General features: G+C 39.6%; 3 protein-coding genes across 4 annotated transcripts in view; 2 read left to right on the plus strand and 1 right to left on the minus strand.

Annotated features, from left to right (window-relative positions):
• LOC143721364 (NADPH oxidase organizer 1-like) overlaps nt 1-1,222 on the plus strand; it is a 4,254-nt gene extending 3,032 nt beyond the window's left edge. The window contains exon 8 of the mRNA XM_077211669.1: nt 213-1,222. Coding sequence (XP_077067784.1) covers nt 213-828 — 616 coding nt within the window. The 3' untranslated portion in view covers nt 829-1,222. The remainder of the gene's footprint in view (nt 1-212) is intronic.
• A 1,767-nt stretch (nt 1,223-2,989) lies between these two features.
• On the minus strand, nt 2,990-41,352 carry LOC143721357 (transducin beta-like protein 3). The gene is made up of 23 exons (XM_077211661.1): nt 41,163-41,352; nt 40,976-41,027; nt 40,577-40,672; nt 36,296-36,343; nt 36,076-36,217; nt 34,797-34,881; nt 34,467-34,637; nt 34,286-34,361; nt 34,062-34,158; nt 32,550-32,761; nt 32,324-32,465; nt 29,778-29,836; nt 29,538-29,644; nt 26,975-27,110; nt 26,312-26,542; nt 11,366-11,436; nt 10,998-11,154; nt 8,634-8,692; nt 7,536-7,639; nt 5,828-5,899; nt 5,592-5,750; nt 5,389-5,482; nt 2,990-3,586 (listed from the first exon to the last, which is right to left on the minus strand). The coding sequence occupies exons 1-23, from the start codon at nt 41,192-41,194 to the stop codon at nt 3,235-3,237; spliced, it is 2,754 nt and encodes a 917-aa protein (XP_077067776.1). The 5' UTR covers nt 41,195-41,352; the 3' UTR covers nt 2,990-3,234.
• Nucleotides 41,353-41,830: 478 nt separating this feature from the next.
• LOC143721368 (protein SCO1 homolog, mitochondrial-like) lies at nt 41,831-48,246 on the plus strand. 2 transcript variants are annotated; one of them, XM_077211675.1, is made up of 7 exons: nt 41,831-42,149; nt 42,874-42,987; nt 44,769-44,859; nt 44,988-45,185; nt 47,409-47,501; nt 47,594-47,709; nt 47,869-48,246. In XM_077211675.1, the coding sequence occupies exons 1-7, from the start codon at nt 41,997-41,999 to the stop codon at nt 48,001-48,003; spliced, it is 900 nt and encodes a 299-aa protein (XP_077067790.1). In that variant the 5' UTR covers nt 41,831-41,996; the 3' UTR covers nt 48,004-48,246. The 2 variants fall into 2 exon arrangements, with proteins under 2 accessions (XP_077067790.1, XP_077067791.1); XM_077211676.1 differs by having other exon boundaries at nt 41,833-42,149; nt 42,874-43,060.
• Nucleotides 48,247-72,089: the final 23,843 nt, after the last annotated feature.

The raw sequence follows: 72,089 nt of genomic DNA on the forward strand, positions 1-72,089 counted from the left end.
CTAATCAAGGTTTTCAGGATTACCAAGGCTACAGGCGTTGAGTATTTTTTTCAGGGTTGGAGCTAAACTCTGCAGGACAGTGGCTCTCTAGGACCTACGTTGCCTACCCCTGCCTATACTTACTGTATTCCTTGTTCACTTCCACTGAATGAAATTTACCTACCCAGTACCCATTCCTCAATGATTAACAGCTGTTTATCTCCATCCCTCAGGTACAATCGAAAGGCGGGCTTTGTACCATTTATGTACCTGCAACCGTACAATAACCCAAGGATTCGCATAATGCCCGCTCAGAGGGAGATGATCAGCTCCACTCTTGACTTGGCACGGCTTCAACATACTGGAGACAATTCCCTGCAGGCTTCCTACCGCAAACTCAGCAGATCCCAGGGCAACCTGCATCTAACTCCAGGAAGCACCCTGGACCCTAGAGATAAACTGATGTCACGTTCAATGGGTAGGCTGCCGGATGCTCGTATGACATGGCTGACTCCATCAACCCGAGTGCAATTTGCAGAGAACGGTCAGCAAAGAAGTCTGAGTGAGGACAGCGAAGATTTCAGCGATGAAAGCAGCTTCTCCGGCAGCGAATCGCTAAATCGTACGGACGCAGAACAGCAATTCCGCCGGAGTCGCACCCCTACGCTTATTTCTTCTCGCAGTCTGAGCGTTGAAAGTCCCACAGAAGGCAAGATGATCAGCAGCCGATCAGAACCCAGTCTCAACAAGATGCCCTCCACCCCCAAGATGCCACCCAGACCCCAAGCTCAGGAGATACTCAAACGCTGCACCACCGTTACACGCCAAAACCTGCAAAGAACCAGTTAGGTCACCTCACTGCAATGTCCAGTACTTTAGGTTACATGTTTGAGGAGAACAAGAGTTACTGTTCATTACCAAAAACACTTGCGTGATAATAATGTGATTACTTGATGGACAAATTAGAACTAAGTCTAGTTCTTATTCTTGGAACAGAATATTATGTATGTTACGAATGATAATCTACTAGAGATGCTGTTCTTTGGATCAGGCACAGAAAATGTATTCCAATTTTCAACAGAATATTTATCCAAGCTTTAGGTCTTTCTTAGTTTTTGCTCTTCGAAGAAAAAAACCTTTCCATAGTGGAAAATATAACTTTTACCTTATATGCATTGCATATCTTGACATATATTATACATTGTACACTCTTGAGAGAATTTAATAAAATGGTTGTTCTAAAGACTGGCATTTTTGGAGTTTTATTGTTTTCAAATCCTGTTCTTGGAGGACAACCTTACTGCAGAGTTCAACTCAAATCCTAATTCAATACAAGTGAAGCGTTTAATCGAGGCGTCCAGGTTTACTTGAACATAACAGGCATGTGTGTTGGAGCAGGGCTGGAACTGAAGTCTGTAGGGAGTCAGGAGCAGACTTCGCTATTCCTGTTTTAAGTTACTTTTAATACAAATATATTCTTACTACAGTTTTAACAGACATAATTGGGAATCATATAACACACAGTACACATTTCATTTATTTTATTATAACTTTAATGTCGTTTTGGTTGTTTCCTCATAAAGGTCCAGAAATGCAAAGTTTTTTGTCAGGTGTCTTTTTCAATATGATGTCACTACGTTGTCTTGCCAAGTTGCCACCAGCCAATTGCTGCATGGTTTCGAGTATCGATATATCCACCCTTTCCAATGAACACAAGAACGTGCAGTGATCTCGTTTAATCCAGATATTTAAATAAAATCTGCAAATTCGTTTGAAAAACCAAATTCGCCAGAGATCAGTTATCACGATCAGATCTGGCATCTGTCAAATCATCTTAGATGTATTAAGCAAGGTACAAAGAACGGACCCCTGTTGGCAACTAAACTGCAGAATTTAGCTCCAATTCTAATGAAACACCTGAACTAGCTTTCAAGGTCTTCAGAAACAATAGAAACGTTCAGGCAAGTGTGTCGGAGCAAGTTGGAGCTCAACTCTTCAGGAGCAGAATTGGACACCCTTGACTTAAACTAAGGGGCTGGCTTCAGTTTTTTTTTTTTGCAGGCATATTTAAATAACCAAAGTAAATAACCAAGACATTTAAGCATATAAAAAAAAACTTTAAAAAAAAACACAAATCTGATTAGAGTTAGTCAGACAGTCAAAGCTGTAGAGTGTTTTAATCTGGCACTATGACAAGTGACAAATGCGAAGCTAAATCTCAGTGTAAATCTGGGTATTTTTTTGCCTGAACAGGTGTGACTGAAACAAGTGAAACGTTTTATTTGTTAAAGAGTATTAATAATAATAATAATAAGTTATATTTATATAGCGATTTTTCTGGGTCCTCAATGTCCCAGCGACCTCAATTGTATTGCATACAAGCTGGATCCTTGCTAAGCTGTGCGTCACACATGCGCACTGTGTATCCAACACTTGCAGCAATCTGGGATGCCCAACATTCAATACTGGTTTAAGCAGTGCACACACACACACACACACACACAGTTTGCACAAGATACTGTTCGATCACTGTTTGCACAAGATACTGAACGTTTCAGGAAAACCGATGCAGGAACAAGCCACAGTATCATTAAAAGGACTCAATATGCACTATTATAGCAAGAACATAAAGAGTCAAGTTTGTTTTTGGAAATGGTTGTTTGAACAGTGCTAGAAGTTCTGTGATCTGAGAGGGAGATATTTAAGGAATGTTCTGTGATGAATACAAGTTCTGTGGAATTGTCCATTATCACAGAAAACCCTTATAACAATGATAAAATAAAGTACAAAGTTAAAACTTTCAATGGGTTCCAAAAAAGTAGAATACTCATATTTTGGTTAAATTAATTTTTGGTAAATTATTTGGAATTTGATATGTAAAATTGGCCAAATCATCCTATTAGTGGTTTCTTTTTCAATACTTATTCCTATTCATAAATGTTGCTCATTGACTTCCAAAAAAATTCGATGGTGTAATTCGATTGACAGACCTCAACTTAATTCCAACAGAGAGGGTGATACAATTTATTTTTATTTTCCAAGAGATATGACCATTATTTATTTGAAGGATAACAAAAATACATTAAAAAAAGTCTAAGCATTTTGCAGTTGGTGTGGTGATACAAACAGGAAACCCCTGTTTATCAGCAACAATGTGTGGATGAATCAGAATATTCAGAAAGACCAGAAATAGTCAATCAATTCAATATACAGTACTGAATAAAATGGCTTGTGATTGACAGCTACAGCAGCCAATCATCTTATAGTTGCTGTTTTGCAAAGGGCAGAACCAGTAAATTTGTTCGGAAGAGACTTGGTGGAAATTTCCATGACTTCATCTTCATCTTCACTCTCCTCACTGGACACATGACCTTCCTCTGCGCCTCCATTCACCCCGTTGCGTTTCTTGAGATTCACATGAGCACTTTTAGACGAGCTGACACCTTCATCAAGAAGCTCCACTCTGTTTTCTGAATCCCCCAAATCTTCCTCATCCTCTTCATCTTCCTGTTGCTGCGGAGATGCTTGCGTGTCTGTCATCTCCATTGGTTGCTTGTCTATGATGAATATAGACTGAGGACTGGTATCCATCTCATCATCGTCCACACTAGAAAACAAAAAAGCAGACCAACTGTAAAACGTGATGTATTGAATAAACTTTCAAATGAATGACGGGGGAACCACAACTACACTACTGTTCAAAAGTTTTGTCTCTGTAAGATTTTTTAACTCTTATGCATTTGTTTGATCAAAATACAGTAAAAACAGAAATATTATTACAATTTAAAATTGTTTTCTGTTAAAATATATTATAAAATGTAATTTATTTCTGTGATCAAAGCTGAATTTTCAGCATCATTACTCCAGTCGCAGTGTCACATGATCCTTCAGGAATCATTCAAATACGCTGATTAGATGCTCAAGAAACATTTCTGATAATTATCAGAGTTGAAAACAGTTGTGCTGCTTTTTGTGGAAACCATGATCAATTTTGAAACAAAGTTTGTTTCATGATTCTTTGATGAATAGAAAGGGAGCAGAACTGAGTGGGTGTTTTCAGTTCAATTCCTATTAAAGGAGCGACATGCCCTTGCAGGGGATTGCAGGGTTGTCAGAGAAAGTATTGTAAATTGTCTAAAAGTTGAGATATGCTTTGAGAGGAAAAAATGCAAATATCTGGAAAAAGACAGCAGGCGACAGCTGATCGCGGTGACGTGAAGGTAATGCTGTTTGTCTCGACCGATCAACAATATGCAGATTACTGAGGAGTTTCTTCTGGATTTAATGCAGAAATCTTATCGTTTACATATTAGTTTCATTCAGATGTCAAATGCCGTTTAAACACTTTTATTGTCACTAGACTTGCTGTAGTTAATAAAAGTGTGTTAAATTGAAACCACATTTTAACTTTGGGCAGTCTTCATTTTCTACAAGTTTACAGGAAAAAGTGTGTAATTGAAGAAACTTTTTTAAAAGAAGCTTCGCACAACTTTACAAAACTACCTTACATACTTCCAAGTGAGTAAGCCTACGGCAATAGCAAGGGAAAATGTGGTAAGATGTTTGAAAAGTGAACTTATTAAAAAAAACAAAAGTCTGACAATGGTGTTGATTTAAACCCACTTCCTGGAAGATGAGAATAGAGCAGTGACTCATGTCAGACACTCAAAACTGTAGTTACATCACCATTGTTCTGCATTAAACTTCACTATGATGATGTCCATTTTGCAAAGACTTGCTGCCTGAAAAAAATTATTACCTATCTAGATCTACAAAAGTGCTTTCTACTGAACTTTGTTTTTCTAAAAATGAGATTGGCTCTTGCTCAGGCAAATCTTGGTGACTGCTCAAGTGTTAGAAGAAGTTTGCGAGGTTGTTGCTTACTGGTTTAAATCAGTGAGAATCTAAACAAGTCCCTGTTTTTGTGAGCATAAAAAAAGGGCAAATCTGTTTGCTTAGAAAAGTAATAGTAAGAGAACAGTTCTTTTCTAACAAGATTGATTATTTTGATAATTCATACCCATGGCACAAACATTCAGGACTAGTTTTGTACCAATGATTAATACCAATATTTAGGGGTCATGAACTGCATTTTTTTAATATATATATATATATATATATATATTTATATATTTTAAAAATATATAAAATGTTCTATGAGGTCCAAAAAAAATAAAAATAATTTAGAACAGCCAATTTTCTAACAAGGAAGTTTTGAGTTCTGAAACTTGCAGGATATTTTTATAGAACAATGCCTTCTTGTATGTCAAAAGATCAAGGAAATTTTGATTTCTTAATTCATAACCACTTTAACCTTGAGTATGAGCAATACTACTAATTCTTCCCCAAGCAAACACTACTAATAATTGAATAAAAGGACACTAGGAAGCTTTGGGAACTTGTTTTTACCTCTCTTTACCACCTGTGATGCGCATTTTCTGCCACATGTAATCCAGAAACATCGAGGCCTGCAGGAGACGGCCAATCCGCTGCATGTGTCTCTCTGCGGGAAACAGGATTCAAATGGATTACATATTTTAATGGAAAGGTCAGAAAGCACTTTACCACAGAAACACCATGTCATCATGTGTGGGTTGGTTCGGATAAAACACCTGTGTACGGGATGAGGCCCTCCAGATGAGTACGAGCCCCCTGATACTGCAGCAGCTCCTCTGGGCTCAGGTGTGTGAGCAGCACCTGCAGGATGGCCTGAGCGTCCAGACAGCTGCGAGAGTTCGTGTTCCACACCACACAGTAGCGCAGCACCGACTCTGAACACAACACACAATCAGGTAAGACAGTCACGATGAACCTGATGACCTTCACTAAAGCAACACACGGCGTGTACCTTTTTGATCCTGACGGAGTTTCAGGAGGGTCTTTTCTAGCTCCTGTATCCCATCCTCCTGCTGCCGAATTTCTGTGAAAGATTAAAGAAAATAACATAACATATGATTAATTGTGTGTGTGTGTGTGGGGGGGGGGTATCTTTTGGTACCTCACAATTCAATTTAAATCGATTCTGGAGGTCACGATTCAATTAAAAATCAATTCTCGATTTTGAATGAAATTATGATTCAATATATGCAAAGATTTGATTGTAGTATACTATTTTGTGTTACTTATTTGACTAATAGGTCTAGAACGAAGAAATCTCACTAAATTAAAACTTAAAATTTTAGTTTTTTCTTCCCATTTCAGTCAACCTAATATTATAAAACAAATGCCATGTAGGCTGACTGAAATCATTATACGCACGACTGACAGCCTTCTGTAATAAAGCAAGGCAGACCTGAGACAAACAGAAAAACTAAATACCTTGATAGAAAAATAAATAATGTTTTGCAAATATAAAACTGGTAAATAAATAAACAATAGAACAAATTCAATAAAAAAACCACAAATTACATAAACTAAGCTTTTCAGGTACAGTAGCCTAAGTTCATTTAACATGTCTAAAGAAATACTAGAGGAATTGAATAATCAAATGTAGAAAGAAATACTGAATAGTCTTCACTGTTTTAGATATAAATAGATACACACATATATACAGTTGTATATATAAATAGATACAAACACATATACACAGTTGTATATATATACACATGTTGTATATATATATATATATATATATATATATATATATATATATATAGCCTAAATATAAAATTGATGCATCAAATAAATAAATAACTATAAAAAAAGTGTACTGTTAAGTACATTGTGCATTAATTCAGTAAACAAACTGATATTAGTCAAATCTAAACAATTCATTTTCATAAAATGTACATTTCAAGTATAAATTTCTTCTAATCTTCAAAATCTTTCTTCTTTAAACAGGATAAAAACGTGCAGCTGGATAAATAATAGCCGGTTCATATGCACAGTGTTATTCACCTTGAAATCATATGATTCGATTCACGTCTTTTGATTGGTTTGTGAACATTTGCTGGCAAAGGAAAGTGGCATTTAGAGGTTTCTGCCAACGAACCGGTATTTCTGAATCAGAATGGGCTGAGGATAGGATTTAGTGCGTTTGAAACGAAAGTATTTGATGAACATACTACGTGCGGAGAGCGTTTGCTCAACTTCTTTTTTTTTTTTTTTTTTTTGATGAATAGAAAATGATGAACGGTCAGATCTGCCTTTATTTAAAATAGAAATCTTACATAATAGTGACATATGGATTTGGCATTTCTTAGGTTTGACCAGTTCAGTCAAAGTTCAACGCTGGAATTTCTTAAGGAAGTGTTGTTGAATACAAGACAATGAGTAATAATACACGAAGCATCATCTTACACAATCATAAACCATCATCAGAAATTAGCCAGTGTTTGAGTTACAACATTCAGGAACTAAAGCTCATTCACTTTTAACAAATAAACCCAGGACAATGAAGTTTTAAATGGAAGTGATCTGAGATTCCTGTTCATGGAGTATAAATGTGGATCTACCCGATTGTATTCCTAGCAATCAGAGTGGCCATTAAAAATAAATGCTTTTGGAAAGTAAAGCAGGCAGGTTGGCTCAATGCAGGGAAACAAAAGAGGAAGTACCTCTGATGACTCGTAAGGCAGTGTGCGGCTGATCCAGAGAGATAGCGATACCCAGAGCCTTCAGGTACTTCTTCTCATGAAGTAAATTTGATAGTTCCTGCTGCCTGCGAAGATGCCACAAATCTATAAGCACTCAAAGGGATATTTTGTTTTGGAATGACAGACAATAATAAGCAATACGTTCCAAAAGAGCGATGTAAAAGCATTAGTTCATCCAAAAAATGAAAATCCTGTTGTCATTTACTCTCCCTCGTGTCGTTCCAAACCCGTAAGACTTTCATTAATCTTCGAAGCACAAAGATATTTTAGTGAAACAGATGTCCATTCATTGAAGATCCATCCAAGCCAAATTTTGATGTTTCAAAAAGATTTATAAGGAGATCATAAAATTTAAATCGAGTGGTTTCATCAACCTAAGATTTTGCTCTCATGCCAAGAAAGCAAGTTTGATCTGATGTTCGCTGATCAATGTTTATATGCGAATAAAATCCTACATTAAATCTGTTTATCATATAAAGTGATCATGTCCCTTCAGAAGTCTTGTATTAAAATGCTTGATTCACATGGTATTACTTTTGCTATGCGTTTATGAACTTTGCTATGAGAGAGAGAGAGAGCGAGAGAGAGATTGTTCAAATAATGCAACTCTTCTGTTAAAATATTATTGAAAACAATCCAAATATGTTTAGAGAGAAATCTCTCAGGATTTATTAAAAACATCTTCATTTGTGTTTGAAATCCTGATGAATGGAAATCATGCTGGTTTGGAACGACATAAGGAATGACATAATTTTTATTTTTGGATATGGACTATGACTCCACTAATATTTAATATAAGCATATCAGAATGGATTTCCTGATAATGTTTATGTAAAAGCTGTCATGTGTCAAGAATGGACGAGCATGGAAAAAAACAGATCAGATAAAACTATAAAGCGCTTTAAGGGTTCAAGAAACAATGTTTTTTTTCAACAACAGGATTAGTTTGGCAAGCCATAAAATGTTATGACATTTATCCATGTCAATCTTTCATCAGGTATCTATCTATCCATCTGCCTGACTGCATTTGTCTGTTACATAAAGCAGTCAGTGACTTACTTAAGGACTTGCTCTTCTTGTTTGGCCTGCTCCTCCGCCAGCTCCACTTTAGTCACATCCTAACCAGTAAACAAACAATTGTATCAATACTGGCGAGTACGCATAGACAATTGAAACAAACACACAGCAACCATGACCAACTTACAATCATTGTAGTATTTAGAAGTGTTCTGGCTGGAATGCAAATTATTATTATTCCAGAGTTTTTGGGAGCATGACAGTACAGATGAGCATCCAGCTTATATGCTATCCTCAATATGTCCTGAGTAAGGAAAAAAAAGCCCCGAAAAATCCCATTAGGGGAAAGTTTTGAAAAAGACCCAAATATATCCCATTCATACGCCTATTCATTCTTTTTCTCACGTGAAAAGGGTAAAAATTTTAAGTACTTAAGTACAGGAAGAAGTACTTTAGAAACCAGCCTTTATTAATTATTATTGCAGAGATGGGGTTTGGGCATTGAGTGCATCGTGTACGTAATTCGATTTTTTGATCCAGACACTTTTTATTTCACCTACCTTTTATCTTCTGCATTCTCCTTACTCGTGTCTCCTGTTCTTCCCTCAGACTCATCCCCCAGAAACAGTCCCACAGACCCAGCCCCAAACCCCATCTCTGCCATAATAATTAATAAACGCTGGTTTCTAAAGTACTTCTTCCTGCATTAATGTTCATGGGTAGCCTAAATGGGTTCCTTTCAGACCATAATATTAAATAGTTTACTGTTATATGTCAACAAGATTCAACAAGACATTTTCACCTGGCTACACCCAATGTTTAGAACTGTTTGGGTAATTATGCAAATTAGCTAATACGTAATTATATTATGCACCGTTTGTCCATGTTAAGAAACAATTTCAAAAGACTTGTAATACATTTTTTGTTTGTTTTGATGTGAGTAATCAATCAGTAATTTTCATGGTGATACCTAAAGGTAAAAATTTGTACCCTTTTCACGTGAGAAAAAGAATGAATAGGCGAATGAATGGGATATATTTGGGTCTTTTTCAAAACTTTCCCCTAATGGGATTCTTCGGGGCTTTTTTTCCCTTACTCAGGACATATTGAGGATTCAAAATCAGTTGAGTTTGCTTCTGTTGCAATTTGTTCAAGGTTGACCCCCATTTTGGCTTAAAATGACTGGACTATATAGGTATAGCAGCTTGTTAATTATAAAGATTATAAGGAATTATAGTTTTGGCCACATAATGCATATAACATAAGAATGGTGTATTAAATAATCCTCCAGTTGGTGATGCCAGCACTCATGACTCAAACAATTAAAATTCACATTTGTCAACGTCCTCAGGCATTGTGTTGTCAAAAATATGGATATTTCAATGTGTTTCGATACTGAAATATCTGAAACGGTTCCAAAACAGTGGAATCAAAAATGAATATTTTTTTAAGGTATCGTATCGAAGTTGGAAATTCCAGTATCGTGACAACACTACAGGACGAGTAGAATCAATGCCCAAACATTAAAATCATGCATGTTTATGTATTCAGCATGGAATATATCACTGTTAATCCACTGCATACTGTAACACACTGATATCTTCAGATACAAACAAGCAAGCACATTAGGGGAAAAAACGATCTATTCAGCGTAATAACTTTATTAGATAACTTTTTCTGCTGATGTAGCATATAATATCATAAGTCCAATCATATCAAATGGATGAATAAAGTTCTCCTGAATGCTAATATTGTAAAAAAAAAAAATTATATATTGCTCAATATTTGGCTTCACTGAAAAATACACTAGAATTCAAAGGTTTGGGGTTTGTGAACTTTTTTAAAGGTTTTTGGAAGAAGTCTCTTATGCTCACCAAGGCTGCATTTATTTGATCAAAGACACAATAAAAATGTGAATATATTTTAAAATGTAATTAATTCCTGTGATCAAAGCTGAATTTTCAGCATCATTACTGCAGTCTTCAGTGTCACATGATCCTTCAGAAATCATTCTAATTTGATGATTTTATGCTCAAGAAACATTTCTGATTATTATCAATGTTGAAAACAGTTTTCCTGCTTCATATTATTATGGAAACGGTAACTCCAGGATTCTCCAGGATTCTTTGAACATTTAAATATTTTGAACGGTAATATATGCAACTAAAGAATATAAATATAAATGCTAGAGATATCTGCTTCATCATCATGATTGTGTTGAATAGCAGTACATAATAATCCAGAAATAATGAACTGGAACATATTTATCATTCATCAAGATCAGTGCCAGTGTAAAACAATGGGCCTTTTCTCTTAGTACGGAGTTCACAAGGTTTCATTTCACGTTCAGTTTCATAACAGTATTTCATGAAAAGCGTCTGAGCTGAAACTGTCAGGTGGACTGACCTTCCACAGTGTGATGGTGGAGTCGGCTGATCCAGACACCATCAGGTCGTCATTGCTGCTGCCATGCAGAGCCCACACTTTGTCCTGGTGAGCATCGAATGTTTTCACACACTCGTTCGTTTTTATGGTCCACAACTTCACAAGTCCATCAGATCCACTGAAGAATGAGAGAGAAATAGAGTTGAGTCCCAAAGGCACATGTTTGGACTATGAACCACAAGCACAAAAAAATTCTCAATGTAAACATCATACAATCTGTGCAAATATTCTCATTAATATGAACGTGAAAGTTTATATAGTTGAACAGTGCAACAGAACAAACTGTTTGGACCAGAGACAGAAAATGTAAGAGATAGTAGACAACCTACCTAGACACTAGTTGAGTTCCTCGACTGACAAATATGATCTTTAGCACAGATGCATCATGTCCCTCAAACGTCTGCAAAGATGAAACAGAAATCATTTGAATCTACTTTATAACCTTCTGTTTGAACCGAACATCAATATGTATGTTTCCATCCACCTATTTGTATGCGAATTTTGGGATAACACAAAAAAAACACAATGGAAACGCCAATATGTGCATAAATTCTAAACATTTGCATAAAGATAGGCGCGTAATTGAGGCTTTCTAAACACAGTTCCTAATCTACTATGATTTAAAAGGTAATTTTTTTACACACACACACACACACACACACACACACACACACACACACACACACACACACACACACACACACACACACACACACACACACACACACACACACACACACACACACACACACACACACACACACACACACACAAACCCCCCATCTTCCTACACTATATTTTATCAAAATGTATTAATTCTGTCTCTGAAATGACTTTCATATTCAGATGATGCCCCTAAAACTTGCTATTTGGCACCACTCTTACTGTATATAACACTCATTTTACTATCCAATTGGATAAAAATCAAGCCACATTTTCAATGTTTTTGATAAATATTTTGCTTGGAAAGCCATCAAATATAATGGGCTGCAAAAGCAGTTTCATGTTTAAATAATCCGATTTGCCCATGCAACACTCACCAGTAAGATGCTAGGGTTTTGTGGGAGGTTGTCAGAACATTGCTATGCCATATTCTGTTCTCTAGATAGAATTGCAGAGTGCAACAGTCGAATTCTGGAAGTAAATCCCATTCATTTTCTCCAAAGGGAAATTGATTTTTAACAGTAGGTCTGTCTTTATAAGTTACTGTGAGCTATGAGGTTGTTAATCGATGGTATATAAGGGTTGTAACGATACCCTCTTATGTTACGGTTCAATACATATTATGATACTAAACTCACAATACAATATTATTGTGATACTCAAAGACATATGATAAAAGGTTAACAAAAATGTACTGTTGATTAAAAGCTAAATTTGATATAAGATTGTGGGTGTACATGAATAGGCTTGGACTTGGTGCTGGTAACCCAATGCACAGGACAATAGGGATCAAAAATATTCATGATTCTGAAGCTGAAAATACAGAATTATTTTAGACAAATATGCTTGCACTCTGTCACTGACTATATAAATTTAAAATAATATATAGTAGTTTAAGTTAATACTGACACTAAAACTCGGAAAACTTGAATTTTTTCTCAGAGTAATTTTAATTTTGAGTGAACTATGTTGCATTTTTGTATTGCGATATATTGTGACACCCCTAATATACAACCCCATTTCCAGAAAAGTTGGGACATTTTGTAAAATGCAATAAAATCAAGAATCTGTGATTTGTTAATTCTTTTTCTTTTTTGTCATTTTTTTCAAAATAACTTGAAATCCTATTCCTAACCCACTTACAGCCACGGAGTTAGAAGCACTGAAATGAAAATTAAGCAATATAATCATCTGTGGAACGGGCAAGACTCCAGCCAATCATTTCCAAGACCACCTGGAATCATTGGACAGTAAGTTCGTCAATCAAACGGTCGTAACACACCCCCCTCCCCCCAGCGCACGTGACCCCCTTCGTGCGCATACTCAAAGCTTTTGACGAATGCGCATCTCGTCAGTAAAGCCGGTTCCATGATTAGTAGTAAATCGTCATTACAATCTCTCGCGCATCTGAGTTTCCGCTCGTGCATGATTGCGAGTCCATGTTCTTCGAATGGGTGGAGTCAGGGCCAGCGTTGAAGGAAAGAAGGTAGGACCATTTGAATTGTGTATTTTCCAAATCTGCCGGTCATTTTCCAAATCACATACCCCACCTTTAACCTTTTTTTAACTGACAAAAGTACAAAGAAAAGTTTTCACTGACCCACATAATTGTATTTTGTAAATATGAACACATTTTTATTTTGATGGCTGCAACACACCCCAAAAAAAGTTGAGACAGAGGCAAAAAAAAAGTGAAAAGATTATCCAAGTTAGATTATCCAACTCTTTTGAAACAATGAGCAGGTGAATTGGTAATAGTTGAGGGTATCGTGTTTGGGTGCAAAAGAGCTTCTCAGTCTTTGCAAGCAAAGATAGGTCATGGCTCATCACTTTGTGCCAAATACCATGAGAATTTTCAAACAATAAAAAAAAAATCCCATTTCTCAATGCAAGATTGCAAAGAATTTATGTCTTTTATCATCTTCAATACATAAGATTCAGGGAATCTAGAGAAATCTTAGTCTGAGTAGGGTAAGGCAGTAGACCTCTGTTGAATGTGCGTGACCTTTGAGCCCTCAGATGGCATTGCACAAGATACTATCATGCTACTCTGTTAAAAACAGACACGTGCTCAGGAGTAATTTGTAAAACCGTTTTCACTGAACACAGTCTGACGCTGCATCAAGACTTGACACTTGAATCTCTGTTACGCAAGGAGAAAGCTTTACATCAGTTCTATGTGGAGATGCCGGCGAGTTCTCTGGGCCTGAGCTCATCTCAGATGGTCTAGAAGACAGTGGAAATGTGTGCTGTGGTCAGATGAGTCCATGTTTCAGGTTTTGTTTTTTTTTTTGGGAAAAAAAATGGACAGGGACCAACCAGACTTTCATCAGTGACAGGTGGAAAAGCAAACATACGTCATGGTATTGGGGGGCATCAGTGCAAACGGCATGGGTAACTTGCGCATTATTGTGAAGGTATCATTGACATGAAGGCATGTATTTGGATTGTACAGAGACATAAACTGCCATCAAGATGAAATCTTTCCTGAGAAGCAAGACAATGCCAGGCCTCATTCTGCACATGCTAAAACTGAGTGGTTTCTAGATACTCTGCACCATAGAAGGGATGTGCCTGCCTATTTACTGCAGTCCAGATATGTCTCTTATGGAAAATGTATGACCCATCATGAAAAGGAGAATGAGGCAACGATGACCACAGACTGTTGAGGGGCTGTCTTGTATCAGACAAGATTGGGCAAATATTCCACTTGCAAAACTCCAACAATCAGTATCCTCAACTCCCAAATGATTAAAAAGTGTAATTAAAAGGAAAGGTGAAGTGACACAGTGGTAAACATTCCTCTGTTCCCAACTTTTTTGGAGTGCGTAGCAGCCACCAAAATAAAAAAAATATTTTGTAAATATAAACAAGTTGGTCAGTGAAAACATTTTAGTACATTTTTTTCCTAAACATAATTTTTTTTTTAAAAAAATAAAAAATGACACACATAGACCAATAAATTGACAACATATAAAACACCAAATCTAACCATTATACGCTACCAACATTAGCTTTCAACAAATTATTAAACATTGACAGCGATTTGGCAGACCTGATAGTTAGCAGCAGCTCATTCTACTGTCTCGGCCCTATTACTGCATAGGCCCGATCGCCTTTATATGGGGAATTTGTTCTGGCAAGTAGTTTTTGATTCTCTCAGTGTAATGTTCTGGAAGGGTTATATAGGGTTAAAATGTTTGCCAAATACGGTGGGGCCTGGTTATTTAATTATTTATACACAAACAATAATATTTTATTATTATTATCTTATTATTATTTATCTAATTCTAAAATGGACCGGGAATCAATTTAGAGACACTAGTACAGTCAGGGATAATTGAATCATGTTTCTGTACACTCATTAAAAGCCTCGCCGCAGTATTTTGCACTGATTGTAATCGAGACAAAGATGTGGCAGTGATGCCACAATACAGAGAGTTACAGAAATCCAGCCGTGATAGAATAAATGTATGGATTTGTCTTTCGAAATCTTCATTTGATAGAAATGGTTTCTATTTGTCCGTTAAATAAAGGTTCAGGAGAATTAACAAAATCACAGATTCTTGATTTTATTGTATTTTACAAAATGTCCCAACTATTCTGGAAATGGGGTTGTATATGTTATAAATAAGCCACCAGCCTACATTATTTCAACGTATTTTTGAAAAATCATGTCTAACAGCAGAATTCCTTGTGAAAAACTGATGATTATGCAAGAAATCTACCAATCCAACCAGAGCTCCACCAATCAGAGTATTGCGACAAGCAAATCTCAAACTCTTTAACTCCGCCTACTCCCATGAAGCATATGCTTCCCTACACTCCCAAACTATTTCATAAACTGTTTATGTTCATATTTTGCAACAAGTATTATTGTTTCTATATACATGATCAAAATCAAATCAATAGTTTTATATTTCTCTATTGTTTTTAATTTGATTGTCATTTGCGATCCTTCATGGGATTGTATTTCTTTGCCTCATTAAAGCTGTTAACATCACCATGAAATCAAAACTGACAATCCTTGTTTTATTTTACTTCTTCACATTTTATTTTTATTTTTCTGCCCTTTAATCAAAATAACTTCCCATCGAGTAGCGACATCTCTTTTCTGATGATGCGTTTACTGATGTGATCAACCTGTCACTCACATGAGACCCACAAACAGCAAACCACAACTATCAAACCATTCAATCAATTCCTCATGAAAATTAAGTCTCAACCTACATCTGTTCTTGTCCGAGAAGCGGTTTTACTCTGATATACATCACAACTTCTGTTTCATGCCTACTTTAAGTACACAGTCTTGTACTTTTTGTCTTTTTGCCCAATTTTATTTCAATCAGGACTCTGTTTGATTAAGATTATTGTAGAGGCTCTGAAAGTAATTTGGTGGCAGGCTTTGCTCTTAAGGGTTCAGCTTCTGAGCTGTCCACAAGCAGAACCCCGAACACAATGACATAGTATGTTTGATTTGAAGATTAATCAGGGAGAACAGCTCCCTGAATGGTTGGAATAGGTGGCGTGACTTGATATTTAAAGAGAACACCTTATTCTGCAGAGATATCACCTTTATTATTATCATCAGGTCATTGCTGGGCACATTGGGCGAGAAGCATCAATATTCAATATTAAAAGAATTCAACCCATGGCCACATTCTCAACATCTTTCCTTCGGACACCATGCCTCAGGTTCTCCTCCATCATCTTGTGAACGAGATCCACCTATGGGAAGGGCATCCGTACCTGACCTCTGCAGAAGCATCCAATTGCACCAAGTCTGGCTAGACAGACAGAAGCGCGCAGCCAATGCCCGGTAAGGCACCGTCCCCTTACCTAGGGGCATATAATGCCTGCAAGCGCTGCTATTCTCCATTTGACATTCGCTTCTCACGATCTCTGTATGTACACAGTTCGGCTGGAATAACACTGCTCACTTGCATGTCTTTAGGAGGACATATCGCCTGATCAGCCTCCGCCAGACGTGGCTTTTGTTTTTCAGCCCTTTTAGCTGTGTTCTGCATCTGGAGCCGCCCACACTCTCGCCGTTCTCACCAACTCCTCCTTCCACGGCTGCCCGCCACGGATTTTTCCGAGTTCTTCGCCATTATGTCACTGTCTAAATCTGCCGCTTCTCAGGGGAACAGTCTATTACGGGCCTGCCCGGCCGCGTGTGGTGCTCTCATCGCCACTAAAGACCTGCACTCGTTCTGCGTCGTCTGCTTGGGTCTCAAACACTCTCAAGAAGCCTTGGAGAACCCGGAGAATTGCAGTCATTGCCTTATGCTGCCCAAGAAGCTTTCACGACGCCGTCTTAAAGTTGCCGCTACCCAGTGTGCTGAGCTCGGACGATGACGCGCTACAGGGGGACTCCCGGGGTGCTACCTCACTTATTTGGGCTGACCAGCCCAATCCTGCATTCCCCGAAGAGGACATCTTCGCAGGCAACCTCACACTTGTCGACAAACCGTCCGGTTCCGGCGAAGAGGATGACGCGTCCATTCTTGTGCTCTCAGAGGACGAGGAGGCCACCCCGCCCTCTGGCGTTCCACATGTCGGCGCCCATGCGGCCTTGCCTCACTCCATCCTCCTGGAAGTGTGTGAGCGAGCGGCCGCCCGCCTCAACATTGAGTGGCCAGCTCCACAGAGTGCCACTGACCAGGAGAGGGACATATACGACGGGAAAGTTCTGGGGCCCCCTCCCGGTCCGAGGAAGCAACTCTTCCCCGTCCTTCCAGCGTGCGCTAAGCACATGAGGCAAAACTGGAGCGATTTCACCGCTTGACTTCAAACACGGTCTCACAGGCCTTGAGGTGAAGGATATGGCGGCGCTTGGCATGGGCGACCCCCCCGCTATCGAGTCTTCCATCGCCAGGCACCTTAACCCCGCACAGGGCGGGCTGCTCACTCCCCCTAAACCGGTCTTGCCTAACAAGATGGACCATTTTTCTGCCTCAGTTCACCAGGCTGCATACAAATCATCGGCCTTGGCTGTCAGGGGCTTGAACGTCTCCTCCCTCCTCCCCGCTTACCAGGCGGCGATGTTGGATGAGTTAGGGCAACAGTTAGCATTGCGGCTACGTCGGTGGAGCCCGGCCGGGCTCTCTGAGGATTCTGACATACATAGACGATTGGCTCATTATAGCCGATTCGAAAGAGAAAGTGTTGCAGGACACCTGCCGCGTGCTCGCGCACATCACATATCTGAATGAATGTGAGCAAGAGCAATTGTATACCCAGTCAGAATGTAATTTTCCTGGGCTTGGAGTTGAACTCAGTCTCCATGCGAGCGCGTCTCTCTCAAGAGCGCGTTCTCTCTCTAATGGACTGTCTGTCACAGTTCAGAGAGGGGGCGAAAGTACAATATTGCACATGCCTCAGGCTGCAGGGTCTTATGGCTTCATCCATCAAGGTTGTACCGCTGAGACTCCTGAGAATGAGAGCGTTCATGAAATGGGTTTTGTCATTATAATTCAGCCCGATATGCGATCTTTACCCGTCTGTAACAGGGACGCGCCCGCTCGGCAGCCCTGCGCCACTGCAAAAGCGCAGACTTTTACACACAGGGACCATTTGGAAAGCTCTGAATCATTTACTGCCTCGTCTGCAAGGACATCATTTGCTCGTATGCTGCGACAATACCACGGCAGTGGCTTAAATCAACCGTCAGGGCGACGTGCGCTCGTCGAAACTTCACGCTCTAGCTTACAAGTTTTTGGTGTGGAGCAGACGGGTTTTTTTGTCGTAACGACAGGTTTTTTTGTCGTTTCGCGCGACTCATGTTCCGGGCATTCTGAACAGAGGCGCGGATCTTCTATCGAGGGGAAACCCAATCTACGGAGATTGGCGCCTTCATCCTAAGATAGTGCACATGTTATGGATGAGATTTGGACAGGTAACCATAGATCTATTCGCCTCGCGCAAAAAACACCATTGTCCTAAGTTCTTCTCGCTAAAGACATGGATGCGCCCCTTGGGGTAGATGCACTGGCCCACCCATGGCCCAGAATGCTGCTGTATTCCTTTCCTCCCCTGTGCCTGATAATTCCCAAACTGGCCAGGGTGAGAGAGCAGGGCCTGTCTCTCATTCTGATTGCACCCAGGTTGCCCAAAGCACCGTGGCTGGCGGAGATAATCCCTGTTACATGCCGGGCCGTGGCGCCTCATCAGTTATTATTATTTATCTAATTCTAAAATGGACCGGGAATCAATTTAGAGACACTAGTACAGTCAGGGATAATTGAATCATGTTTCTGTACACTCATTAAAAGCCTCGCCGCAGTATTTTGCACTGATTGTAATCGAGACAAAGATGTGGCAGTGATGCCACATCAGGGTCAGTGAGCTACATGCACTCTCGGTTCATTCCTTGTGCACTAAATTCTCTCTTAGTGGAGATAAGGTTCCCTTAAGCCTAATCCGGCCTTCATGCCGAAATGCTTTCCTGCTTTCACTTCGGAGGTGTTGGAGCTGTCCGCTTTTCACCCTCCTCCTTTTTCCTCCCCGGAGGATCAGAGGCTAATTGCTCTGTGTCCCGTCCATGCTTTACAGACATATATGACCAGGATCAGTGCTTTCCGGAAGAGCGACCAGCTCTTTATTTCATGGACGCCCCCTCATAGAGGGGATCCCATATCTAAGCAAAGACTCTCACATTGGCTTGTGAATGCTATAGCCTTGGCTTATGAATCACAGGGAGTGCAGCCCCCAGGGGACATCAGAGCTCATTCCACGAGGGGCTTAGGCATCCGGCTCTTGGACTTTGTTTAGGGGAGTCTCACAGCAGGACATCTGCTCCGCTGCCAGTTAGGCTTCTCCTCATACCTTTGTGCGTTACTACCGGCTGGATGTCACCAGTATCTTGGTAGCACATTCAATTTTAGGGGTGGGGTCTTCTTAGCCCTTCCCTGCAACCCCGTTGGAAGTAACGAATAGGAGTGAATGGGCCAGCCGGCCATTCACATTCCTGTCATAAAGCATGCCGTCTGGGTGTATACATGTACATCTGTGTTGCTGGGGTTATTATCATGTGTGTGCCACATATCTGTTTCATGTCCTGCACGTGCACAGCAGTTACGGGTGTGCGTCTGTATTGCAGGTTCATGTTTATGAACGTGTCAGGCACCGCCTCCCAGGGGCGACCATCCTTCTCTGGTTTTCAGAACCTCACTGTGAGTGTATTGGGCAATCGGGGAGCTGTCCATGTCTCTCCCATAGGTTGATCTCGAACACGAGATGATGAAAGAGAACAATAGGTTACTATCGTAAACCCGGTTCTCTGTAACATCGAGTGGAGAGATCCCCCACGAGAAGCGAATATACTTACTGTAGATTTATACAAAGATCTATACCGTCAACGCTGTAAAATTTATTGTCAAGCTAACATGCTTATAAGGAGGTTTTCAATGTGCTCTGATAATGTGAAGTGCTCTTTGTTTAGAACCTACATCACACCGCTATATACTGCTCAATTGTGGTCTAATTATAAGAAAAAAAGTATGCAGAGGCTCAAGGTAGCATACAATAATGCGATGAGATTGCTGCATCGGGTCCCTAGGTGGCATAGTGCCAGTCATTTGTTCGTGTCTAATAGAGTGCCGACTTGGGAGGCGCTCTTGAGACAACTGATGTTTGGTTTTCTGGGTCGTCTGGACAATTCAGTAAACAGTATAATTGAGGCCCTAGTCAATCCTCTTAAAAGCTGTTATAGACATATTTCGAGGTTAAGACGACATTGGTGCAATAGCCTGTATCTCCTATAGAATTTTTAATGTATTTTTGTATCTCCTTTCTATGCTGTGTTATATGGACTTGTGTCTGCAATAAAGTTTATACTATAGTTTCTGAGATTAGTCTAGTCCCACTCCACTTTTCGCTGAGAGTTTGCATGTTTCACTGGCACTTTTGCAGACGCTTTCTTGTCTCAGGCGGCAGAGATAGCGTATTTAAATTTATAATCGTGAATGCTCTCTGTTAAGTTTATTGGTTAGGGTTTTACTAGAAAATAAGTATTTTCCATGTGGTAAATATATATATATATATATATTAGGGGTGTAACGATTAGGGTTGGGTACCGAAACACAGTTCCAATAGGGAACCGGTTCCAAAGTAAACGGTAGTAACGTGACCGAATAAGAACGAAAATTTCGGTACCTGACTTTTTTTTACCGCAACTGTCAACTTGCTGTACTCGGCACACTTGTTGAACTGAGAGCGAGGGGATTAATGAAGATGCCCAAGGCAAAACGCTTCAAGGTTTGGCTGCATTTTACGTGTAAAATTACGCGTCAGAACGCCCTCTGTGTCTGAAGCCCATAGAGAATCACGGCATTGGCTGATGGCGCGGACGCTGCCTCGACGCTCTTACGTCGTCATATTATATTGGCGTGCACACCATCTGCTCTTTGGATTTCTGTCGAAAAAGGAAGTTTGTCGGCAGCGTGAGGAGCTTGGCAGCGAACCCAGTGTCTCGTTCCCTATTCAGAGAACAAAGAGAACACCAGTAACCAGAGACGTTCTCTTTCACAGGTTCACTCAATGCTGCGTAGCTATGACGCAGTGGGAACGAAATACCAAACTCGCCAAGTTTAGTCCTGCCGTAACTAGTACAAAGACCAGATAACTTCCATGACTGGTACAAGCAGACAAAACATGGGAACCTGGATTACCCTGTAGTGGAGCGGCTGAGTGCTTATGTTTGGCAGAATCGTTCAGTCTATGATACAAGCATGAAAATTGGCATGAGCAGTCTCCATGGGTCACTTGACAAGAAAATTGTCCGAGCCATTTGAAATTTCAAGATGGCGGCCATTTTTCAAGATGGCGGCCATTTTTCAAGATGGCCAACACCTTAGTGGAGCAGTTAAGTGATATAGTGGTTTATTTGGTGATTCAAGCATGAAAATTGGCATGAGCAGTCTCTGATGGTCACTAGACCATGTCATCCTCGACAGTACATCTTTTCAATCTCACATTAATAACATCACACGGTCAGCTTATTTCCATCTCCGTAATATCAACCGTCTCCGCCCCTCCCTTACCATTGACTCTGCTTCCATCCTTGTTCACAGCCTGGTTACTTCGCGTATTGACTACTGTAATTCTCTTCTTTTTGGTCTCCCTCATAAAACCCTACATAAGCTTCAGTTGGTCCAGAATTCGGCAGCATGTGTTATAATCAAACCTCCCTTTTTTCACCATATTACTCCTATTCTTCTACAATTACATTGGCTACCGGTTCAACATAGAATTGAGTTCAAAATTCTCGTGCTTACTTAAAAGGCCATCCATAATCTTGCTCCTCCTTACATCTCTGATCTCCTCCATGTTGTTACCCTGTCCCGTACTCTCCGATGTTCTTCTTCTACTCATCTCTCTGTTCCTTCTGTCCGCCTCAGTACTATGGGGAGCAGAGCCTTCTGCTGCTCTGCACCCAAACTGTTGAACTCTCTTCCATCTCACATTAGGAACATAAACTCGCTCACAGAATTCAAATCCATACTCAAGACTTACCTGTTCAAAATATCTTATTTACTGTGAAACATCCATTGTCCTGTTTACTTGTATTTGTGCTATGTTTTATGTTTAATTTTATTCTCTTGATTAATTTGACATATTCCGGTGTTTTACTTTGTACAGCGACCTTGAGTGTCCAGAAAGGCGCTTTTAAATAAAATGCATTATTATTATTATTATGACAATAAGCCACCCACAGCTACTTGAAATTTCAAGATGGCGGCCATTTTTCAAGATGACCTTAGTGGAGCAATTAGGCTTAAGAAATCATTTAGTTGGTGATACAAGCATGAAAATTGCCATGAGCCGTCTCAAAGGGTCATTTGACAAAAAAAAAGCCCACAGCCACTTGAAATGTCATAACGATTCATGCATTCGTATTGAACCATTTGGTACAAGGCTTTCGGTTCGGTACGCATTACAAACCGAATGATTAATGGGACCATTTTTCCTGCCGACCAAAATCCGAGTGGCGCGACCACCACAACATTGCGCAAACGTCATGAAAGCGGAACGAAACTGCTCTAATCATTATTTTGTGCTTCACGGACCGTTTATCAGTTTCTTCCGGTCGACTTCCGGTCGTTTCGGAGCCGTTTCGTATCGTTACGCCGCCTTCACATTGGCAGTTGAAATCAGCTCCGATACGGCTCCGAAACAACCGGAAGTCATTTATTTCTTATGGAGATTCGCAGAACGCATGCGAACGGGTCCGAAATGGGTCCGAACGAGTGCGGTGCGAAGAAAATCGTGTCAGTTGGTCATAAGGATGCGTTAAAAAAATTGAACTCTGGTGAAAGGCTACGGACGGTTTCTATCCGACAATTCCAGCGGAAGTTAGCATTGCTATGTTACTGATAAACAAACCTGAATTCTTAACTTTTAATAAAATAAATAATGATTTTATAACGTAAGTTGTCATGTCATTTTTTTATTTTCATGATTTTCTAAAGTTATGAGGGCAGTTAATACAATTAAAATGTAGGCTATAATTAAATTTATGTAATAATATAATTGTCTATTTCTTGTATGTGTAATTCTATTTATGTCTCTATAATCCTCATCAGACAGATCATACAGAATTGTACATTCTGACACTGACAGAATCAAGCTTTCTAATCTCTCCGCCATTTTTGTTCTACTTGCTTCCGACGCTTTTCAACGGTGTAGTACGACGTTCGCTCGGGGCATATTGCGTATTATGGAGCTGATTTCAACTAGCAGTGTGAAGGCGACGTAAGAGATCCAGTAAACAAAGCATTAGGGCTGGACCAGAATATTCGAATATTCGTTCGGTGGGTTGGTATTCGATTTGAAAATTTGACATTCGAATATTCATTTTTTTTTTTGCACACCTGGGATCCCCCGCGAAACGGTTCTCACTCGTGCTTGAATAAGGCCGGCGACACACTGGCTGCATGGCGTGAGCGTCTCAGCTGCGTGGCATGTACGTTTTTATTTCAGCTCCTATGTTAACAGGTTGGAGTTCTCACACTGCCTGTGTGAAACAACCGTCTCAGGCACGGCTCGAGCCATGCGGAAAATGCGTGCATGCTAGAAATAGAACCGACGCCTAACTGCAACAGGAGTGTTCTCTGGCTAGAGCGCAGAACAGCGGAGTTTGTATGGACCGAAGTGCATCCCTGAGCTTGTTTTTTGGGTTAAGCCGCGTTGCTTTGACATTGTGGAAAATAGAATAATAGAAACAAAATGTATTAGCCTTTTACCCGTTATTATCAATCTAAATTAATCTCGTTTTTAATTTAACTTAATTGCGTTTTTCTTTATTTAAGTTTCGTTTTTCTTTATTTAATTTTTTTTTTTTTTTTTAAGTTTCGTTTTTCTTTATTTAAATTTCGTTTTTTCTTTAAGTTTCGTTTTTCTTTATTTAAATTTCGTTTTTTTCTTTATTTAAGTTTAGTTTTTCTTTATTTAAGTTTCGTTTTTCTTTATTTAAATTTCGTTTTTTCTTTATTTAAATTTCGTTTTTCCTTTTTTAAATTAATTTTTTTCTTTATTTAAATTTCGTTTTTCTTTATTTAAATCTACCCTTTACTGTGTCAGTAATTTGTTAGTCAGAAAAATATTAGACTATACCTTAAAAGTATTGCTTAATTTAACAGACCTATGTGTGTGCGTTTTATATCACTAGTGGAGTGTCCGTTCTCGGAGCATATAAACCCTGCCCGCGTGAGGTGCGCTGCTTCCCGCTCGCGCTGTTCTGTAGTTAACTAAAAGTTTATTAATTCTGAATGTGTCGCGTCTCGCGTGTCCATCTATATTGCACCAAATGCGACACTGCACTCCCTTGTGAAGTCGGATGGATGAACGGTTCTCAAAATAATCTAAATGCAAACAGACAGGGATTCCCGCCTTTATTAGTGAGATGAATATGTTCAGCCCCCTCTCTCCGAAGCTTCGAATATTCGATGTTCATTACTATCGAAGCTTCGAAGCTCAAAAAATGGTATTCGGACCATTCCTACAAAGCATTTGAATTCGCCACTTAAGTAATAACATTGCTGCGAGATCTAGTGAGAAGCATTAAAATTTCTATGTTATTAACGGATCAAGTAGCACTGATGTGGAAACCAGGAGAAACATTGTTCCATGAATGAATTAGTTATAGGTTTTAAATCCACAGATCAGCAACATTCACCATGGATTTAATGTAGTTAAACTAACTTGTAACCATGGAAGTTTGGCAGAAATAGTAAAATGCTTTCAAGCACATCACACATCTTTTCTATCACACATCTCCAGCACTTCAAAACTCAATTATTATAATATTTAAATGTTATTTTTAATGTGATGACCAAAACATTATTTGTTCATCCTTCAAAGATTACCCCCATTTATAAAACTAAAAGTTTCAAGATGTAGGAAAACTCATACTTATTTAAAAAAAAATTTAAATAGGAAATTTCTTTTCTTTTTGCTGTATCGAAAACGTACCGAAACGTGACACCACTGTATCGTATCGAACCGAACCGTCAATTTTGTGAACCATTACACCCAATATATATGTAAACTATTAATTGATTAAATTTACAGAAAAGGTACTATATCGTGATATATATCGTCATCCGGATATGAGATGACTTACATCGTGATATGAGATTTTGGTCATATTGCCCAGCCCTAATGCAAAGTAACAAGTAGAAAAAAAAAAACGCTTGCTAAATGCACAAAAGGTACTTATGGAGATTTTCCATTCCAGATTTTTCCATGACCTTCTTTTCTCAGTAAAGTAAGGGTGCGCACTATTGCTGAAAACACAAACCCTACTTATCAGTCACATGTCCATAAGAACAAAGGCACAGATGTCTCAACTTTCCATATCTGCTGCTGAAACAATTTTTCTAGTGGTGTGTTTTTTAAAACTTGAACTTCTTTTAACTTGAGCGCCACATGCGTTATGCATGAGATGCTGCAACTGTCAAACATGTCTGTGTACATAGAACAACAATGAAAAAACAGTGCAGTGGAATGCAGAAAACACATTCTCTGTGAAAATTAACTACACACTCTCAACTGAAACGGCCTTAACACTCGCCATTCTGCGTTGTGACATTTATATGTGCACCAGAACAGGGGATTGCAGCTTTGAAATCGAGTCCATTTGGACTTATTCTTCCAAACTGTCTGTAGTTGTCAGGAAAACACTATAACGCCTCAAATGGCGCCTTTTTTTCACCTTTAGATGACCGCTCTGTGTATGAAGGAACTGCCCTAGAACCACTTTCGCCTCCGTCACAAACATGATGACAGCACAATCGAGTAAAATGTTGGTGACATTCATTATCATGTTAACATAATGGTCGATATATTGCATCACAAAAGATTATTGAGGTCATGTACACAAATTGTGCGATATATCGATATTGCGACATATATTGATTATTGCGACAGGTCTACTGGTTGGTTAGGTTTGGTTCATAGCTTAACTTTTTTTTATAAATCTTTATGGTAAAACTGAAAGTGAAAAATACTTCCAGAAGCAAGGCTGCTGGAAAAGTGGTCAGGAACTGTTGGACTCTATAGAAGTCACATATCAAACTCAACAACACTTTAAACCTGTAAGTGTAAGTTACCTTGAGGCAGCTGAAGTCTTGGAGGCTCCAGATCTTGATGGAGCCGTCTGCTGAGGCCGTGGCCAGGACCTGGTCCACAGGAGAGAACTGAACACACCAAACACCTCGACCATGACCTCTGAAGACGCCTAGCAGACTCATGTCAGCCAGGGACCAGAGTTTAGCTGTGCGATCCTGAGAGCCAGAGGCCAGCAGTTTGTCATTAGGAGAGATGGTCACACTGTTCACATCCTTCAGGAATATTACAGGAGAGGAATATTACAGGAGACAGAAACACAAAATGACAATCATGTGTGAAGCATTATATAAACACACAAGTCTACAGTGTATATAGTGTATATGTACAAGTGTATATATATACACACACACACACACACACACACACACACACACACACATATATATATATATATATATATATATATATATATATATATATATACACACACACACACACATATATATATATATATATATAACTTATGGTTACACAATAAGAATGTGCATTTAACTCATCTCAACACCTTGCTTTCACACAATAGACACACAAGAAATGTAAAGAAAAAGATGGAAAAACTGAGCATGTGCTGTCAAAACACACCTGAGAGCTTTGCAAAACACATTTCTTGAGTGAGATTGAACGTGACGAGGGCAAAGACCAACCTTGTCATGAGCTTTCTCTGTGAGTCTTGCCGTCATCAAGGCCGGTTCACATCCCACGGCTGGCGGAGGGTCGGGCAGTTCCCACACCTTAATAGTGCAGTCCTGACTGCCTGACACCAGGAAGACTTTCTTTAACCTACATCCAGGAACAGTGAAACAGGTGTACGAGTTAGAAGATCTCAAAAACGAACACTTATTTGTACAGTAGTGTTGTCAAAAGTACAGACTAAATTTTTAAAATGTGACGATACCAGTATTTCCCTCTAGTTTTTTGAGCGCTGTTGAACGGATTCTTAAACCCCTCTGATTGGCCAATGTGTTCACACACTCAACATATATGTCTCTGATTAGCCACTGCATTCACGCACTGGTGTTATGAAATGGATAGAGATTTTTTTAAAGGGATTGTTCACTCAAATTTCTCTCATCAATTTCTCACCCTGATGCTATCACTGTTGTATATGGTTTTCTTTCTTTAGATCAACACAAACAAAGATTTTTAGGAAAATAATCCATCTCTGTGAGTCCATATAATGCAAGTGAATGGCTGCCGCTCGGTTGAAGCTTGACAAACCACAAGCAGCGATGGTGACGATAATTTATAAGACCCCAGCGGATGAATCGGTGTCTTCTGAAGCCAAACGATAGGTGCAGGGCCAAAATAAACACTCGCCAAACGCTAAATGAGAGTAAAAATTGGCGTTGGCGAGTACATGAAAGTGTCATTCGCCAGTTGGCTGGTAATATTATTATGAATTCTAGCAATACAAATGTTGTAAGAACATGATTGTTAACAAACGTGAACAACGCTCGGGACAGTTGATTGGCCAATGCTGCATCATCAAAAAAAGATTAAGAATTGAAATATTCAAGCGCAAGAAGATGCGAAAGGGAACTCAATTCATTTCTCGCTATGTGGAAAGTTTTCTGTGCACAAACATGCAAAGCACAAGTGTGAACGCCAAGCAAACCAGGACCAAATGTATAATTTTCGGTCCGGACCAAAGGAACCAAGAGAGAACACACCCTAAGTGTGTTGTGAAGTTTGCCCAAAAATAACAGAGCATATCCACTTCTCGCATGAACTGCACAAACTAACTTCACAACCTCCCTCTCATGAACACTCAAACGACAGAAGAAAACCGAAAGCAATGTTTTATAGTTATAAAAATTTTACTTTTCTTACACACACCTATCGTTTGGCTTCAGAAGACATTGATTCACCCGCTGGGGTCGTATGGATTACCGTCACCATCTCTGTGTGTGGTTTTTCATGTCCATATAATGCAATTGACCTGTGGCTAAGCCACGCCCCCTCCACTCACTCGGACAAACAGTCAACATTCAGTGACAGGCGCTATGGCAGCTGTCACAGCAGGAGACATTTCACAGGAGGCAATTGATGATTTTTGGAGACAGAAAGATTATATAGATATATATTTTGGTAAAAAGTTGTCTAAAATATTGTTCTTTAATATGTAATTAATGGTTCAAGATCAAATTAAATATGTACAGGTCTAAGTTGCATACGTTTCCAGGACAAGCCTTTTTACCATCTTTACCCAAGAGTACCTCTCCGTTAGTTTGGTGCTACAATATTTACATGAATCATTCAGCACAACATTGCTAACATTTGTTATCTCGGTTATTTACAGATACGTTAATGAAGCTAAGCTACATGATGTACAACGCAGCTAAAAGCTAACGTTAACGTTTTCTAATTTTAGGCTAACGTTACGTTAGAGATGTAAAAGATAACGTTCAAATAAGTTGTTGACTTATCTTAGAACAAATGTCCTTCATCCTTGTTTAATTTATCCACGTTTAGTTGGTGTTGTGGTCTACCTTAACTTAATCCAGACAATTATCTCGGTTGAGATGTGGCTTGGGAAAGGGTAAAAAATACACACCCTCGCCCAGCCTCTCGGGATACCTAGTGCCGGAGTTGTGTGTACTCCATGCACACCGTTTGACCATTTTAAACTTAAAAGGACAAGAAAAAACATATAAAAACGAATGAAACCTGACTAACTCCAATGCATTTCAATGGACGAGGAAGCAGAGAATGTCCGAGTGTATGGGATAGCTATGCGCACTGTGATTGGCTCATCGCGTTTGGGGGCGTGGCTTAGCCATAGGTCAATTTAATTGGTGCCGCGCGGTTGACCCTTGAAAAACCACACGCAGCTATGAATGATTTTCCTAAAAATCTAAATCTCAATTTGTGTTTACCTGAAGAAAGAAAGTCATGTACATGCATTTTTGGGTGAACTATCCCTTCAAATCTGATTGGATAGATCATGTTCTAAGGTGTAAAATAGCAACTAAGTGCAGCATAGCTTGGCAACCCTAAAAAGTTCATGAACTATATTAAAATGGGTTATTATGAGAAGGTTTTGTAATTATTTGATTTAAATGTAAAAGAGCATGTTATCCGTTTAGCAAAAAAGTGTGTCAATCATTTAGGAAACAGACCTACGATAACGCTGCAGGTGTTTTTGCACGACTTATATAGCTTATCAAACTGCTATGTACAGTGATATACTGGCGGCTGAGGTCTGACCTGGAGCAGGCGATAGAGCCCACGGCATTGGAGTGTCCGCTGCCCTGAGCCACACACTGCACGTAGCCGCTGTTCGGATCCATCTTCCACACCCGCAAGGACTTATCCTGCGTGAAAGGTTACATAAACCTGGTGTTTTTCCATGTGTGGGTGAAGCTTTGCATTCAGATATTTTGAATTCCATTATATGCCAGTGGAAAGACACTGGTGCAGCTTTCTAAGAAAAAGTAAAAGAGTCACCTTTGCACAGCTGGCAAACATGGAGCCTTTGCGGAACACATCAATTGATAAGATGGTATCTGCAAACAGATAATCAGAGCAAAAAATCAGAAGACTATAAGGTAATAGCGCTCTACTCATCGACGAGAATGTCAACAATGTAGACTAAAGGTATTCTGCATGCACCTCTGGAGTCATCAGTGTCACATTCCCTTTTTAATGTTTGAAGATGGTTGTTTTTACACAATTGACAATTTATGCAGTTTACAATCTGGTATGTAGGGCTGCAACCAATGATGGTTTGATAATCTATTCACGATTTTTTGATTAACTGAACAAAAACAAAAAGTAATGCAATTCATTTACAAACCTAATGATAAATGCGCACACACACAGACACACCTATTAACCTGGCCACTAACCTTATGCTTATGACTTATAAAAAGCAACCTATTTATACCATATCCTGCTTAAAGTTTTCCTCAAAACAATGAGTTTATTTCATTTTAGTTTTCTTATTTTAGTACTTAGACTTGCTTCAGTTAGTTGACAAAGCAACACTTTTTTTTTTTAGTTTAATTTGTTTCATCTCATATTTATTTTAGCTTTTTTTCCCTACAGGAAACAGTTTTAGTTAACAATGCTTCCTTTTAAACCTTGTCCAAGAACAAATATTTGAGTCTATTTTGTCAGGTTGACATTCATACTCCCTTGTTCAGTGAATTATTTGTGGGCGTGTTTAACATGAGCTCATACATTTCATTTGCAGATATGAATCTAATGATTACTTGTGCTGTAGGAAACACCACAAACAAGTGCATTAACACACACACACACACACACACACACACACACACACACACAATACTAATCATCTTGTTTTGTTCCATGCAGTTATTGTAATAGACTTGAGATACTATATTTATTAATATTTTAAAATGGTTTATATTTTAATATTTCTCATCTTGATTTTAATTTTAGTAAAATAGTTTAGTTTATATTGGTTTTGCATTTTTAAAATGTCTATATTTGTATCTTTTTCAGTTTAAACTATTTTAGTACATCAAGTAAAAACTGAATGAAAATGAGAACTGATTTACATTATGATTTACATTTTTAATTTTATTTAAGGTAACATATTTTTTTTATGCCATTCGTTTTATTGAACTATAATAACCCTGGTTTTCCATCATGCATATTTTTTTGACTGTTCTGAAATGTATTTTTATTACGGCCAGGTGAAATCAGTGATTAATCCTCGCAGGCCTAGTAGTGAGGTCATGTGATAGCAATACTAATGCTTAAAGTGTTCGTTGCTTAAAATATAGGGCCTGTCCAAATACCCACTCTTGCGGCCTTTGCACTTGACTACTTGTCTATTTACATGACATGACTCGCTATCTTCGCATAGTGAACGCGCCTATTGAGAGAAATGCACACTTCATACGAATTAGCCTACATTAGCAGAGAGTAGCCAATTTCTTTTCGTTTTTAATTCTTTTGTTTAAAAGTAGACATTTCAAGCTTTCTATAGATATACTTCTCAGGTCTGTGAGGTAAGTAGCCTCTACGCTGAGTTTCAGTTCATTTATGAGACGCGCTCCAGTTCACATGCCGTTGCCTCCGTGTCCTGATTATATTGTCTACTATATTTGCTTCTTATTTATTAATCCAGGCAATTTGTTGATGAAACATTGATTAAAATGAAGATACAATTTATCAAAAATGAAATTCACTTTCTAAGATGTGCCCCGAACGTATTGATTTTTTAAATCTAAGTTGAAAACAAGTTCTCACATGCTTATGACTGAGCTCTTAAATCTAGCTATACTGTTCAGCTTTACATTTACTTATTTTTTATTAAATCTTTATAATCTTTTTTGTGCTTGTTTGTAACTTGTATTTTATTATGATGTTTTTACTTTTTTGTAAAGCACATTGAATTACTTTGATGGATGAATTGTGCAACATAAATAAATTTGATTTGATTTGATTCTACAAAACAAAACTTAAGTGGTCAAAATCATGTCTGACCCATTCCAAATGTTTTCCGATATATTGGGCATCTTATGATCCAATCTTACTCATCTCATGCGGTTCCCTTTTCATATAATCAATATAGATGAAAAAAATGATAATAATAATAATAATAATAATAATATTTAAGCCTCACACTGCTCCACTTTGCTCATATGTGCTGGTTTGTGGCCTATAAATGCATGTGGGCGTGCATGTGGGGGAGGAGTGCGATTTTCGAATAATAATCGAATAATACCCAGCGATCTTCGAATATTATTTTTGGTTGAAATGCCCATCCCTAGTTCCAGGCTGTAAACATATTTTCTCTGCTGTAAAGTTGGGCATTCTAATATGGGGGGATACATGAAATTGAGTCCCTTTTGAGATAGTGTGGGTTTAGTGTCGCGTGGACATGCTCTCAAGTGGCCAAGATTGGAAGTGTGGGTATTTGGACAGGCCCGAAGTGTTTTGAATGAAAGCACAACAGTGCACATTGTGCAGATGTGTAAAGTATCCAGATTGCTGCTGCCCTCTAGTGGCTCACTGACCTGTGTGTCCATACAGAATCTGACAGCTGTTAGTGGCCAAATCAAACACCTTCAGCTGAGAGCTGTTAGTGGCCACAACGATGTGCGTGTCGTCCTTCCCCAGGAACTTCACATCCAAGATATCATCATTGTAGCCCACGAACTTCAAAAGAAAAGATAAACAAGCCGAATGTTTCACCATTCCAGATACAACTAATGCTGATGGAAGGTGAGCTGGGAGGCTTACCTGCTGCTGCACGGTGAGTGTAGGCATCTGATAGATCAGGATGTTGTGCTCTGCGGTGACTGTGGCCAGTCTGTTGGACTGAGGCATGGGCAGAAGGTGCACCAGACAGCGCGGGTCCAAATCGGCCCCCTCTGTGCTGAGAGCTGGAGCATCAGGCAGAGTCTGCGTGAACACACAGCGCGCTGAGCTGGAGTCCCACACTCGAAGAACACCTGTGGAGAACACCACAACACTTACTCAGAGGTGCACGCAAGGATTCAATATTTGTATTGCACAGCAGTGCCACACAGCACCAAAATCATTCAATATTTTTAATGCATGCACTAAAAAAAAACCTACAAATAAGCAAAATGTGCATCTTTAAACAACAACGTTTTCTCATTCATCTTATATTTTAAAGGGTTTGCATGCATCTTTTTATCTCAATTAGATGCAAAGCAGATTACAGTGTAAGTTTCCCAATTTTCAACCCGATTTGTATTTTTACAATGTCAGTAATACATGAAAATTAACTGTTTACTCTCCTAGACGACAAAATGCCCATACATTATGGGTGTTGAAGTTTTCACAGAAGAAGAAGACAACAGACTTTTTTGTTTTCTCCAGTCAGGCAGCACCGATTTGTTTTTTATTGAAAGTTTTACTCTACGCCCATTGCCAGTGATGAAGTACCCATTTGAAATTATGTCTCAGTGTTTCTGTGTCATGAACCTCAGCCATTGGCTAATCCATTAAAATTTGATAATTCAGCCATTGGCTAATTTTAGATTTTTTGGTTTAAGAAAAAAAAAAAACTTTATGTAGCATGAGTATAAGTTGTGTTGAAATGCTGTGAACTTCAATTTATCTTTCATTCCAATCCCTCACATTACTAACAGTAAAAATAAGTTTCCTTTAAAAACGATACTTGATCATGAATAATGTAATAAGTGTTTTTATATGTAGGCTAAATAACATTCAGAAAGTATTTGAAATTTGAAAAATTCAAAAAACATAAAAAATTACATTTATTGATTATGACTGATATTATTTGGCATGCACAACACGGACCGATGGGACAGATGCACACAGCGGCGCAGTGTTTAGGATGGGTTCGTGTTGAAGAGCCGCTAACAAAGTAATCTTTTCACACAATGTTCTGCAAGTGTAAATGTCAGCATTATCATATACAGTTACAGTATGTGTAAAGAATTGAAGTCTGTCAGGTAAAAGGAGAGATTACTGATGCAGTTCAGTCTGTCTGCTATTTCATTCCAAACCGTTACTCCTGATCAGAGGCTTCCATAAATATTTAGTTCATACATAGAGTTATGCTTCAACTAAGTTTAATGGTGCAAAGCAAAAATATTTAGTAGTGCGCAAGTAAGAATTTAGTGTCCATTTACATCAAAACTAGGCTAAATTGTTACTTATGCATAGCTGGTGCAACCAGCCCCTGATCAGTATTGTTTTTTTTATGGATTTTCATCCATTTTAAATTAAACTGTTTTGATTTGAACTAGTAGAGTTTACCTTTGCTGCCAGCCGTGACAAAGTGTAACTCTTCATCCTTCACACCCATCTGGGAGTAATCGCTCGTCCCTGGGAGAAGAACAACACCTTCCACAGCCTGAACATCCATAAATAAGAGAAATCCATGTAAAACAACAAGGCCGGATTTCCAGAGTATCCTGCTTATTTACAAAGAAAATAATTGAGCTGCTATAACGGTAAATGGGACACAGTCACATCCTGACCTCATAGACAGGGACTGTCCTCTTCACCGCCTTCTCCTTCAGGTCCCACACCGAACAGATTTTGTCTCGGCCAGAACTAAAAATGGAGACAGCGCGACTTTATTAAAATTGAACTATTATGAGGACAATGCTTGATGAGATTCCCAAGAAAAATGACGTCCCCCAACCCCTCCCTATTTACCTGACGAGTGTTTGGCCATCAGGAGAGAAGGCCAGCGATGTGACGGCACTATAGTGGCTCTCCAAAACACATACGCACTTGCTGCTCCGCAGATCCCAGATACGGATCCCACAGTTCGCAGAGGAAGAGAAGAGCTGCAGCCTGCTAATGTCCGGATGAAACTCAACCAAACTGAGAGAGAGGCGTTACAGCTTTTAGACATGGCATAACAACCTGTGCCAGTATTACATCTTTACAGAAAGTAATTATAAGGTCTGACTATTAGAGGATAAATGAGAGATGATTTCGAAAGAGTTTAAATTTTGGAAGCAGAGATTCTTCAGTACTTACTGTACAACACCAGACGATCCTTTCAGATTGTGTGTGCAGTACTGCTTCAAAACATCCCACAGCTTGATGGTGCCGTCGCAACCTCCTACAAACAAACACAACGACAAATATTCATTACCCTTGTGAAAAAGAAGCACCCTTTTTCAATGTGCACTTGGAGTGTACTTCAAATAGCATTTTTTTAACTGTATTTTGGCGGATGATATAATATTAATGAAATAAAAGGCCAGTCACTTTCATGACTGTTTCTTAACACACTTGTGTGAACTTTAAAAAAAGTGCATTTTGTAATACTGTAAAATTAGAAATTAGTTTGTTGAAATGCAATTAAAAATCATTGTTTTAATAATCTTTTGCTGTGCTTTAAAGAAGTTCACTTGTTATGATTTGTTGACTAACATACTATAGCACATATCAGTACTTTATTATTTTAACTGTAGGTATTCAATATTACATTTAATATACTTTTTGTATTTAATAAAATTTTAATATACCTATTTTAATATACTCTGTTTGACGACAACCATAAGCGTTTTGTCCATAGAAATGGGTTATTCACTACTGTAAAGCAACGTGACTGGCAGACACGACTAATCGATAAGCAAATTTGTAGTCGATTATTGTCATTATTGACAATAATAAATTTGATTGATTAGTATATGCAGCCCTACACCTAATACGCATGCAATTAATTGTCTGAAAAACATTGCATTCTGTTCGCACTTATGTTTATTCTTTGACAATGTATTATTATAGTAATATATAATAAATATAGTAATATATAATAATATAGTATTATTATCTTTTTAAAGGCACGCTAAAGTGATATTTTTCTCAAGAGTATTGCCAAGTAGTTAAAGAAAAACAAGATTTCAATTGAAAATATATTAATTTGACATTTTGCCCTATTATGAAGGTATACAGATTTTTTTTTAATCAAACAAGGGACTCAAGAACACCCCATAAAAAAACAAAAACAAAAAACGGTCGTAGATCATCCAGAAACCGAGACACGGTTAATTAATAATCAAGGGTATGTCAACTTTTGACCGGGGTCATTATTATAAATTCAGCTATTCTTTGTCTTATGGACTATATGTAATCATCCTTTATGTAAAATATATTTTTCAGGACTGTACTAAACAAAAAGATAACATGCCTTTTGTTTGTAAATTATTCACATTTTCACAGATTCTGCAAGGGGTGTGTAAACTGCAGCTGACATTAAAACTGGCGCATAGTGCTACTCGTTGCATCAAACATCTGGCTTATGTCTGACCTGTCGCCAGCAGGGTGGAGGTGCAGTCAAAGGTCATGCTGGCCACAGGCACATTGTGGATGGCCCTCCACGACCGAGTGCACTTGCCCTGCTTCCAGTCCCACTGCTTCAAGAGCAAAGCCCTGCTGGCGGTCACCAGCATCTGCAGAGAAACAACAGCTCAGTTTCAGACATCCTGAAACACCAGACAGTCCAATGACAGATCACTGAATGAGCTCACCTCATCATCAGGACTGAGAGAGAATGAGGTGATGTCCTCTTGATCATCCTGCTCCGAGAGAGTAAAAAGTGAGAAAAACAAGCAGACGTATTATGCAGTCGTTTTTCAGACATGGTGCTTCGTCAATTTTGGGCACTTTTATATAATTTTATTATATGAACTTCACATTAAGGTTTATTACCATCCCTTCATCATATTGCTATTTTTAAATGTATTTATTATAAAAAAAACTATCCGTGCACATCCTTTTTTTTTTAATCATGTGCCTCGTAATCTTTAATCAAAATAACTTCCCCTCCCACTTGCAGCTCGTCTCTTCTCTGATGACGTTTCTACTATCAACCTGTCACTTACATGAGATCCACCAATAGCAAACCACAACCATCCAATCAATCAATTCCCCATGGAAAACATCAAGTCCCGCTAGAGCTGCACGATCGATCTCGAGTCGACACCCATGTGATCTTATTCCTAAATGACAACGATTCAGCTGTGTCTATTAAACCTTTATCAACTACGTTCACAGAGAAAACTCAGATCTGCGTTGGCGCTGCCGCTGATCCAGAGAGAGTAGTCGTCATGTACAGTACAGATATGAAACAGCGTCACAAACAGTCTTCTCAACCACACAGTATCATTATATCAGTTAGAGCCCGACCGATATATCGGCGGGCCGATATTATCGGCCGATTTTAGGCATTTTCCTAACTATCGGTATCGGCATTTATAATGGCCGATAAATGAATATTTTAAAAAATGCGGGTACGGTGATTCATGTAAGGGTGGCGCTGCCAATAAAGCACCTAAAAGCTGTCACAAGAACTGGCAAAAATAATGATTATGAATACAACAAATATAGCAAGGAGGCATTTTAATTGTTTATTAATAAACAAGTGTTTTCAGTCAGTGTCAGCCAAAGATGAAGTTGACGATGCTGACTCGCGATCTTCAGTGAGCGCGCGCCAGAGAGAAATGCACATTTCATACGATTACATGAGTCTGTCTGTCTTTCGTTTTGAATTGTTCTGTTTAAAAGTAGACATTTCAATATAGATATATTTCAATTCTCAGGTCTATACGCTGAGTTTCGGTTCATGAGACGAGCTCCAGTTCACCCGCAGGCGCCTCCGTGTCGAGATTATCTATCGTCTGCTAAATTTACTTCTTATAAATTAAATCCAGGCAAATGGCTGATGAAACATTGATTAAAATTAAGATACAATTAATACAAAACGAAATTCACTTTGAAACGAAAGGTTTTGTGCTTTCTGTTTGATGTCTATGTGAAAGTTTCAAAGCATTAGTGCCGCTTTCAGAGCGCTCACGTCCGTAGTGCTGAACTGTCGCGTCTGTAACATTGTTTTTTCCTCATAAATGGAAACACGAAAAATAAAATAAAATAAAATAAAATGAATATTTTATGTAGCCTGTGGAGACTGAGAGCCAACCCTTCTTCATCATGTGGGTAGTAGCCTACTTGTGATTTGCGCAGTGTAATTCACAGAATTGATTTCTCTGCTACAAGCCTCTGTCACGTATTGTGTGAGCTTGTGACTATTGCAAGCGCGCAGCTGAGAAGTCCTGATTATATTGTCTGCTATATCTAGGCCTTCTTCTTATTTATTAAGGCAATTGGTTGATGAAACATTGATTAAAATGCGTGGCGCGAGCGATCTCCGACAGTAAACTGATTCTGCTTTGTCTCGGGTAAACAGCTGTTGCGACGCGAGCAGTAACGGCCGCGTCCGGTGTAGACACAGTGTTAAAGCTCATTCTGCCTGATAACGCTACGTTACAACATCAAGCAATATTCCAAAAATGTATATAATTATAACACTTTATATAGGGCCATTTTGCATTAATAGTAGCCTAGTTTCACGTTTAGTACATTTCGCTTACTTATTTAAAATAGTATAAAAGTACTGTACATATGTAATTAAAAACGTTTTCATTATGATATTATTCATTTTACTTTAGTAAAAAGATCTGAGTTCTTCCTCCACTGGTAGAGATTAGAGGAATTAATAGTAAAAATAGAAGATAATAAGGTTTTGTCAGTGACACTCTTTATTATATATTTATTGATACAAGTTATGACTAAATTAAAAGACAAAGTCGTCGTTAGTGAAGATTATGCAACAGTATTTAGAATATAATATAATATAACATGCAATGCAAACTAGTTTGGTTACAGCTCAGCTGTATAATTCTCATTCTATCATTCCCCCTGCCTCCATTACATATCTGTGTCACACAAGTGTTTGATTACCACATTTGAGTGATCATTGCAAAACGTGTTTATAAAATATATTTATTCTGTTTATAGCTACTGTGTAAAGTACCCATCAAAAGTTTGTACACACCAATAGGAAAGTGTCCAAACTTTTGACTGGTATACTGTACTATAATACACATAAATAATATTGCTACTGTATTATAATGTACACATAAATAATATCGGCCGATATATCGGTATCGGGCTTTTTTTACTCCCTAATATCGGTATCAGCCCCTAAAAATCCATATCGGTCGGGCTCTAATATCAGTCTTACAATAATTCAAATGATCACAGAAGAACTGGGATAAAAGTTGAAAGCTTGGATATAAACAGCTCTTGAAATAAAGACTGTTTCAATTGCATTGTTACACCAGTAGGTGGTGAGAAGTGACTGTTAAAGCTGCTGTAGGTAACTTTTGTAAAAAAAAATATATTTTACATATTTGTTTAAACTGTCATTATGTCCTGACAGTAGAATATGAGACAGATAATCTGTGAAAAAAATCAAGCTCCTCTGGCTCCTCCCTGTGGTCCTACTGCCATTTGCAGAAATACACCGCTCCCGGTCAGAAACAACCAATCAGAGCCAGGAGGAATGTCTTAGCAGTGTCAATCACGCTCGTGTACGCGCTGATCACCCCTCTCTTGCACAGCGCGTACCGTCGTTCAAACTCAAGATTGTCGGTGTGCTGAAGTCTTTATGAGTGAGCCATTGAATCATTCATTGAAACTGATTTTTAAAAATAAATAGACCTTTTTGTTTTGTTGACCATTGAGGATGGTGGGAGGATCGTGTTTATCAAATTAGCAAGCTCTAAATAGTGGCCTACATTTTTTCTTGTTCCAAAGGCTGATTTACTCGGATATACTTCACTCAAAATAGGGAAGAAAAGACTATTGCATCTTCGGATTCATGCCAACTTTAAGGAAAGACACTATACAGGGTAATCATTTTAACTAACAGAGATCATCATACTTCACCAGTAATTCTCACATTAATTGTTTTGTATTACAAGCTTTCTGAAATGTTTAAATATGCAGATGATGCATTATAAAATTAATTCGGCACTAATTAGCATAATTTTCCAGAACTTTAATCTGAAAATTATATAAAGTTTAATTTAAAATTCTAGTTTCATTTTGTTGTCAATGTTTTACAATATTATTAGTAATAAAATTTTATAGAAATCAGTCCAATGATATAAAGCTGCGTTCACACTACACGATACCATTCATTTTCAATGGTGAGCGGGAGACTTTCGGCGACACGCACGGTCGCGACCGTTGGCTACCGGATGGGGCATGTCTGGCGACGCAACAAAGTTGAGATCTGTTTAACTTTATGCAAATTAAGAGCGACTTTCGGAAGCGACAACCAATAGGAGCGGAGCGTGCATGATCCTTCTCCACATCATTGGATGTCATTCATAAAGGCAACCAGTAATGGGAACGCCCACTAGCGACCTCATCGCCAGCCACTGGCGACATGCAGCGACAAAGTCGCTTGTAGTGTGAACGGGGCTTAAGAACAAACCCTTTCCTTTCTTTTTTTTCCCCCGACAAATCAATTTGTTCACTAATGTTTGAATAGCATAATATTTTGAGTTTATGTTGATTAAATCACTTTTTTTGTTTTGTTTCAACTAACTGAAAAATGTATGCAAACCAGGTTATAAAATTGTAAAGTCTGGCACATGTAAGTGTTACTGATGAAGAGATTTAAAGATAAGTTTTAGGCAACTCGCATTAAAACAAGCAAAAATCATTTCAATATTTATGTTGAGAAAATGATTTTAACCTTAGAAAGGGGCAATACAGTCAGACATTTTATTTAAAAAAAAAAAGCTTAAAATGTCATTTTCACCACAAACTAGTGCAGTTATATAGTTGAGATGAACAACATAACATGAGATGTGCTGGAAATATTATTTGTTTACTTATTTTTAATTGGGGGGGGGGGGGGGGGGGGGCACTCATTTAAAACAAAACTGTAAGATACTGACCTGCTCAATACTATGTATGATTTTCCCTGTATTGATCTGCAAAATGTTGACTCTTGATCCACATGTGCAGAAGATGTGCTGTTCATCACGACTTATCTGGGTGGAGAAACAAAACAAGTCAAACGTGCAGGTATAATAGCAAGAATGAATTTTACTAGCCTAATAATATAATTATTTTTAAAAGTTACACTTTATTTTAAGGTGTCTTTGTTGCACTGTACATATAAGCCTAAGTACTGAATGATATTAAGTAACAACTTATATTTAGTATAGGGTTTAGTCTGCGGTTAGTTGCATGTATGCAGCATTTATAGTTATTAGTTACTATAGTAACTACACATACCAAAGACACTGTCAAATAAAGTGTAACAAAAAAAACTACAAAAAATATGGACATACCTGCACTTTGCCTCCCTTATAGAACGGCTCTATTTTGCTGGAGACTGCATAACTAAACAAACAAATGAGATGATCATAAACTAGTTGTCAAATAAGGTAGTTAACAGTAATCTCAATTTGTCACTGCACATTTCGAATGAGTCTTTTCCATTGAGAACAGTCAGGACAGACGTTAAACTACACTTACTTGGATTTAAACAGCAGCGTGTGTCCAGCCATGACAACAAACGATGTTTGCGACTTCTCGGGAATAATATGGTTCTTTTAAAAAGCATATGTATTTAATTCAGACAGTCCTGATTTTTACACGCATGGTGCATGTGTTCATTCCAATGTCGCACGAATATGACGTCAAAATTAAAAACGATTCTACAGTGACATCTAGTGGCAGACACACAAATGCCAAACAAAATAAATAAATAAATAATAATAACAATTCACAACTACATGTGTTTAAAATAATTATAAAAATAGCCTACATTCTTTGGGTTTCAGTTGATTTGTTTTAAATCCGGCTTTGTTGTTCAATGCATTTGGAGAATTTGATAGGGACCTTTTTCACAGTCTATAGGGACGCAAAGTATTTGTATTCTTTATTGAAGAATGGTTTTATAACGTAAAAACCTCCTTCTCTCTTACTTTATTTTTGTTTATCTTATTTAATTGTATTTTTTTCTAATTTATTGTTTGGTATTTTGTGTAGAATGTGATGTTGAAATTGACCAGTGATCTTTAAAGTCTTTATCCCTTTACGGTTTTGTAGCGCTAGATGGCTAGATGTCATATTCTCCGTCCATGGAAGCGAAGAAGTCTTCTTACGTCACCTCCGCTTTTCTACGTCATATCCTCAAAGAGACCTCAGATCAGTTGGATCGCTGTCAGACTCCGTTCAGTTCGTTGTTTTATATATTAACAGCTGATTCAGGGTCAGTAATTTGTATGCGACGTATGGCACATGCGTAACGTATGTCCGCCGTTAGGTTGTGTAAACCGACAGTCACTTCCGCGTTGAGGAAGCATTATGTTAAAAACTATCAGCATGGGTTTAACAGCAGTTTCAAGTTTAAACAGTTTAAGATGTCAGATGTTTAGAGCAGCCTGTGTCAGTAAACGTTACAATGTTCAAAGTCTCTGCAGTGTCTCCAGATCAACTCAGTTACAGAGTAACACACTGGTAGGTCACTGGCTTAAAATGTGTAGTAACCATGTTTTCTGACGGATTTATTAACATTTGTATAACCACAGTTTTACTACAAATACCATGGTATAAACCGTGGTACATTTGTGGTTACCATGGTTTAAATAACCATGTTTAAAAAAAAAAAAAAAGTAAAACCATGGTTAATTTTATTCGTTCAGGCATTCATAAATGATAACAAATATATTCCTTATATTTCATATGCCAGGTAATTAGTGATTAAAGTGTTGTCAGTCATCCTTTATGTATTTATTTGTTATTTGTACCTTTAATTTTTACTGATCACTGGCATATATGTATTGAAGTTGGTGGTTCTCAAGCTTTTTGACTTGAAGGATCTGTATTGTCCAACACAATATTCAAAGGCCCCTCATATAAGTTATACTATTGATATGTTCTGCTGTAATTATGGCACAACTGCTTGTTTTCTATCTTTTTTATTGACAGAAATTGGGAGTGTCATTATATTCAATTAATTAACCAATTATTTTTGTGATTTACAGAAGTTTCAAGAACTGTATGTTCAATACCAATAGTTTATAATGATAATAATTAAACTAATAAGTAAATAATAAGTAAAGTTTGCTGAGGCCCCCTACTGGGCCCCGGGCCCCTGGTTGTGTCTATTTTATAAATGATGGTTATATGTAGTGTAGATTAACTCCAGCATGTTCCTATTTGTATGGACTTTATTCTTCAGTTTAGGACATGTAGGACAGCACCATGTGTGTCCCTTCTCAACATGCGGATGCTGTCCACTCTACCTCCACCTCCCTCGTCTAGCAGAGACAAATCCAACAACAAGAAGACTGGTGTAAGCCTCATTCACAGCAAGATGTAAAGATCAGGGGCCTGATGTATAAACCTTGCGAATGCACAAAACAAAGGTATGAAAATGTGCGTACGCAAATTTCCACGCACATATCGGGATTTATATATTTTTTAAAAACTTAGCGTAAACATGTCTGCACTCTTTTACTGGAGCGAGTGAAGTAAACGGATTGATTTTAAACTCTGTTTTCATTTTGATATACACATTTAGATTAAATATTAAATAATATTAAGATATAACATGTTAAAGTCGAGTTATTAAGCACTCAAATTTCATTTAGTCATTATCTGCCGGAAACTAGTTATTTTAGTCTATAAAGTTTAAATATGAATATTTTTCTTATACGATCGCTTCACTTCAGAAAGGCCTTTATTAACCACCCAGATCCGTGTGGAGCACTTTTATGATGGATAGATGCACTTTTATGGACTTCAAAACATAAATGGCCATTTACTGCCATTATAAAGCTTGGAAGAGCCAGGACATTTTAATGAATTAATATAACTCCGATTGTATTCGTCTGAAAGTAGAATGTCATATACACCTAGGATGACTTGAGGGTGAGTAAATCATGGGATAATTTTTGGGTGAACTATCCCTTTAATGACAGCGAAGAGTGCTAGGCGTATGAAAAATCCTCTAAAATCTAAATTGCTGAGGAAATATTTCTCGCGAGAACAGTAATCAATGATATATGGAAGCTTGTTTCTGCCACAGAATAAAATATTTTAAAAGATAATTGTGACTTTATAACACGCAATTGCGACTTTATATCACGTAATTCAGAATTGTGAGATATAAACTTACAATTGTGAGATTCTTTTTTTACATTTTTTTTATTCTGTGGCGGAAACAAGCTTCCATAATGATGCGACTCTGAGCATATATTTATTCTTAAATAAGGCAAAGGATACTAAATGATTTTTAGAAATATAATGTGACGGCACAAATGGCATTTATAGTCCGTGTCTCATGGAGGAGACTGGTGGGGAGGAATGTACGCACAATCTTCCGCTCATTAGGATTTCTAAATGGAATTTTGCGCAGGTTCTGGCATAAGTACGGTTTATAAATCTGAAACTTTTGTGAGTTCGCAAAATCTATCTTTTGTGCATACACACTTTTTTTTAGGATGAAATCTACGTAAAGTTTTATACATTAGGCCCCAGGACTGCTAACTGAAAGATTGTTGTTTTCTCAATTGCCTGTGTTTGGAAAAAATGGTCCATAAAAAAACAAATTTGGAATGCATTTGTAAATCAGAATAAGCAAACATATGCATTTATTTGTTCAAAAATATAGTAAAAACAGGAATATGTTTTTTTTTAAATAAGTATTTTCTATTGTAATACATTTTAAAATGTAATTTATTCCTGTGATCAAATCTGAATTTTCAGCATCAGTCTTCAGTGTCACACGATCCTTCAGAATTCATGCTAATATAATGATTTGCTGCCCAAGAAACCTTTCAGATTATCAATGTTGAAAACAATTGTGCTGTTTCACATTTTTGTGAAAACAATGATACTTTTTTTCAGCATTCTTTGATTAATAGAGTTAAAAAGAGCAACATTTACTTTTACATTTTTTTACAATAATCTCAGTTACACAGCAGGTGCTGATCCTTCCCAGCAATCCAAATGTTTCACCTTTTTTAATAGGACACTTCACAAAAGTGTTTGACATTTTGTGGATTATCAATGATTATCAATGGGTGTATTTTGATCAGACATATGAATGGTACTGATGTCTCTTTTCCACAGCCAGTTACATGGAAATCTCTTGCTATCACATTTGCGCTGGGAGGAGGTCTTCTTCTAGGGATGAAATACTTCAAGAGAGAAAAAGAGGAAAGTAAGGACTCGGATCTATGCATGTAGAAATGATTAACCTACACCACATTGTTCTTGCATCCTTATTTTATGCAAATGCTCCACAACATAATGATAGCTTTATCATTAACGTGCTTTTTGTTGTTGTAGTGATTGAGAAAGAAAGAACAAAGTCGATGGGAAAACCATCTCTCGGAGGTCCATTCTCACTTGTCGACCACAACAATAAACCCACAAAGAGTGAAGATTTCCTCGGCCAGTGGCTGCTGATATATTTCGGTTTCACACACTGTCCAGACATCTGTCCCGATGAACTGGAGAAAATGATTGAGGTCGTTGATGAGATTGGTAATGTATCATTTCATTTTTTTTTTACTACGTAGAGTAACAGTTTTAATTTTTATTGACACTATAAAGCTCTCAGGTTTGATGTTTGCATACAATGATATTAAAATGTCTGTAAAGCTGGATTGTATTTTATACATTGGCCCCTAAGAATTTATACACTTAAACAGGCTTTATGTAGAGTTCAGAAACCCTTATTATTAGCAACACCGGTGGCCGTTAAGTGAACTGCAACAGCTTATTGTTCATGCATGCTCTCATGCACACGTAACGTACAAGAAACTGAACATGATTCAAGGTCCGGATATACTCACGGCGAATCACTTTTTCGTTCTTCACTTAGAAGTAAAAAGTAGTTGTAAATATCTTTTCAGTGATATTCTGTTAACAAACATACCCACGCTGTCCACTCGGTTTAGAGCAACGTTTAGATGTATATTTAAATGTGTGCTGTGTGTTTTCTTCTCAATAACAAAATAAACACACGACAAAAATGACAGTGGTGAGAAAACAGCAGTTAAGGCCCTGTTTACACGAGAACGCTCGCGGGTGAAAACGTGAAAATATTTTATCAGATGTGCCTTTCGTTTACACGGCGACGGTGTTTTTGGGGCTTAAAAACGCAAAAAAGTGAAGCCACCCACCAGAGTGGAAATCTTAAAAACGCTCCACCGTCGTGTTCCCGTCTAAAGCCGTGTAAAAATGCAAATCTGCTCACGCCAGCTCTCGTCGCGTACGTGTTTACGTCACAGGCATGCGCCAGTACAGCAAAATAACAACCAACATGTCAGATTATTTCCATACGTCGGACCTTCAAGATGCCCTAGCAGCTCTGATAAACGAACAAGAGTCTTTTTGCTGTTCGCTTCGCCATGTTTTGATTTTTTTCAAATCACATTGTTATGACAGTTTGATTATAAAGTAAATTTGAGACTAAACTATATAGATCTGACTATGTGAGACTATAGTTTAAATGAATTCCTTTTCTTTGCATGACACATTGACATTACAGTACAGTACGTCTCTTTCGGCATTATCCAGAATATTGTATTTCATTTCATGTGCCATTAAACGGAAGAGAGGCTCTCGGGAGTGTGTAAACGTCTCATCCCTTTGTATTTTCCTGGCAAAAATGACCCGAGTCCTTCACTTAAAAATCAGTCTACAGGCTTTCATAGACAACCTAGGAAGTTGGTGTGATTGATTAGCAAAAAGAAAAACGATTAATACATGAAAATACTTACATATAGTCCCTTTAAAGGGATACTCGACTTTTGTTGGAAATAGGCTCATTTTACAACTCCCCCAGAGTTCAACTGTTGAGTTTTACCGTTTTTGAATCCATTCAGCCGATCTCCGGTTCTGGCGGTACCACTTTTAGCATAGCTTAGCATACATCATTGAAGTGGACAAAACCATTAGCATTTCTCAACAACAAAAAAATGACCAAAGAGTTTCGATATTTTTCCTATTTAAAACTTGTCACTTCTGTATTTACATCGTGCACTAAGACCGACGGAAAATGTAAAGTTGCGATTGTGCAGCAGGCGTAATGATATGACGCAGCACCTGAAAATAGACTTATCATTGCTTCATATCATTACGCCTGCTGCATTCATGGTACGGCAGTAAAGTTTCCTGATTATTACGCAGGAATGAGAGTATAGTTCCTAGCCATATCAGCCTAGAAAATCGCAACTTTACATTTTCCGTCGGTCTTAGTGCACGATGTAACTACAGAAGAGTCAAGTTTTAAATAGGAAAAATACCGAAACTCTTTGGTCATTTTTTTTGAGAAATGCTAATGGTCTTGTCCACTTAATGATGTATGCTAAGCTATGCTAAAAGTGGTACCGCCAGAACCGGAGATCGGCTGAATGGATTCAAAAACGGTAAGACTCAACAGTTTAACTCTGGGGGAGTTGTAAAATGAGCCTATTTCCAAAAAAAGTGGAGTATCCCTTTAAGCTACCACTAAAAATATATATGAATGTATTTTTATAAAATCTTTGGGAATGTGCTATATCAATAAAATATATCTAGATAATATGTATATTATATATTAAGAATGAACAATAATATAATTAATCATGTATAATAATGTTTTACCATTATTATTATTACATCAGATGAATTGGCACACAAAGTGGCATTTATTTGAAAGGAAAAATAGTACAAGACCCATTTCAAGGAACTCTACTTGTGTGTCTTACATTTCTGTCACAGATAAAATTAAAACCCTTCCAGACTTAACACCAATCCTCATCACCATTGATCCTGAAAGAGACACACCCGAAGCAATGGCAGCATATGTCAAAGGTGAGCAGGGATTATCTTTATTACTCTGCACTCACCATAATGCTGTGAAATGATTTCCTCATCATTTATATTTTTTAATATCTCACATGCAGAGTTTTCCCCAAAGCTGATTGGTCTGACAGGCAAAACTGCCCAGGTTGAGCAAGCGTCCAGAGCCTACAGAGTGTATTACAGCCAGGGCCCAAAAGATGAAGACAACGACTACATTGTGAGTTTTTGGTTCCCCCTAATAATGTTGTTTGGCTTATGTAATAAACTTGACACAAGAAAATTGTTTTTCTCTTGTCTTATGTTAATGAATTGAATTCCTAATAATCTCACAAGCCTGAAGTCAGCATGCAAATACTGTATTTCCCTGTAATTGCAGGTGGATCACACCATCATAATGTACCTGGTGGGACCTGATGGCCAGTTTCTTGAATATTTTGGACAGAACAAGAAATCCTCTGAGATCTCCTCATCCATTGCATCCTACATGAGAAAGTACAAACATGGAAAATGAGTCAAAGTGCATGGCTTCAGCACACACTTGAGTGTTTATTTCTCTCTCAGAACACTGTCGTTACTCTGTGAAATGGGTTCTATTTATTTGAAGTTTAACCCTGATTCACAAAATCAAAGATTCTGAAGCATTCCACATTTTGCTGCAGCCCAACAGTAACTTTTGTTGATCTTTGTTATTCATATCTGTACACAGCAATGTAATTCAAAGGACAAACTTCAATAAACTACGTTTTGATTGTTATTTTTGTAATGCATTGTGTTGATGAATTGTGTGGTAGCATGTTGCATCACTAATCGCATCGACTTTACATCATTAAAGAAATAAATTCATAATTTATGTAAATTCTATAAATTTAATTGATTGCCAGGGTGAAGACTTTCAAAAAACCATTTCTTAGTCAAACTGTATTGACTGACAGATGATTGACAGAACACTCACATTCACTTCATCTTTTTACCACACAAACATGTAATCAACTGAAACTGTGTATGTAATATGGCTTGTACAGACAAGTCGACAGAGTTTAACATGTTGACGTAAAGTAGTTAACTATGGCTACATCTAAAATGATGTCCACACTGTGTATCGCAATTGTTCAGATCCGATTTGTGTGTTCATGCAGCTCTTTGGCAATATGGCAATGACGTTGCGTTGCTAGAGGGGGTTTGCATTTGCAATAGAGATGTTGTCTTATTTAAATTTTACAACATGGAAATGTGTAGCCGCGGCGCTGGACTCCTGCGTCTTGAGCTGCAGAACTGTAGGAGGCTGGTATGCACAGCTTTTTTTCCACGCTCTTATCTGTGCCGGTTTCAAAAATAATAATTTTCTGCTTGTCCGGCACTTTGCAACAACACAGCCTTGTTTCGGCAGCGACTTTCAGCATGTTCCCTATAACAACGTCTGACGTTTACATTTTACGTGGCGTGAGAAAGTCACATACCACGCGAAATCCGATCAGAGCGTTCTGAAGTGGATTTCCTGATATGTGATTTGAATAGGATTTCAAACCACATATGGATGTAGCTTGAAACAGTTTTCATATCCTCTTTTTGGACTGACAATCTGAACGTAGCCTATATGTCGGGATAAGAAATAGAAGGAAAAATAGCTGTAACGGGCTAGAGAAGCTCGTTTGGATCTTTACCACATATTAACTTTAGTTCGTCAAAATCCCGTGCTCTTTCCTGCTTACTAAGTCCTTCTCTATATGATTATGCAGCTTCCATGTGTATTTTTTCGTAGTTTAGACATCATAAATTAGTGTAACAATGTGTTCAGTAGTACATAAACAGTGCAATCCATGCTGTTGTTTACATCCGAGTATCTCCAATATGGCCGCACATCCGGGTAACTGACCAAATCGTGACGTAGATGCAAACACTCTATAAAAATGCCCCTCCCCGTGCCCAAAACCAGTCGTCTGTGGATGAGAATACGAAAACAGCAAGGACTGGTGGGACATTGTCCTCCTCTACTTCACATATGCTAAAGGAGAATTTTAGAATGACGGGAAACTTATTTATGACACTTTATCAACCGGAAGAACAGATCGTTCTGTGCACCGTACGTTACTTTCAGTTTCGGTTTTCAATTCAATCAAGTGTTTAATCCTCTCGATTGGATTAGAAAAGGAATTAACCACCCCGATCGATTAAAGTGTTTAGATGAAGGCTTTTCAGTCCGATTGAGCCGTCAATCCAATTACTAATGGATTGTTTGTTTGCATGTAAACGTATTGTCCATCGTAGATAGTTCTTAACAAGTTTAAGACGCTCGTGCTCATCATGGTGCGGCGCCCTCTAGTGTCTGGCGCCCTGGGCAATTGCCTGGTTTGCCCAGCGCTTCCGCAGGCCCTGGGCGGTTCTAGTGTTAATGCTCTGCCATGACGCTTTATGCTTGACATTGACTAGTCGCTGATTATGACCAATAGTGGGCAAAACTGAATAAGAAATCTTTGAAGTCCACCTTTACGCTCCGTTTTCGACAGTTAAAATTACAAATAAAGGCACAAGGCAACCTGCGGTTGAGTGTCAGCTACAGGTTCAGGCGTATTTGTTTATTAATGACGTCATCAGTGACTAGTTGACTCGACTCTAATCACATAAATGTCGACTTAAAATCAGAAGCCATTCAACCCCTAGTCTGTAAAGGTGTGAACCAAATAGCCCATACAGACATATGGGCCGGGCCCATAGAAACAAAAAGGTGAATCAGTTGGCCCATGCGGCCAAATGGCCCATAGAACTGGGATAGCTGAAGGGTGTTTTGCAGGATCTCCAGTAGGGGGTTCTAACAGCTATTATTTGTACATGTAGCAAGTATACAGTTCTTTATGCATTGATATGAGGAGAGTCTCCGCATGAAAGACCTGTGACTGCAGATCAACATGCTACTGCATTTCTCTCCTATACGGTAGGAAATTAAATTAAATTAAATGTGGAGGATTTTATCTTAGACAAGATAACGCTGGTTACTGGTGTAACCTTGGTTCTATGAATAGTGGAAGACCTCCAGAGACGGTCGAACATAGTGGAAGGAGTCGCGTCTCGCGAGCCATATCGAGAATCTCGTATTGATTTGTCACCCGTGACCCTGACCGATGACGTGTCGGAAGCTATATCCGCTCCGTTCATGTCACGGTCGTTCTCTGCAGTCATTCTCAATCCGAGTGACCAGAGACTCTGGCGGTCTTCCACTATTCATTGAACCAAGGTTACACCAGTAACCAGCGTTCTATTTCACTGTTACAGACCGCCAGAGACGGTCGAACATAGTGGAAGACGAATACAACCAAGTCACGAGGGCCACTCACCTAGATACTGTCCGCTAACACAGCCGAACTGACCAAAGGAATAGGGGCCACATTGACCCTGTAGAATCTTGTGAACGTGCAAGGTGACGTCCATGTAGCCACTGCACATATATCAGAAAGGGACACCCCACGTAGTGCTGCCCAAGAAGTAGCCACTGACCGGGTTGAATGGCATTTAATAGATGCTGGAACTGTCTGACCAGCCGAATCATATGCCTGTACAATGGTATCCACCACCCAATGAGACAACCTTTGCTTCGACAAGGGTGAGCCCCTCTGAGAGGCATCAAAACGGACAAACAGCTGATCAGTGGTGCGCCATGAAGCTGTCTTCAACACATACTGTTGCAATACTCTCACTGGACACACGGCTGTCTGGGAAGCCTCTTGATTAAACACCGCAAGCTGAATGGGCTGGTTCTCAAAGGGATCAGTCAACACTTTAGGTCGGAAAGCTGGATTCGGCCAGAGTGTAACCTGATTGTAATCAGGCCCCCATCTGAGACACTGTGGACTCACCGAGAGGGCATGAAGCTCACCTACTCTTCTGGTTGACGTTATAGCCAAGAGAAAAGCAGTCTTCATCGAAAGACTCTTAATATCAGCTTTCTCAAGCGGTTCATAAGGCGGTAAACGCAGGCTGTTAAGCACCATCTGAAGATCCCACTGGGTATGCATTATCCGTGCCGGTGGATTAAGACGTACTGCTCCCTTAAGGAAAGCCACCACCAATTTCTCTGCACCAATCGATTACCCCCCCAAGGGGTTCCGATGTGCCGACAAGGCTGCCACGAAAACTCTTAGAGTCGGTGGGGACCGCCCAGTGTCCAATAAATGTTGTAAGAATTCCAACACTGAACTGATGGAACAAGTGACTGGGTTAACAGACCGATCTGTACAACATGAAACAAATATCTTCCATTTACTGGCATAAGTGTGACGTGTTGATGGGGCTCTTGCATTCATGACAGTGTTCCTCAAATCTGCGGAACACTTTGAGAGCTCCTCCTCAACCCCAGGGGCCATACACATAGATTCAACCTGCCCGGTGAGGGGTGCCAAAGCTCCCCGTTCATCTGTGACAGTAGCTCCTTCCAAACTGGCAATGGTTGTGGTGGACCGGTTGTAAGGGCCAACAGCAGACTGAACCACGGTCTCGCTGGCCAGCAGGGTGCCACTAGAATAAGCCAGTGTTGTCTCACCTGCACACGCCTCAGCACAGGCCAGAGAAGTGGAATTGGATGGAAAGCATAGAGGAGGAGGTCTGGCCAGTCGTGGGCCAGGGCATCCTGGCCTAGTGATCCTTGCTCCTCCTGCTCCGCAAACCACAGCGGACAATGTGTTGTCTTCCTGCTGGCAAAGAGGTCGACTGCTGCGGTCCCATAAAGTTCCCAAACTGACTGAACTACCGCCTTGTGCTGACACCAGTCCCCTGGCCTCGGACCTGATCGAGAGAGTGAGTCTGCCACATGTTGCAGTGACCGGGAATGTGTGCCGCTCTGATCGACAGAAAGTGCTGGTTTGCCCACAACAGCAGCACTCGTGAAAGTCAAAGGCAAGGTAGAGACCTCGTGCCCCCTTGGTGATTGATTAAAAACACCACTGTGGTATTGTCGGTCCGCACCAGGATGTGCTTCCCCGATAACTCCTGTCTGAAGTGTCTTAGGGTAAGAAGCACTGCCTATAGCTCTAGGATGTTGATGTGAGATGTCGTCTGCTGCAAGGTCCAACTCCCCTGCACGCCCTGGTGTTGCCACAGCCCTCCCCATCCGGAGAGAGAGGCATCTGTTGTCACTACTTCTCTGCATGCTGGGGGTGGTCCCATTGGTACACCCCCTTGTAGAAATTGTTCCCGTCTCCAAAGCCTCAGGGAGACAGAGCAACTGGTTGTCACCAAAACAAGGGTATGTCGGTTGTGAACTGCTGACAGCCGTCTTGTTATCAACCAACGCTGAAAAGGACGAAGGTGTAAAAGTCCTAAGTGAATAGCCGATGAGGCTGCCGTGAGAAGGCCCGCTAGCCGTAAGAAGTGAAGATAAGGTAGCTTGCGCCGAACCTGGAACCTCGTTATGGCTCCTCGTATAGCCTGCCTCCTGCATGCTGTGAGGGTAGCTCTCATTATTCTGGAGTCCAGATGTAATCCCAGAAAACGTATTGACTGGCATGGAGTAAGGCAGCTTTTCTCCAGGTTTACCCTCAGTCCTAGAGCAGTAACATGCTCCAGTAGGCGCTGTGTGTTGTTGGCTACTTGCTGAGGTGATCTGGCACAAAGCAGCCAATCGTCCAGGTAAGGGAGAATCAACATGCCCTCCCGTTGTAGAGGTTCTAGTGCCACTGGCATACACCGTGTGAATACACGGGGAGAGAGGGAGAGGCCAAACGGTAGGACTCGATATTGGTATGTCCTGCCCTGGAATGTGAACCGAAGAAACCTTCTGTGATGAGGTGCAATGGGGATATGGAAATACGCATCCTTCAGATCCACAGAGGTAAACCACATGCCTGGTTCGACTGCTTGTAGGACATCCTTGACACGCAGCATGCGGAAAGGAAGGTGTTTGAGACTCCTGTTCAAGCGTCTGAGGTCCAAGATTGGCCTGAAACTTCAATCCTTCTTGCGAACTAGAAAGTACTTTGAATAAAATCCTCCCAGATGGACTTGGGGGTTTACTAGCTCTACCGCACCCTTTTCCAGTAGCTTCCGGACCTCGAGAGATAAAGCGAGAGCTTGACGAGGGTCCCGAACCACTGTGGGCTGAGTGTGTGTGAATAATTGGGGTCTGTGACGGAACTGAAGACAGTAGCCCTTGTCGAGTGTGTCGAGGAGCCACTTGTTGCTTGTAATCCCTCTCCAGAGTTGTAGTTGAGAGCTTGAAAAATGTCCCATCACAGACCCTGGACCATCACCGACGATGGGGAGCAGTTTCCCTACCCCTGGGGGGGGGGGCGACGATAAGTCGCCGCAGGGCGAGCAGGTGGTCTACGAGCACGGGAAGCCTCCCTTCTCGAGTCATACCCAGGTCGAGTTGCCTGCTGTACAAGCCTGTAAGACTGTCCCTGCCTGTGTTGGAATGGATTTGCATGACGAACAGGCATTTGATGTGTGGATGGTCCATAATTCACACTGTGTTCAAAGTGCTGGGACTGTGACTCCACTGCACGAACTCTGCGCTCAAGAGCTTCTTGAGCGGCTGGACCAAAAATCTGCCCAGGTACCAGTGGTAGTTGACGAAGATTATTACGGCAAGGCTCTGGAAGCCTAGACTGTGCTAGCCAAACCTGCCGCCTAGCCTGAGTAGTAAGCCCAAGAGCCTTTCCGCTAGAGAAAGCGATTGAACCCAAGGCTTTTAAGGAAGCCTCAAGTAACTCAGATGTGGTATTATCTGGTGGGTTAGTACTCAAAGCAGAATGAAGTGCTAGCAGAAGATGAGCCATGGAATTCCCCACACGACTCAAGCCTGAGACAGTATTATAAATCTTAACCAACAGATCATCTGTGCGTCTACACTCTGGGTTGGGACAGCGAAGATTGTGTCGAAGAGCCTCATCTGGCGACACTATCAGTGAAGAAACACATGGCTCAACTGAGGGCATGTTACCAAGGCCCTTTTCGTCAGCTTCAGCCATTGCCGCTAGTGTACGAGCCACACGATCAGGTCTGGCTAAAGGAGCTGACCGAAACGCAGAAGAAACAACATCTGTGAAAACTTGGCATTAGGAAATCCTCTTGCTGGGAAACCGAGCGACACAAGAGGTTTGACTGGCCTGGTAGGGGAGGAGGTGGATCCAAATTCCGCTTAGCACCATCCTGAGTGTGTCCTGCAGAGAGAAAACCACTGAAGGCGGCGCGGTCTAAGGAGTCAGAGGCCGCAATAGATAAAGACGCTAAAACACCCACCCCTGTCCCCTCACTCACATTCTGACGAGTAGGGGGTACAGATAATAGGGCTTTAATGCCTTGAACTGCGTTCGCAAGCTCAGCTACTTGCTGTGTCAATGTACTTGAATCCGAGGAGGTTCGCATCCGCTTTGAAGGCCGTCCAGTCCCACTGGCCACACGCTTGCTGCTCACATGCGACGCTGCCCCAGCTGATGAAGCAAAATCCTTAAACTCAGGATCTAATTCAGCCAGTCGGTCTCATCTCCAAGGACATCAAACCACATTCAGGACATGGGTCTACTAAAGCCTCTCGGAGGTGATCAATTCCCAGGGAAGTGGGACATTGAATATGAGCATCCATGAGATCTATTGGACCGAAGCAGAGGGAACATGAAGCTGCCATAACTTCCAGACCAGTAGTTGAAAAAAACCCTGGTCAACCAATGGGGTTTTCCACAATAAGTTTTATCAATGTATCACTCTGGTTAGCCAATGAGCATAACATAAAGTAGTCGTTCAGACAATAAACAACACTACACGCAGGCTGACAGAACCCTGGTTAACCACTGAGTTCACGTGAGTACTCACCTCAACACTGCTAGTAGCGATTGGTTCCAAACAAACCCTGGACAACCAGTGGGTATATGGTCCGATGCACGTTGATAATCCAAATATTCAATATAATTTCTCCCGAGACACAGCTGTAGCGTGGAGCAGTTGCTCACCAAAAACGCTATGCACGCTCGAGCGAGATCTCTTCGCGAGAATGACAAAGAGAACGACCGTGACATGAACGGAGCGGATATATCTTCCGACACGTCATCGGTCAGGGTCACAGGTGACAAATCAATACGAGATTCTCAATATGGCTCACGAGACGCGACTCCTTCCACTATGTTCGACCGTCTCTGGCGGTCTGTAACAGTGAAATAGAACTGACAGGTCAGTTTACGTGACAGGATGCGTGTAACTAAGCGACACAGAGCAACCGTTAAAGACGCTATTTTATGACATGGTAGTATGTACCAAAGCTTGTCAACTCTTCTGCTACACACTCAAAATGATGTACTTTTTCTTCACAAGAAGAGTACATACTTTTAGGGCGTAGTATAAGTAGGCGAATTGAGACGCAGCAAGAGACTTCTTTTTGCCGGGATGAATTCTTCCTCTAGTGAGTTTTTTTTGAGTAAGTGAGCTCAGGATCTTGTTATAAGTGTTATTTAACAAAAAGAGAACTGAAATTATGTAATAATACTACTGATTACCTTATGTTTGTTTGGTATCTATTACTTTTAACTTGGGGAACGTAGGGGGAGGGTGCTATTTTTGTTTGCACTTTTTCCTATTAATGGGTAGACAGAGAGAGAGGGAAGACTTGTGTAATTTATTTTTCTGATGATCTTGTTCCAGGTTTTGAACACGAACAAGAAAAGAAATTGATGGGTTAGTTATTTATGGGTTTTTTTCGTTATTTTGGCCTAGCTCCTCCCTGAAACTATTATCCCCTATTTTTATTATTATTCTCTTTGGCATTGTTATTTCTGTTATCTTTGTTGTGATTTATTATCATTCTTCATCTTTTCAAATTAAAATATATTATTTGAATCAGTGGGTATTGATTTTGGGACAGGAGGTTGGATTATCCTGGTTATTTCTCCATGTTTTCTTTTTTTCTTTCTTTTTACTTTTTTCCCCTTTATTTTGTTACTGGCTCCCCAACCCTAATTTTATGTATTAGAGAAATCTAATACATTGGCGAGCCACCCAGACAACTGCTCAGCCAAATATATAAATTTCCTCAGTATGTGAGTGTTAATATTATTATTATTTTTTTTTATTTTTTTTTTATTTTTAAACAGGGACAATGAACAAATAAACATTAAACTTGTTAAACAAGAGAATATGTCTGGGCCAGGTTGTAGCAACAATTGCTAATTTCCACCTGTAATTTAGTCATGACTGGAGCCCTCCTACATATGAATCTTGTTTCTCTGCTCCTAAATTCACATCAACACATCTAAATCAGATTACAGTTTGAACATCAATAACGTGGATGTGGGTGATTCTGCAGTGTATTACTCTAGTAGCACATGGGACAACTCTATTAAAGAGCATGCATCAGAGTGATTCACATCATTATAAAAACATTTAGTTACAAAAAAAATTGATTACATCAGCAGATTCGGCACAATCAGGGAAGAGCAGCAGTGGTTCCAACTTCAGTAATATTTTATGGTGTTACAGTGGTGAAATTACAAACATGAAATGCACTTTCTAAGAAATTAAATTAATAACTGGTAATTATATTAACATTAAATCGTCCTTCTCCCATTTTCAACTTAAATTTTGGGAAGGCTGTGCCTCCCTTGACAAGCCGCCACTGATTGATATAGGTGTTACAAACCCCTCTTTTCAAATGTTGTTAAGGAAGGGGGTGTAAGCCCGACTCAATCGGCCCAAAGGAGGCATCCGATCAGTGGGTGAAGGTCTACGCATTACTATCTTTCTACGTGGCAAAGTAATTTGATTAAATGAAATACATTTTCTCATATGCATTAACTTATTTCATCTGAATCCATAAATGAAAAAGGTTTTAATGATATCTGTGCATCTTTAAGTGTGAGCGAGTGTTTGATTATTATTTTTTAACTCTTTACTGAAAATAATGTCAAGTCAAGTCACCTTTATTTATATAGCGCTTTTTACAATACAGATTGTAATACAGATTTTTCAAAGCAGCTTTACAGAGATAACAGGAAAATAATGTTGTAATAGTATTGTTAAATACAAAATTAAATGTCCCCAACTAAGCAAGCCAAAAGCCAATGGCGACAAAGGCGAAAAGGCAACAGTGACAAGGAACCAACACTCCATCAGGTGACAGAATGGAGAAAAAAACCTTGGGAGAACCCAGGCTCAGTCAGGGGGCCAGTCCTCCTTTGGCCAACGAACGAACAGTGTATAATTATGATTCAGGCAGCATTATAGGTCAGAAGTCAGATGGGATCAGAACTTTCACAATATTTATCCATTTCTATCTGGTTGGGGGTCGGAGTCATCACGCCGGTAAGGAGACGAGTTTGTTGAGGTGTCCATGAGGCCTTCACAGGGCTGATGAGGCTGGCACTTCAGGGATGCGTTGTCGTCGTGTCCATGCGATGGTCCTTCATCAGATCTGGATATGGCCTGGATCCAGCGGACTGCGGTAAACCTCGGGATAAACAGAGAGACTATAATATTAGCGTAGACGCCATCCTTCTTATGATGTACAAAGTACATCAGGATTTATGGGAAGTGTTCCCGGTTCCAGCTGATCTAAACTATGCAGCCTAACATTGAACTATAGAAGTCTATAATGTGTTATGTGTATACTAAGCCAAAGAGATTTGTTTTTATCGGAAAAAGGAAGGGGTAGAGGAGCGCTTCCTGGACTCAAACGTTTGGTTAAGATAGAGGTGCTCTTTGGATGGGAAACTAAATACCAAAAATCAAAAAAAGAAGAACTCGGCTACATGCCTTCTTCTGGGAGTTAAACAGATCTCAAACAAACTGAGTTTCTTATGAACTAACAGTCCACCAATCAGAAGTCTCCATCTGTCAACTGAGGTGCTCAGATTACAATTGTTAGTACACAAAAGGGACAGCAGCTGTCATCATTTCCACTTAAAATACAAGCATCGTAAATTAATTTTGAATTTTTAACCACTATAAGACAACAGAACATCAAAGATAAACACTAAGGTCAAGTTCCTCATTTAAGCCTGGATATTTAGTAGCCTGCAGGCGATATATACAGAAAACTTCCCGTTGATTCAGCTGCCTTTGCCTATTACTTTTTCTTAAGGACAAAGGAATGTGCTCAATCCCACAGGCCTGTAAAGTGGATTGGTCACTATTGTGATGTTCCGTATAGTGTCTAGCCATGGGATAGTTGATGTTTCCTGTGCGAATTGCATATTTGTGTTCAGCCAGTCTATCCAGTAAACGCCGCTTAGTTCTTCCTACATAAAAGACTTCACACATAGGACATTCCAATCTATAAATGACAAAAGTAGTTTGACAATTTATAAAATTGTTAATAGTGAATTCCTTTTGGGTACCAACATCGTGAAAAATGTTGTATTGTCTTACATTAGCACAATGGTTACAGTGATGGCATTTGTAAGGACCTATGGGCCTAGGGCCTAACCATGTTTGTTTTACTTCTGGTTTAAGATAACTGTGAACCAGTCTATCTTGTAGGGTGGGACATCTTCTAAAAATAATGAGAGTAGGTTCAGGAAAGACCTGACTTAGTACCTCATCACTTTGAATAATACCCCAGTTTTTTTGTATGATTTGCTTTATCTGTTCAGCCTCTGTACTGTATGTAGTGACAAAAACATGTCTCTCTTTTGTTTGTTTCGGTGTATTCCTTTGTAGTAGTGATGGCCTAGCTACTTGTTGGGCTCTGGTGTAAGCTTTTCGGAGAGTAGAGCTTCTATATCCCCTTTCCTTAAATCGTGACATCATCTCTAGTGATTTACTCTCAAAAATATGATCTTGGTCACAGATCCTCTTCACTCTCTGGAACTGGCCATATGGGACATTCTCTTTAAGCCAATTTGGATGGAAGCTCTTGGCATGTAAAATTGTGTTTCTGTCTGTTGGTTTTCTATATACTGATTTATGCAAGGTTCCTGGGTTATCTTTTGAAATTGTCAAATCAAGAAAATTAATACACACTTTGATATATTCTAAAGACAACTTGATGTTAGGGTTAATGCTATTCAGATAACCATGAAATTCATTTAACTCTGTTTCCGAGCCAGACCAAAACAGACATATCCACCTTTTTCCTGGTTAAAGAATTTACCCATGATTCATAGCGGGTTGGAACCGGATGCCGGTTGTCCTTTTCCGGTTCGATTAAGCATCCTTAATACTCAGACCGATATGGGACTTCTTCCAAATCGACCAAAGTTGTCAAACCTCCCTGTGTATTTTGTCAAGATCCTAAACATCAGCTCTATGATTGTTCCAAACTGATGACCAAGACATTAGCAGAACGACGGTCATACGTAAAGGAAAATAATCTTTGTTATGGATGTTTGAAAACTGGCCATAGTGCAAGAGACTGTCGTCATCGTCATTCCTGTAACTCATGTAAAGGGAAACATCCTACTTGCCTTCATGATGATAACTTCACCAAAAGCGAAAGGCTAGTTCCATTAACGGCATCTGCTCCAAGGTCAGAAGATGAGTCGACAGCTGTTCTGTCTCTGAGTGTGGCCGGAAAGGGATCATCTTATACATCGATGGTTGTGCCAGTATGGTTATCATCAAGCAACAATGTAAGTACGGAAAAACTAGTTTATGCCTTTCTCGATTCACAGAGTGATACAACCTTTATCGACCAAGAAGTTAGCAATGTCTTGCAGGCAGATAAATTTCCTGTCAAGTTAAAACTGACCACCATGTCTGGAAAGGATACCATAGTGAAGAGTGAAAGGATTTCAGGACTTCGTGTAAGGGGTTATAGTTCTGCCACTTAAATTGAACTCCCCCCTGTCTATACTAAAGATTGTATTCCTGTCAACCATGCACATATACCTACGTGTGAAACAGCTAAACTTTGGAATCATCTTTCTGCAATTGTTGAGGAGATGCCCTCTTTGAAGGACTGTGAAGCTGGTCTTTTGATTCGCTATAATTGTGCTAGAGCAATGGCACCAAGACAAGTGATTTTAGGAGAGAATGATGAACCTTATGCTGTCAAAACTGATTTGGGTTGGAGCATTGTTGGACCTTCATAACCCAGGCTTGAATCTTCAGGTATCACTAGTTTCTGTCATAGACTTTCTGTTAAAGAAATTCCTCCATTGACTCCAGATGCCATACGCATTTTAGAATCTGATTTTAAGGATGCTAATGATGATGACAAAACTCTTTCTCAAGATGACATCACCTTTTTAAAACAAATTATGTGATGGTATAAGGAGAAATAGCTCTGGAAATGCCTCTACCCTTTAAAGAGAGACCTAATTTGCCAGACAACAGACAACTTGCTCTTGTGAGACTTAACCATCTAAAGAGAAAATTGTTTAAGGACCAAAGGTACAAAGACCATTATGTGAAATTTATGGAGGAGGTCATTGACACAGGAGAGGCAGAGGAAGTTAAAGATGGAGGGAGTGAAGGTGGAAAATGGTATGTTCCTCATAAACGGTGTTTATCACCTGAAAAAAACAGACAAGCTGAGAGTTGTTTTTGATTGTTCTGCGAGGTATGACGGAATGAGTTAAAATGATCATCTCCTTCAAGGACCTGATTTGATGAACAATTTGACCGGGGTTCTTCTCAGATTTTGCCAGCACCCTGTTGCCTTAATATGTGATATTGAGAAAATGTTTCATCAGTTCCATGTGCCCGAAGCAGACATAGACTTTCTGCATTTCTTGTGGTGGAAAAATGGAGACTTGAAAGAACAACCTCAAGAGTACAGAATGACAGTTCATCTCTTTGGAGCGTCTTCATCTCCAGGATGTGTGAACTACGGATTGAAGCATTTGGTTGAAGGTAACAAGGATCAGTACCCTTTGGGATTTCAGTTTGTAATGAATGATTTCTATGTAGATGATGGTTTTACAAGTGTACAAACAACAGAGGATGCAATTCAACTTGCTCAAGAAGCCCGGGACCTTTGTTCCATTGGTGGCCTTAGACTTTACAAATTTGTGTCCAATTATAATGCTGTGCTGGAAAGTATTCCTCCCTCAGAACGAGCAATAAATGTAAAAGAACCTGATCTCTCAATTGATTCCTTGACAGAGCGAACATTGGGGATTCAGTGGTACATGGAACTTGATTGCTTTAAGTTTGATATTTCTCTCATGGAACAGACAGCAACTCGATGTGGAACCTTATCTACGATTGCATCCTTGTATGACCCATTAGGGCTCTTAGCTCCATTCATTCTTCATGGAAAGAAAATACTTCAGGAAGTATGCAGACATGGTATAGGTTGGGATGAGACACTGAGAAATGAGTTGCAGCCAAGTTGGGAGTGCTGGAGAAAGTGAATATTCCCCGCACATATGCTCCTCCTGGGTTTGAAAAGGTAAAGGAAGTAGAGCTGCATCATTTTTCAGATGCTAGTACTAGTGGCTATGGACAGTGCTCATATCTGAGATTGAAAACTGAAAGGGAAGATGTCCATGTTGCTCTTGTCATGTGGAAGTCTCGTGTATCTCCTATAAAGATTACAACTATTCCAAGGTTGGAGTTGACGGCTGCAGTAGTTTCAGTGAATATCAGTAAAATCCTTAAGCAAGAACTTCGGTATACTGACATCTGGACTGATTCCAAGGTTGTTCTAGGATATATCAATAATGAGGCCAGACGATTTCATACGTTTGTTGCTAACAGAGTACAAAGGATTCATTTGAGTACAGTTCCGCAGTAATGGCGGTTTGTTCCAACAAAAGACAATCCTGCGGATCATGTCTCAAGAGGTCTTACCGTTGATGAAATGATTTCATCTGACTGGTTCACAGGGCCAAGGTTCCTATGGAATAAGGAGATGGTTATTCCTGCCAACGAGATTCCAGAATTACAACCAAGTGTCTCAGAAGTCAGATGTTCTCAAACGCTTAACACAAAGGCAGCAGAACAGGAAATTATTGTAAATCGCCTGTCGAAGTTCTCGTCTTGGTCTCAGGTAATAGGAGCAATCGCATGCATTCAACGATGGATTCGCAAGGATAAGTCAAATAGACTTTCTACAGTTGAAGAAAGAGAAAAGGCTGAGTGCCTCATAATCAAACTTCTGCAAAGACATGCGTTTGAAATTGAATTGAAGGCATCAGGTAAAGGTATCCAATTGTCATCTCACAATGAATTATACAACCTTGATCCATTTCTCGATAGTGATAGTGTGCTTAAGGTGGGAGGAAGACTTCGCAATTCTTCTCTTTGTAGTCGACTTAAACATCCTACAATTATCCCTAAGCACCATCACATTACAAAAATGATCATCGTTGACTGCCATGAAAGAGTTAAACATCAAGGTAAAGGATTTACCATTAATGAAATTCGTTCAAGGGGTTTTGGATCCCAGGCAACAATCGTGTTGTAGCATCTCATGTGCGTAATTGTGTTACCTGTAGAAAACACAGGCGTTCAACAGAAGAGCAAAGGATGGCTGACTTTGTCACGGATTTTCAGGAACGAACCCAATTGCAGACAGTTTGCTGACACACAAGGTTTAATGATAACAAAAAGGGAAAACAAAACCCCACGAGGGAGGAAAAACAGCACAGGCAAAGCAAAAGACTAACAACAATAGACTAAGACTTAAACATAAAACTTCACAGGAACAAAATAACTATAACAAGAAAACTTCTTTGTTTAGACAGAACTCAAGACAAGGTACTCACAAGTATTACCGTGTGTGGATACACACACAATCAATCACAATGAACCAGCACAGGACAGCAAACACAAGGGGATAATATAGGGAGAACAGATAACGACAGCAGGTGACACTGATCAGGCAATGAAGACAAGATGAGGATAACAAGGGGGCGGGGAAAGAGAACGAGACAACACAAGCACACAACCCAAAATCAAGGCCATGTGCCTGCACACAAAACATGGGTCTGTCATGATCCTGCCTCAAGACTAGAGAAAGGAAATGACAAGAGGGCAGAATCATGACAGACTTGCCTTCAGAGAGAGTGAATCCTTCTCCACCATTCACTTACTGTGGTATGGATTGTTTTGGCCTATTTTCTGTGAAACAAGGACGAAAGGTGCAGAAAAGATATGGATTGATCTTTACTTACCGTGCCATTCATATTGAGATGCTTGATTCAATGTCAACAGATTCCTTCATTAATAGCTTGCACTGTTTTATTGCCATACGTGGGGCTGTGCGGCAGATTAGATCTGATGAAGGGAGAACGTCTTGGGGAGCCTTCTGTTATTAAACGTCCTGTTCAGAAGTTGGTTTTACTGTTTGAGATTTGTTAAAGTTTTTTTTATTGTTTGTTTGTTTCTTTATTATTATTTTTGGTTTTTATAGTTTCAAGTATCATTGTAATTTTGAAATCATTAGTTTATTATAACTCATGATTTGGTGGGAGTGTAAATGATTGTTAATATGCTTGAATTTATAAGTTTATAAGATGCACAAAAACTTCATGGGGAGAGAAAACCGTCATATATGCAAGCTGCATCCTTCACGAAAGTGTGCGCACATACACATAGCGGAAACAGAGCGCGCTATAAACACCCATGTTGGCACACGTTAAGGCCGTATCATAATAAAAATCCTTCAAAATAGCTATACAAATAAATCGTTACAAACTTATACATTTGATCAAGGCCATTCGTTACACTGGGTATCATTAAAAGTGAGTGAATGTTTGATTATTCTTTTTTAACTCTTTAATTATGTTTTACCCACTTAGATTAGGAAACTATATCACTTAGAGGTCCTTGCGTCTTCTGCAGGTCTCACGACACAGAGTCAGTCAGAATAAAATCAAATGTTTACAATTTATTCACCAGGTAATAGAGCAATAATTCAAAATCCGATTCATACAATAAAATAAAATAAAATACCATAACAACAATTTGGGAAGCAAAGAATTAAAAAAATATTTACCTGGCAACTAAATACTACACACAGCGATCGTGTGGGAAATCTAGCTACAGACTCCACAAACCTCTTTGCCCATTTTCCTTATAAACCCATAAATGAATTTGCTTACCATATGGTGGTGTCTGTCATTATAATTAGATTTAGTCCCCTAGTGAGGGCCTCACAACTGTGAGATCAGAATGGAGGATCAGGAGGAGGGAACACCTTTAAGGGACACATCACTTTTCTCATATTTTGTAACTTCTTTTAGCTTTTCATTATGGTTGGGAGAATGAGACCATTTTACCAGGCGCACTGAGACACTTTAAATGATACCAAACATGCATAGTTACTTTTTTGTACACACTTAACATTTCATGGGTTTTCAGTGAGTTTCAGTTGAGGAGGAGAAGGGGGGAGAAGGGGGAGATTGTCAAAGTGAGGTGTGAGGTGTGAGTTGCACAGTGTGCTGCGTCTCGGATGTTGCTGTTACATAATTATGTAAGGGAGGGTTCAAATGTTAATTCTCAGGAGAGCCATTTGTTCTCTCGAGGGGCAGCCCAGACTTTTTAGCACCCGCCTCTCGCGGTTCAAACAAACAGGGCTGGGCAACCCTGTTCGTCCTTACGTTGTGCGTCAAGTTCAATTGTTGTTACTCTTGTAAAGAGTTGTTACTCTTTTGGCGAAAATCGATGTGTACGGCGGTCTGCCGGAAGCTAGTTATTTTAGTCGATAAAATATGGATATTTTTCTTACACAAACGCATCGCTTCACTTCAGAAGACCTGTATTAACCCCCACAGATCCGTGTCGAGCACTTTAATCATGCATAGATGCGCTATAATGTACTTCCAAAGTCAAACAGCCATTCACTCTCATTTTTAAGCTTGGAAGAACCAGGAAATTGTTCTAATATAATTCCGATTGTAATCATCTGAAAGAAGAATATCATATACACGTAGAATGGCTTCAGGGTGAGTAAATCATGGGCTAATTTTCATTTTTAGGTGAACTATCCCTTTAAAAATGCCAAAGTGCAGTGCCCTTAAGGCACACTAAACCCACACTGGTATTCAAGGCTAAGCATATCCCATCATGTAGCCTATTATGTTCGGGAACTCAAGTGCACTGAGATTGCGAGATGTCGAGGTAAACATTCCACCACTATAATATAAATTAATTAGATACATATAATTTGGTAGTAAAAACAAAGTATAGCACTTTTTATTGGTGCAAAGATAAGTTTGGTATCGGCCTATTTTGTACAAAATTTGCAACTGTTTTTTACCACTTAATTAGAAGCATCACAATTTTAAATTTGTGTTTTCTGTTAGTTACATAGCGACTACTGACATGTATAATTTTTTTTCCTAAATGCAAAGCATTAAAAATATAATAAATAAAAGCTCTGTAAACACTTGCATTTTTTGCAAGACTAAGTGTGTCCAGTCGAGTAATCAAAAGTTCTACACTTGCAGTCTTTACGCCTACTTGAACACTTGGGCCAAATAGAGGAAATAAGTCATGCAAGTAGACAAGCGGTCAAGTGCAAAGACCGCAAGTGTTGGTATTTGGACAAGGCATTAGTCATAATACTAATTAGGGTTTTACAAATCTGGCAGTTATGTCACGTCACTGAACATTCTAAATCCCATATGTGGGATCGTACCGCTCAAAAGGTTAAACATTTCATTTGTAACCATGGATACAAAAATGAAACTGAGGGGGCACAAATCAGATCTGAGGGGGCAATGCCCCCTTTTGCCCCCTCGTGGCGCCGGGCCTGATCTGATAGCATTAAAATGGTAAATATTTTGATGTAGAGAAGTATACATTTTCTATCTTTCCACTTAGTTTTTTTTTATACATTCAATGAAAAATAAGAGATTAGGCAACAGATTGTCTCAATTTAAACCCTCCCAGGACCCTCCCACCCCAAAAAAATATTAATGCAATATAAAAGGACAAAAAAAAAAAGAAATTAAATAATAATCATAAATAACAAAATGATTAAAATAAAAAAATATATATAATTAAAGGAACATACCTCTCTCCAGTATCTTTATTCCCATTAAATGTCAATCATTGTGTAGTAAAGGGGTGGTGATGGCGCGATGAGGTGGTGATGGCGCAGTGGATAAGACACATGCCTTTGGTGTGAGAGACCCGGGTTCGAATCCACTGTGAGACACCAATGTGTCCCTGAGCAAGACACTTAACCCCTAGTTGCTCCAGAGGCGTGCGACCTCTGACATATATAGCAATTGTAAGTTGCCTTGGATAAAAGCGTCAGCTAAATGAATAAATGTAAATGTAAATAAATGTATCTTTATTCCCTCTTTCCAATAAATGTCAATCATTGTGTAGTAGGGCTTAACAGTTCAAAGAGGATGCTAGGGGAAAAAAGTGCATCAATAACTTCAATATCTTGCATTGATTGCATTGTACTAATTTCATTTCCCATTTTACCTTAAATTATATACAAGGTCACCTTGTAAAGTGGACACGATAACATTATATATTCTATTTATAACAAAATTATGAATTGTCATGATTTTGGTAATATATTTACTGAAACAATTACTTTTTGGATTATGTGGAAAATCTCAACCATGTCACAAGTTTTCAACTGCCGAAACAATGAGAAATACAGATATATGACAGGGTTGAGTGTGACAGGATTGAGGTTTTTGGCCACTGCTTCCCGTGTAGTGTAGGAGAGTACATGGCAGCAATGAAATAAGTACATTAATATACATACAAATATACTGATGGATTCAAATAAAAGTTTTAAAAATACAATTTTTTTCATCTTTATTGTATGTGATGGGGTCGATTTGTTAAGATTGACAGTACCCACCCTAACTACAATACTCAATACTTTTATTCATATAAAAATATTTAAGGAACACAATGGAAACAAGCCTTTGGGCCTTTTTGTGTTTTTATCCTTTTGAACACTTCGTGTTGATTGTTGTTGTTCAATAAAATGTTTTCTTTCTTTCTTTCTTTCTTTCTTTCTTTCAAAAAGCATGAAACTACATACCATCTTCTGCACCACTGTTAAAGAGACCTGAGTTATGTCATTTCTGGTAAAAAATGTCACATACGGGTGGTCTAAGGCCCTGTCCACACGGAGACGCGTTTAGCTGTAGCCTATACGTACAAATTTTTTATAGGATCGGCGTTTCCTCCAGACGGATCCGGCGTTTTGGGAGACTGAACACGCTATTTTTTGAAACCGGGTCCCAGGGTGGATAAATCTGAAAACGACACACTTGTGTTTTCGTGTGTACGGAGTAAGGGGAGGCTGCAGACCTGGAGCCGGCAGATATACGCCCCTGGCAGTTTTACGCCCCTGTTGTTCCTGATGCGTCCAGTAGGGTATGGAAGCCCATTTCCGCCATAGTTGAGTAAAAAAAAAAAAATATTATCTAAGTCATAATAATGAGAAAGTTTCTCATAATTATGGCTTAGTATCTCATTATATTGAGAAAGTTTCTCATAATTATGACTTAGTATCTCATTATATTGAGAAAGTTTCTCATAATAATGAGATAATAAGTCATAATTATGAGAAACATTCTCGTAATAATGACTTAAGTATCTCATAATAATGAGAAATTTTCTCATAATAATGACTTAACATTTCATAATAATGAGAAACTTTCTCGTAATAATGACTTAACATCTCATAATAATGAGAAACTTTCTCGTAATAATGACTTAACATCTCGTAATAATGAGAAACTTTCTCGTAATAATGACTTAAAATCTCTTATACTACAGGGCTGTTGAATGCTTGATTCTGATTGGTTGAGAACGTTCTAAGGTGTGCAATTATTTTCAGGGAAACGCACGGCTAACGTAGTTCCAGGCAGGTTTGACCGCATTACAGTTCCATATCACTGCGCGTAGTTAACTGTTAACGGAAAATAGGATACAATTCATAACTAGAAAAAACATGCAGTCCATCCGCTTGATCTGCAATTTTCGATGTCTAACTTCACAATCAATGGAAACATGCAGTTTAATTTTAATAAACAAAGTATATAGCCCTATATAGTCAATAGAAAATTAAACTGAATAGGCCTATATAAATAAATTGATAGTCCTGCTGCACGGGTTTTCGTAATTATTGCAGATAATAGGCTATAACAAATAAATAATTATTGATAGGCCTATAGCCTACTTGTTAATAGGACTTTGTGTTTCATTTACGACTGTCAATACTGTCAGTAACGAAAAAAACATGAACGAACTAATTAAAATGAATTGAATTCATTAATAAATAATAACATTGAAGCACATGCCTCTCTCTCTCTCTCTCTCTCTCTCTCTCTCTCTAATAACTGCATTAATAACTGCATAAAGCCGAGGACACACTTATTGTAAGGCCGGTTATGAATGTAATTTGATACTTTGTTATGATTGATCATGCCCAAACGCGTGTTCAGCGCGTAGCTGTGTTTAAAATCTGCTGCAGTCGATGGAAACAGAATGCTTCAGCCAGTCGTTAAGTATGTCAAGCATTAGTCTGCTATCAGTGGCTCAAACTACTCGGTTACTCACGTAACCTCAGTTCCCTGAGTTAGGGAACGAGTATTGCGTAGCTATACGCAGTGGGGAAACTCCTTTTCCTCGATTTACTGAAGCCTTTATGTAAAGCGCATTTGCAGCTGCACAGCTAGAACATGAGCGTCTGGCTCGCTCATAAGCTGCGCTGCGGCAACTGCACATCCAATGGCGTGGGCGCCTCTGACGTGCAACCAATGATATCACTCTGCGTCATACACGTCAGAGCCCGCCAAGGGGGCGTGACCTCAGTCTATAATAGTCCCCGAATTCGCCATTATAGCAGGTTTAACGACTGAAGCGACAACTTGCCATGTTACTATAGTGCGGCTGGCTACGCAATACTCGTTCCCTAACTCAGGGAACTGAGGTTACGTGAGTAACCGAGTAGTTCCCTTTCGAACGGTCACTTCGTATTGCGTAGCTATACGCAGTGGGGACGCCATGCAAAACGCCGCACTGAGTAACTGGCTGCCACTGCAACTCAGGCCCCTGAGCATACAGAACAAGCCATAACCGCATAATTATGTATAAATAGACCAGACACCGTCAGGTCTAAAATAGTACACATCAGTTAGAAATAACCCAACATACTACACCAATGAACCCAGACACTGTCGGGGTTATTGGTATATGAACATATAACCAGTCAAGTGGGTTTATATATGAAATTATAACCGGCCAAAGCAGGTTTTATATATGTATGGAATATAACCGGCAAAAGCGGGTTTTATATATGTCATATAACCGGCCAAAGCGGGTTTTATATATATGTAAATATAACCGGCAACAGCGGGTTTATGCATGAATACAACCAGCCAGCAGCGGGTTTTATATATATATGTGAATGTGATAGTGCACAGTAATATATGACAAGACCAGCCACCGACGGGTCTTAATCATACCGAAAGCACCTTCGCCTGCAGGGAAGGCACTTCCCTATTATAGAAACTCATAAATGTGGAAGGCGAGGACCAGCCGGCCGCATCACAAATATCACTAATGGGAATGCCAGATGACCAAGCCCATGACGAGACATACCTCTGGTCGTATGGGCCTTGATACCTATAGGGCAAACTTGACCCGCTGCGGTATAAGCCATAGAATAGCATCCACTATCCATCTAGACAGTCTTTGCTTAGTGACTGGATCCCCCTTGGATCTACCACCAAAGCAGACAAAAAGCTGTTCTGATTGTCTAAAAGACGCAGAAAGCTCCCGATAGATTCTCAGCGCTCAGACAGGGCAGAGAAGATTAACCCTCTCCATCCTCTGCAGAAGGAGGGAGGGCTGATAATGTCACCACCTGTGCTCTGAACAGAGTTGAGAGCACTTTAGGAACGTAACCATGTCTGGGCTTGAGGATGACTCTGGAGTCATCTGGACCCAACTCCAAACATGCAGGGCTCACAGAGAGCACCTGCAGATCTCCCACTCGCTTGATAGATGCCAACGCCATAAGGAGAGCGGTCTTCAGCGAGAGGGTTTTTAGATCAACCGATTGGAGCGGTTCGAAAGGCGGACCTTTCAGAGGCCCCAGGACCGTGGAGAGGTCCAGAGGCGGCACAGACGGAGGCCTGGAGGGGTTCATTCTCCTCGCACCTTTCAGGAATCTTACGACCAGGTCGTTTCTTCCCAGTGACTGGCCAGCCGTCAGAACATGATGTGCTGCTATGGCTGCCACATACACTTTGAGCGTGGACGGGGAGCAACCCGCTTCCAGCAGCTCCTGTAAGAATGAGCGAACCACTGATATCACACATGACTCTGGGTCAGCCTGATTTTTCGAGCACCAGCTGGAAAAACCTGACCATTTTGAAGCATACAGGCGCCGAGTCGACGGGGCCCTGGCTTCAGATATAGTGCTTAAAACCTTCTCAGGAAGGTCCTTGGGTACCCGTTGAGGGGCCAAACATGAAGGGCCCATAAATCGGGTCTCGGATGCCACAATGTCCCGTTCACCTGTGTGAGGAGGTCTTTCCTCAGTGGGACAGGCCATGGGATTGTGTCCGATAACTGAACCAGTTCCGGGAACCACGATCTGGTTTTCCAGAGAGGGGCCACCAGAAGGACTGGGCACCCGCTCTCTCTGACCCGTTTGATGACTTGTGGAATCATCGAGACGGGGGGGGGGAAGGCATAAAAGGGACGGTTGGGCCAGACATGGGCCAGCGCGTCCCTGTTCTTCGAGAAGAACAATTTGCAGTGGGTGTTGATTCTCGAGGCGAAAAGGTCGATTTCGGCCTCGCCAAACACCTTCCATATTAGACTGACCGTCTGTGGGTTCAGGGACCACTCGCCGAGGGGAGTGTTGTCCCATGAAAGCATATTCGCGCCCACATTCTGGACGCCCGGGATATGCGCTGCTCTCAGAGAGCTCAGGTTGGTTTGTGCCCATATAGAGGAGGTCTCTCGCCATCGCATGCAGGTTCCCTGACCTGATGCCCCCCTGGCGATTCATGTAGGCCACCACTGACGTATTGTCTGTGCGGACTAAGACGTAGTGACCTCTGAGGTTCGACAGAAATGCCTTCAGGGCCAACCCAACTGCTTTCATCTCCAGACAGTTGATATGTAAGCTCTGCTCCGTGCTCGACCAGAGGCCGGATGCAGGCATGCCCTCGTGCAGCGCTCCCCAACCCAGGTTGGACGCATCTGTAAGAACCACTTTCCTCCTGGAAATTGTTCCCATTGTCACCCCCTCGTGGTGCCAGTTCTGAGCCCGCCAGGGAATCAGGGTTCTTAAACAACCGTGATTCACCATAACGCGCAAGCTGCCTGACTGCCATGCATGAGTTGGCCCACAGCGTTTCAGCCAATGCTGCATCGGGCGCATGCGCAGTAATCCCATGCGGAGTACTGGCGATGCTGCTGCCATGAGACCAAGCAGTTTCTGAAATTTCTTCAGTGGCGCGCGCTCGCGCAATCTGAAAGTGCCTGCAAGCGCTCGCACCGAGAGCGCGCGCTCTGTGTGAGTCACGCTGTCATAGCTCTCGAGTCTAAAACTGTGCCCAGAAAGATCATGCTCTGGCTGGGGGTTAGTTTGCTTTTTGAAACATTGATTGTGAAACCCAGGCATTTTAGATGGCCGAGAACCAAATCCCTGTGAGCTAATAGCTCGATTCTCGACTGTGCCCGCACCAGCCAGTCGTCGAGATAATTTAACATGCGCACTCCCTGAAATCTCAG

This window comes from Siphateles boraxobius, unplaced genomic scaffold, assembly GCF_051911475.1.
Source record: "Siphateles boraxobius isolate OS27281-9 unplaced genomic scaffold, OSU_SipBor_1 66, whole genome shotgun sequence".
NCBI classification, from domain to species: domain Eukaryota; kingdom Metazoa; phylum Chordata; class Actinopteri; order Cypriniformes; family Leuciscidae; genus Siphateles; species Siphateles boraxobius.

Excerpts from the sequence above, each read along its gene's own strand:
- LOC143721357 (XM_077211661.1), bottom strand. The coding sequence starts at position 41,194 with ATGGCTGGACACACGCTGCTGTTTAAATCCAA. Across the intron at positions 34,362-34,466 it reads GATGGCCAAACACTCGTCAG|TTCTGGCCGAGACAAAATCT; the intron begins GTAAATAGGGAG and ends CTCCATTTTTAG. Across the intron at positions 5,751-5,827 it reads ACTCCGTCAGGATCAAAAAG|AGTCGGTGCTGCGCTACTGT; the intron begins GTACACGCCGTG and ends TGTTGTGTTCAG.
- LOC143721368 (XM_077211675.1), top strand. The coding sequence starts at position 41,997 with ATGTTAAAAACTATCAGCATGGGTTTAACAGCAGTTTCAAGTTTAAAC. Across the intron at positions 42,988-44,768 it reads CCAACAACAAGAAGACTGGT|CCAGTTACATGGAAATCTCT; the intron begins GTAAGCCTCATT and ends TCTTTTCCACAG. Across the intron at positions 47,710-47,868 it reads ATGAAGACAACGACTACATT|GTGGATCACACCATCATAAT; the intron begins GTGAGTTTTTGG and ends CTGTAATTGCAG.